The sequence below is a fragment of the Loxodonta africana genome, chromosome 10 (assembly GCF_030014295.1).
Source record: "Loxodonta africana isolate mLoxAfr1 chromosome 10, mLoxAfr1.hap2, whole genome shotgun sequence".
NCBI classification, from domain to species: Eukaryota; Metazoa; Chordata; class Mammalia; order Proboscidea; family Elephantidae; genus Loxodonta; species Loxodonta africana.
This window is the reverse complement of record NC_087351.1, coordinates 26,798,949-26,871,037: the sequence shown is the minus strand read 5'-3', so window position 1 is coordinate 26,871,037 and position 72,089 is coordinate 26,798,949. Positions and strand designations below refer to the sequence as shown.

The window sequence follows — 72,089 nt, the reverse complement described above, 5'->3', positions numbered from 1 at the left end:
GATGGATATCCAGTTATGCCAGCACCATTTGTTAGAGAATGTCCTTTCCCTATTTAGCAGACTTTGGGCCTTTGCCAAATATCAGCTGCTCTTAGGTGGATGAATTTACATCAGGGTTCTCAATTCTGTTCCATTGGTCCATGTATCTGTTGCCATACCAATGCCAGGTTGTTTTGACTACTGTGGTGTTGTAATAGGTTTTAAAATCAGGAAGAGTGAGGTTACTCACTTTGTTCTTCTTTAATTATGCTTTACTTATCTGGGGCCTCTTCCTTTTCCATATGAAGTTGGTGATTTGTTTCTTCATCTCATTAAAAAATTCCATTGGTATTGGATTGGAATTGTATCTGTAGGTCACTTTGGGTAGAATCGATATTTTCACAATGTTGAGTCTTCCTATTCATGAGCATGGTATGTTTTTCCACTTACGTAGGTCTTTTTTGTTTTCTTGCAGTAGTATTTTGTAGTTTTCTTTGTATAGGTCTTTTATGTCTCTGGTTAGATATATTTGTAAGTGCCTATCTTCTCAGGGGCTATTGCAAATGGTATTGATTTGATGATTTCCATTTCGAATCTTTGTTGGTGTAGAGGAATTCAACTGATTTTCGTATGCTTATCTTGTATCCTGACACTGTTGAAATCTTCTATTAGATCCAGTAGTTTTCTTGTGGATTCTTTGGGGTTCTCTGTGTATAACATCATATCATCTGCGAATAAGGATACTTTTACTTCCTCTTTACCAATGTAAATGCTTTTTATTTCTTTTTCTTGCCTTACTGCTCTGGCTAGAATCTCCAGCACAATGTTGTGTAAGAGTGATGATAAAGAGCTTTCTTGTCTGGTTCCCATTCTCAAGGGGAATGCTTCAATGCCTCTGTTAAGAACATGTTGGCTGTTGGCTTTGTATAAATGCCCTTTATTAGGATGAGGAATTTTCCTTCTATTCCTATTTTGCTAAGAATTTTTATCATGAATGGGTGTTGGACTTTGTCAAATGCCTTTTCTGCATCAATTGACAAGATCATGTAGTCCTGATCCTTTATTTATGTGATGGATTGCATTGAATTTCTAATGTCGAACCATCCTTGCATGCAATTGGTCATAATTATTTTTTTGATATGCTGTTGAATTCTATGGGCTAGAATTTTTGGGGGGATTTTTGAGTCTCTCTCTCTCTATATATATTCATGAGAGATATTAGTCTGTAATTTCCTTTTTTTTTTTCTTTTTTTGGTGCCTTTACCTGGTTTTGGTATCAGGCTTTTGCTGGCTTCATAGAATGAGTTCAGGAGTAATCCTTCCTTTTCTACACTCTGAAATGTCATTAGTAATACTGGTGTTAATGTTTCTCTGAAAGTTTGGTAGAATTCTCTAGGGAAGCCGTCCAGGCCAGGGCTATTTTTTTTTTTGTTGTTGGGAGTCTTTTTTCATTACCTCCTCAATCTCTCCTTTTCTTATGGGTTTATTTAGTTTTTCTTCCTCAGTTTGTGTCTGTTCAAGTAGGTAGGTAGTGTGTTTTTAGAAACTCCCTCTAGGCTTTCATATTTGTTGCAATACGGTTTTTCATAGTATTCTGTTATGATCCTTTTTATTTTAGTTGGGTCTGTTGTGGTATCGCCCATCTCATTTCTTATTTGGGTTATTTGCATCCTCTCCTTTTTTTCTTTTGTCACTTTGGCCAGTCGTTTGTTGTTTCTGTTGATCTTTTCAAAAAAATGAACTTTTGGACTTGTTCACTCTTTCAATTGCTTTTCTAGTCTCTATGTCATGTATTTTTGCTTTAATCTTTTTTCTGGTGCCCAAAGACTTCTTTTGCTGCTCTCTTTCTATTTGTTTGAGTTGTAGGGTTAATGTTTGATTTTGGCCCTTCTTTTTGTATGTATGCATTAGTTGCTACAAATTGACTTCTAAGCACTGCTTTTGCTGTGTCTCAAATGTTCTGGTAACATTTATTTTCACTCTCATTTGATTCTATGAATTTCTTTATTCCATCTTTGATTTCTATAATCCAGTATTTGTGAGCAAGGTGTTCAGTTTCCATGTATTTTCTTTATTTTTTTTCCTTGCTGTCTCTTGTATTGATTTCTACTTTTATGGCATTATGGTCAGAAAAGATGATTTGTAATATTTCAATGTTTCTTCTCTGTTTAAACTATTTCTTGAGTTCTTATAATAGTGGTCTCATAAGATATTTGTCTTTTTGCAACTGACTAATTCCACTCAGCATAATGCCTTCCAGATTCCTCCATGTTATGAAATGTTACAGAGATTCATCACTGTTCTTCGTCAATGAGTAGTATACCATTGTGTGAATATACCATAATTTATTTATCCATTGATCCATTGATGAACACCTTGGCTGCTTCCGTCTTTTTGCTATTGTAAACAGTGCTTCAGTAAACATGGGTATGCATATATCTGTTTGTGTAAAGACTCTTATTTCTCTAGGATATACCCCAAGGAATGAGATTGTTGGGTCATATGGTAGTTCTATTTCTAGCTTTTTAAGGAAGAGCCAAATAATTTCCAAAGTGGTTGTACCATTTTACATTCCCAACAGCAGGTATAAGTGTTCCAGTCTCTTCACAATCTCTCCAACATTGATTATTTTGTGTTTTTTGGATTAATACTAGCCTCGTTTGAGTGAGATGGAATCTCACTGTAGTTTTAATTTACATTTCTCTTTTTTTTAATGGCTATTTGATCTTTTATTTCATGATATTGACCTAACTTCCTCTCCATATGGAAGTTCTATGACCACACTATTTATTCCCTTTTTTGTTTTGATGTTTTCATGTTGATGTCTCTGATTCCCTATTTTCAGTCTTTTGGTTTTGACTTACCTTTGCGACTTCCCTATCTGGGTTGATAACTAGTTGATCAACTGATAACTGGTGTTCTAGTCTTGGATTGTTGTCCGATATTGTTGGTTCTAAAACCAGAAGACTCCCTTTAATATTTCTTGTAATTTCTTTTTTTTTTTTTTACTAATCCCCTTAAAAAACCCCTTAGCTTCTATTTATCTGGAAATGATCTAATTTTGTCGTTGTATTTGAGAGATGGTTTTGCTGGATATATAATTCTTGGCTGACAATTTTTTTTCCTCCAAGGCTTTATATACGTCATCCCATTGCCTTCTTGCCTGCCAGGCTTCTGCTGCCTAGTCAGGGTTTAGTCTTATTGTTTCTCCTTTGTAGGTGACTTTTCATTTATCTCTGGATACTCTCAAGATTCTTCTTTAGTCTTTGGTTTTGACAAGTTAGATTATGATATGTGTTGGTGACTTTCTTTTGGGATCCATTCTGTGTGGGGTTCATTGATGTACTTGGATAGGTATCTTCTCTTTCATATCAGGAAAGTTTTCTCCCAGCAAACCTTAAACAATTCTCTCTGTGTTTTCTGTTATTCCCCTGTTCTGGTACTTTGATCACATGTAGTTTTTTCCTCTTGATAGTGTCCCACATAATTCTTAGGCTTTCTTCATTTTTTTCAATTCTTTTTCTGATTTTTCCTCAAATAAACTGGTATCAAGGGATTCTTTTTCAGTCTCACTAATTCTGACTTCCATTGCCTCAATTCTGCTCCTATGACCTTCTATTGAGTTGTCTAATTCTGAAATTTTATTGTTAATCTTTTGGATTTCGAGTTGCTATCTCTCTATGGTTTCTAGCAGCCTGTTAAATTTATCGTTTTCATCTTGTATTGTTTTCTGAATTTCTATACTGCTTTTGTCTGTGTGTTCCTTGGCTTGGTCTGAGTTTTGCCTGATCTCTTGGAGAGCTCTTTATATTAGCCTTTTGAATTTTACCTCAGGTAATTCCATAACAGTACCTTCCTCCAGAATGTATTCTGGCTCTTTATTTTGGTCTCTTGCTGGAACCATCTTGACCTGCTTCTTTATGTGATTTGATTTTGACTGTTGTCCCCAATCCATCAATAATTATTATTTTTATTTATTGTATGCTTGTTTACTATGTCTTACTTTTTGTTATGTTTTGATTTGATCTGCCCAAGTAGGCAGGGCACATGAGCTACTTTGGTTAATGGCATCTTTGAAGCTCTCACATCCTGTCTCCAGGTGGTTGGAGCAGCTACTTGGTGCATGAGGCCAGAAGTCTGTTCACTTTTCTTGTGTGGATCTAGCACATGTATCCAGGTTGTCAGTCACTGAGTGTGTGATGAAGACTCTCACCTACAGTCCTAGATGGGCAGGGCTGTGTAGGGGTGTTCAGAACAGCCACCGGAATCTGGCTGCAGTAAGGGACTATGTGCAGATGAAGGCAGGGGGCTGACACCTGCCCCGTGTTCCTGTGTGGAGGACGTATCCCTGTCTCCTGGAATGTGTAGTGGGCTGGGTATTGCTACCAGTCCTTGGGAACCTGGTGCTGTTTCCTGGAGGCACTGGGAAGCACCACTTATTCTCGTACCCCTCTTGTGGGTGGCTAGATGGAGTGGGTGATACCACCAGCCCTCAGCCATCTGATGTGGGTGGCTGAGGTCCCTGCTTAAGGTGCAGAGCGATGTCAAATGTCATGATTCTGCAGCTACCCCTTGGCTACTGCAACTGAAAATGAACTTCAGGTATATGACCTGCTGTTTTATGTTAATGAGGGCATGCAATGTTGAATCAACCCACACAGGTCTAGGCAGGGGTGAAGGGTGCTGCAAGGCTGTGGTCTGTTTATACCCATGGCTGGATGAAAGGGCAGGGTCTCTTGACCTACCCTGAGTTTCTGGCTTAGGGGGTGTGGCATTTTCTAAAAGCCATGAGACTGGTATGGGAGAAGATAGCCCTGAGTTCCAGCTTAGGGAGTGTGGCGGTGGTTGAATACTGCCATACTGGTGTCAGAGTGGAGCAGGGTGGGAGTGGGTGAGGGGAAGGAAGTGCTTTGCTGTGAAACTCTGTGAAGGAGGGATTATTTTGCCCCCATGTGATAAGTCAGATGATTACACTTAACTTTCTCAGGTCCAGTGCTGCTACCACCTGGCTCCGGAGGCTTGTGTAGACTGGACATCGTGCTGCCTCCCCTAACACTGAACACATTATATGGCTGCTAATTAAATTCATTCTGCTATGAAATGATACTAAAATCAATCAGTTTGTTTTGGAAAGCATTTTGTAGATCAAGGGCTATATAACCCAGTGCTGTCGAGTCGATTCTGACTCATAGCGACCCTGTAATACTTTCTAAACTACTCTTTTACCTCCTAATGTACATTCTGAATCAGGCTGCTAAAGAATTCATTTCATTGTAAATAAAGGGACATCACAAACTTATAGTGCTTCTAGAGAAAAATTATTTTATTTTGCTTAAATCCTTCCAGTGGTACAAACCCATTACCTATTACAAAATGACTATCATTTTATCCAGAATGAAATGTTTATCCTTCACTTCTGTTCAACCCCATTTTATTAGCTTGGTCAAATAATCTGATAGATCAGTCAAATTTTAAAAGGAAATGAAGGAAAATAATACTCCATTATGAATTAAAACTTTTAGTCATACAGTTGGGGTCAGCACCTTTTTTCAAATTATACTTGGTCTCAATTCCCCTTTGTTTTTGATTATTAGATAAAAAACTCTTTTATAATTAACACCTAAATTTTCATTCATTTTAAACTCTCTAGATTAGGACTTACGTGTTGTTGCTATTATTAGGTGCTGTGAAGTCAGTTCCAACTCGCAGAGACCTTGTGTATAATGGAACAAAGCATTGATTCTGAGCCATCCTCACGATAGTAGTTATGTTTGAGCCCATTGTTGCGGCAACTGTTTCAATCAATCTTATTGAAGGGCTTCGTCTTTTACACTGATCCTCTATTTTACCAAGCATGATGTTCTTCTCCAGGAATTGATCCCTCCTGATAACACACCTAAAGTAAGTGAGAAAAAGTCCCCCATCCTTATTTCTAATGAGCATTCTGGCTGTACTTCCTTGGAAACAAATTTGTTCATTCTGGCAGTCCATGGTATAGTCAATATTCTTCATCAACACCATAATTCAAATGTGTCAGTTCTTCTTTGGTCCTCCTTTTTCATTATCCAGCTTTACATATGAGGTGATTGAAAATACTGTGACTTTGATCAGGCACATGTTAGTCACCAAAGTGACATCTTTGCTTTTTAAGATTTTAAGTCTTTTGAGGCAGATTTGCCTAATGCAATATGTCTTTTTATGTCTTGACTGCTACTTCCATGGGTGTTGATTGTTGATCCAAGTAGAATGAAATCCTTAAAAATGTCAATCTTTTTTCTGTTTATCATGATGTTGCTTATTAGTCCAGTTGTGAAGATGCTTGTTTTCTTTATGTTGAAGTGTAATCCATACTGAAGGTTGGACATTTTAAGATCTATCCACCTAAGTTTTTGTTGTACTGTGGTGGCTTGTGTGTTGGTATAATGCTGAAAGCTATCCACTGGTACTGTAAATACCAGCAGGATCACCCATGGTGGACAGGTTTCAGTGGAGCTGCCAGTTTATGTCAGACAGGAAGAAGAATCTGATGCTCTACTCCTGAAGAAAATTATCCAGTGAAAACCTTTTGAATAATAGCAGAACGCTCCGATATAGTGCTGTGACATGAGCCCCTTAGGCTGGAAGGCACTCAAAATACAACTGGGAAAGAGCTGTCTCCTCAAAGTAGGGCCAACCTTAACAACGCTGATGGAGTTAGGGTTTTGGGAACCTTCATTTGCTGATGTAGCATAACTCAAAATGAGAAATAACAGCTGCAAACATCCATTAGTAATTGGAATGTACAAAATACGAATCCAGGAAAATTGGAAATCATCAAAAACTAAAATGGAATGCTTAAAGATCAATATCCTAGGCATTAGTGACCTGAAATGGACTAGTATTGGCGTTTTTGAGTTGGACTATCATATGGTCTAATATGCCAGGAAGAATAAATTGAAGAACAGTGCTACATTCATTGTTAAAAAAGAACATTTCAAGATCTATCCCATAGTACAATGCTGTCAGTGGTACAGTAATATCCATACACTTATAAAAAAAATTTTTTTTTTTTTTTTTTTTAATAAGGAAAACAGAAACCCTGGTGGCATAGTGCTACGGCTGCTAACCAAAAAGTCGGCAGTTCAAATTCACCAGATCTTCCTTGGAAACTGTATGGGACAGTTCTATCCTGTTCTAAAGTGTAGCCGTGAGCCAGAATCGACTCAGCAAGAAGGGGTTTGATTTTTTGGGGTATAAGGAAAACCAGTTATTGTGAGTATTCAAATTTATGCACCAACCCTAATGTCAAAGATGAAAAAAAAAAGGAAGATTTTTACAACCTACTGCAGTCTGAGACTGATCAAATATGTAAGGTCCTATGTAGAACTTGATAGCAGTTGAATTAAATCCACTTTGTTAATACAATATATTAAAAGGGTGTTCTCATAGCAGTGTTGAATATGTGTGATTAAGAGTGTGTGGGGTTTGTTCTTCTGTGTATATATTGCTTTTCTAAGTAGCCCTGCAGGCATTCAGTATACCTGATATTAGTCACCCAATGAGCAGACAATTGGGCTGAATCCCCAGGAACATGATTTCTGGTCCCTTTCTGCCATTAACTGCAGATGAGTCACAATCTCATTTATGCTTCTATTAAGGTGGAAGAGTATTTCATTTTCACTGTATGATTTTGCTTAAAAGAAGAAAAGAGCTAGTATTTATAAAGTTTTAAAGCTTAATAGACCTATGAATTCCTGTTTATAGAATGATATAAAAGGAAAACAGTACTTTGTGGTGGTTAAATCCATGTGATTTGAAATATAAAAAAAGTACATTTTAATACTGGCTCTGACACATAACATAGTGATCTTTGACAATATAATTCTGGTACTTATTTAATATTAGTATCTCTAAAACTGGTAACCTAATATCATAACTGGGGCTCTGGTAAGTGCAGTGGACATAACTGAGGTAAAACAGGCACAGTGTTAACTAGCCTATTTCACTAATATCATTCCAATAGAATTCTAATAGAATGTGAAAGTTGGAAACAAAGAAGGATTAAAAACCCAGAAAAGTAGTTGTTAAATATGTCCTTGGTGATAAAAATGATGCTAGAAATCACATGATAGAATTTTGTAGACCAACGGCTTCTTCATTGCAAATACTTTATTTCAATGTAATCAGTGACTATAAATGTGAACCTCACCAGATGGAATAATGGGAATCAAATCGACTACATCTGTGGAAAGAGATGGTGGAGAAGTTCAATATCATCAGGCAGAACAAGGCCAGGGCCAGCTGTGGAACAGACCATCAATTGCTCATATGCAAGTAGAAGAAAATTAGAACAAGTCCATGAGAGATGAAGTATGACCTTGAGTATATCTCAGCTGAATTTAGAGACCATCTCAAGAATAGATTTGACGCTTTCAACACTAGTGGCCAAAGACCAGAAGAGTTGTGGAATGACATCAAGGACATCAAATATGAAGAAAAAAGAAGAAAGCAAGAGGTTATTTAAAAGACAGGAAGGAAAGAAAAGACCAAAATAGATGTCAGAAGAGACTCTGAAACTTGCTCATGAATGTGTAGTAGCTAAAGCAAAAAGAATAAATGATAAAGTTAAAAAGCTGAACAGAAGATTTCAAAGGGTAGCTTGAGAAGACAAAGTAAGGTATTGAAATGTGCAAAGACCTGGAGATATGCAACCAAATGGAAAGAACATGCTCAGCATTTCTAAAGCTGAAAGAATTAAAAAAAAAAAAATTCAAATTTCGAGTTGCTATATTGGAGGAGTCTATGGGCAAAATGCTGAAAAACACAGGAAGGATCAAAAGAAGATGGAAGGAATACACACAGCCACTGCACCAAAAAGAACTGGTCGACATTCATCCATTTCAGGAGGTAGCATATGATCAAGAACCAATGGTACTGAAGGAAGAGGTCCAAGCAGCACTGAAGTCACTGGCGAAAAACAAAAAAATCTCCAGGAATTGATGGAATACCAACTGAGATGTTTCAGCAGACAGATGCAGCATGGAAAGTGCTCACTGGTCTATCCCAAGAAATTTGGGAGACAGCTACCTGGCCAACTGACTGGAAGAGATCCATATTTGTACCCAATCCAAAGAAAAGTGTTTCAACACAATGCAGAAATTATCAAATATCATTAATATCAAGCGCAAGTAAAATTTTGCTGAAGATCATTCAAAAACAGTTGCAGCAGTACATCTACAGGCCACTGCCAGAAATTCAAGCTGGGTTCAGAAGAAGATGTGGAACAAAGGGTATCATTGCTGATGTCAGACGGATCTTGGCTAAATGCAGAGAATACCAGAAAGATGTTTACCTGTGTTTCATTGACTATGCAAAGGTATTCGACTGTGTGGATCATAATAAATTATGGATAACAATGCGAAGAATGGGAATTCCAGAACACTTAATTGTGCTCATAAGGAACTTGTATTTAGACTAAGTCGCAGGTGTTGGAACAGACCAAGGGGAAACTAAAAAAAAAAACAACAAAACGCAGTGCCATCAAGTCAGTTCCAACTACTGCATGGTTTAAAGTCAGGAAAGTGTAGGAAAGGTGTGCCTCAGGGTTTTATCTTTTCACCGTAGTTGTTCAATCTGTATGCTGAGCAATAATCTGAGACGCTGGATTATATGAACAAGAATGGGGCATCAGGATTGGAGGAAGATTCATTAAAAAGCTGCGATATGCATGTGATGCAAATTTGCTTGCTGAAAGTGAGGAGAACTTGAAGCACTTACTGATGAAGATCGAAAATCACAGCCTTTAGTATGGATTACACCTTAATGTAAAAAAAACCAAAAATCCTCACAACTGGACCAATCAGCAACATCATGATAAATGGAGAAAACATTAAAGTGGTCAAGGATTTCATTTTACTTGAATTCACAATCAACACCCATAGAAGTAGTTAAGAAATCAAGTGTTGCTTTGCATGGGGCAAATCTGCTGCAAAAGACATCTTTAAAGTGCTAAAAAGCAAAGACGTCACTTTAAGTATTAAGGTGTGCCTGATCCAAACCAAGGTGTTTTCAATCACCTCATATGCGTGTAAAATCTAGACAATGAATAAGGAAGACTGAAGAAGAAGAGATGCCTTTGAATTACGGTTTTGGCAAAGAATATTGAATACACCATGGACTGCCATAAGAATAAACAAACCTGTCCTGGAGGAAGTACAGCCAAACTATCCATAAGAAGTGAGGATGGCGAGACTTTGTCTCCCATAATTTTGACATGTTGTCAAGAGTGACCAGTCCCTGGAGGACATCATGCTTGATATAGTAGAGGACCAGTGAAAAAGAGGAAGACCTTCAACAAGATGGATTGACACAGTGGCTACAACAATAGGCTCAAGCTTAACGATGATTGTGAGGATGGCACAGGACCAGGATTGCTTACTTTGGTTGTACGTAGGGTCAATATGAGTAGGACCTGACTGGGTGGTGCCGAACAACAACAATAGAATTTTACATAATGGCTGTTCAATGAGTTTGTTAAAAGTTATTCCTTATTCACTGTTATTAATCTAAATGATATTCAGTTTATAACTCCCCAGTGCCATCAAAAACAGGTATTCAAATGTTAAATTTGCTTGGAAAATATTTTGCTGTCATGTAATACATAGTTTCCATTGTTTTATAACAACAACAACCAGATGACAAATATTTTTACCCCACTTCAATTCATGGGAATGGAAGAGCAAGATTCCCATGATGAATGGCTTGGCAACTAAGGCAACTAAGGCCAGGAGACCTCAAGTGGTCACTGAATGCTGTCGTAGGGCTTTTTTAGTGGAGAGCAGTTGTGAAAAGCACTAAAATTCCCTTATCAAAGAGCGAAATGTATTTGTAAAGATCAAGTAATAATTGAAAATATTGGTTTCTGCGGTCCTTCTTTTGGCCAGGTAAGTGGGGAAAATATAACAAAAATCAGTAGCCTTCTTCAGTAATAAGCTATTTTCCTTACTTAGGTAATGTAGAGTACCTACACTAGAACATTACAAAATCTTCAATTCACTATCTCTCCCTTCCCTTCCTTCCTCTTTTTCTTGTCTCTATGTCTATTTTCCAAATCTGTAAGCATTTTTTGAACACCTGCTGGAGCTAGTCTTTCTAAGGAGAATATTAGAACTTTAATTTCAGGTTTTATGTGTTGCTCCATATGCCTAGATTGTACCTTGATTCACAGGGAAATTTCTGAGACTAGATTGAATTGCATTTAAGCAGGGATTAATGAAATGGACCTTGAAAATTGGTTTTAATGTGGATTGCCTCAGACCTGCTAGATGCTCTAGAGTGACAATTTTTTTTAACAGTTCTATTGGCATTAGTTTTCAATAGAGTCAAAATATAGAACATTCTGTACCAAGAAATCACTGTCATCAATTATTCATTCATTTATTTATGTATGTATGCCTTCATTGATCTAACAACCCCTCCATCTCCCTCAAACTCACACTCAGTATGGACCAGGATTTATGAATAAGATTTCCAGAAACTCATAGATCTAGCAGAGGGGACATGGAGACGAGTCATTTTTAATTCTAAAGTAATGAACTAAGTATTCTGAGAGGTTGCAAGTGTTATATGTGAATATAAAGGAGGGGTGTTTAGTCATACTGGAATAGAGAGGGAGACATGTTTGATGAATTGATGCACGAGGTGGAATTTTTAGAATGGGAGGTTATCAGCCAAAGGAAAAGTTTGGGGATTCTTTCATGGAGAGCAAAAGCTAGGTAGACATGAGCAGTCAAGAAAGAACAAGGAGTGACTGTAGTTCATGAGATTTTGAGTGAACTTTATGTGGGAAAAGGAAAGATGACAGGCTAGGGAGATGGGTAGTAGACAGATCCCAAGAGCTTTATGTCCATGCTAAGGTGTTCTGAAGGCAGAAGTCTCTGTATGGTGTTCTGCTTCCCTCTTAACTTTATGGTATTCTTGCTTCTGTTCCTCTCCTATTTTTTTCCTGTTCTTATGTTTGTCCCTTCCCTCTTCTCCATCTCTTTCTTTTTCTGTCATCTCCTTCCTTACTTGTATCAATCAACTAAAAACAGTTATTTTTAAGAAACTAGCAAAGGAGAGGCAGAGCCAACATGATGCTATAGACAGAAGCACCATGCTGTCCCTCTGCAGCAAAGACACGAAAACTAAGTAAAACAGATCAAAGCACCAATCCTAGAACCCTAAGTACCAAATGAAGGAATAAAGAACTCAGTCAAACACTGATCGGAATAGAGAACAAAGAATGAGGACAGCTTGCGAGGGGAGGTCCCATACCAGCTAACATGGCCAGATTCACCACCTCGGGCTATAGCCATCAAAGATCTCAGCAGGGAGTACAGGAAGGCAATGTCACGGAGCTCCCAACAGGAGACAGTATAGAGGGATACATGCTTTCCCACCCCACAGCCTTCTGCTTTGTACGAGGCCTCCACCACTTGCCAACGGGACACCTTCACTCATCCAGAGAGATACCAGCTCACTGCCGCCAGGATCTGCTATCTTGAACCTCAGCTGCCAAGGATTGCAGACAAGGAGTACACGAAGGCAAATCCATGGAGCTCCCAGCAGGAGACAGAGCACCTAGTAACCTGGGATACACACTCTCTCACCCCCCATCTTTCTTTCTTCTATGCAGCTTCTGCTGCTAGCCACTAGGCCATATTTGCCTGGCGGAAAGACACTAGCTTGCTGCCTTCAGGGTCTGCTCCACCCCCATCAGGTGGCCCCCTCAGTGCCAATTTTTTTTGTTTGTTTGTTTTGGTGTATATTTTTGTTTGTTGGTTTGTTTTTGGGCTTTTTTTGTTGTTGTTGCTTCTCTCTCTCTTCCTTCCTTTCTTTTCTCCCTCCCAGCTAGAGCACTGTGCCATCCCTTCCACTTCTTGACAGGCTGTAACTGTTTTTTTGGTTTGTTTATTTTCTTTTGTTTGATTATATGTTTGTTTTTGATATTGTTTTTTGGGCATTTTTTGTTGCTTCTCTTTCTCTCCTTTCCTTCCTTTCCCTTCTCCCATCCACCCAGTCCCATGAGCTGCCCCCAGCTTCTTGGTGGGATCTGTTGTACTGCTCAACTACAAGGCCTCTGGCACACAGCCTCTCCGAGTGTGTGCCGCCCCACAGGCCAGCTCCCTCAGTGCCATATTTTTTATTTTTCTTTAATGTTCCCCTTCTCCTTTTCCTTCTCCCTCCCACTTAGGACCTGCACTACCTCTGCTCCTTTCTGGCAAGCCATGCAGTGCCACCTGGTGAGATAGACATCAGCTTGCCACCACACCAGTTCTGCCCTGCACCCAACAACCAGCACCCTCACTGTATTTTGTGTTATTATTGTTTTTATTTTTTATTTATTTTATTCTTGGTTTCTTCTCTCTCTTTCCCTTCCATTCTCCCAACCACCCAGCCCCATGGGCACAGCTTCTCCTGGCCTGTCCAACCTCCAGTGGCTGAATACTACTGCACTACAGTTTTATTTACCTTTTTTTATTTTTTACTTCATTTTTTGCCTTTGTTTCTCTGTGTTCCTTTACCAATCCACTTAGCTCTGCACATCACATCCTCTCCTTTTCCTCCTGCCTATCTTCACTGTGCACCAATTACCATGCCCCCAAGCAGAACTAATGCAGCCCTCTGGACCCTGCCCTGCCTTGCCTGCTAGTCCTGCAACATTGCCCCCAGTTTGTGCTGCAAACTACCCATTCCCACAACTCTGCCCCTGCTGGACACACCCTACTGCACCATAGCTGAGTGATCAGCCCCCACACCTGGACAAGGAGGTGAGAAGTATCACACCCACAGGTGAGCAACCAACAAAACACACCCAGCCCACCTGCTGAGACATAAACAAATAAAGCAAAAAAACAGGATGCATTGGTCTCAACCCACCGGGAGCAAGGGCAAAGGAAGAACACCAAGGTCACAAGACAACTAAGAACCCAAGAGACAGAAAGGGCCACATGAACCAGAGACCTACATTATCCTGAGACCAGAAGAACGAGTTGGTGCCCGGCCACAATCGATGTCTGCCCTGTCAGGGAGCATAACAGACAACTCCTGAGGGAGCAGGAGACCAGTGGGATAAAAAAAAAAAAAAAAAACAGACCCCAAATTCTCATTAAAAGACCACACCTAATGGTATGACTGCGACTAGAGGAATCCCAGAGACAATGCTCCCCAGACCTTCTGATGGCACAGGACAGGAACCATCCCCGAAGACAAATCATCAGGCATGAAAAGGACTGGTCAGTGGGGGGGAGAGAGATGCTGATGAAGAGTGAGCTGATTAAATCAGGTGGACACGGGAGAGTGTGTTGGCAACTCTTGACTGGAGGGAGGATGGGAAGATAGAGAGAGAGGGAAGATGGCAAAATTGGCACGAAATGAGAGACTGTAAGGGCTGACTCAATAGGGGGAGAGCAAGTGGGAGAAGGGAGTAAGATGTATGTAAACCTACATGTGACAGACTGATTGGAATGGTAAATGTTCACTTGAAGCTTAATAAAAATTAAAAAAAAAAAAAAAAAACAGGATGCAACAACCAAATCTGCAATCAATAAATGAAGAAAAAAATTCCTGAATGTCTGGACACGGCACATATCAAAACATTTAAAAAAAAAAAAAGAGGGCAGGATCGTTCCAGAAAACAACCAAAATAAAACACCAGATGACCTTCTGCTAGAAGAAAAGGCACTGGAACTACCTGATAGGGAATTCAGAACTCATATTCAGGGTTCTCCAACAGATGAAGGAAAATGCAGACAAAGATAGGGAAAAAAATAGACAAAATCATGGAAAAGACAGTCAAAACAATGGAAGAAACCACCAAAACAGTGCAGAAACAAAATGTTAAACTACATAAACAACTAGAAATCATACAAAAACAGCAATTAGAAAGTCAAAAGATAAACAAAAAAATTTCAGAAATAGTGCAATAGAAGATTTGAGGAGCAAACTTTAGAAAAATGGAAGAATCAGTGAAATTGAAGACAAATCCTTGATACCACTTAGTTTGAGCAAAAATCAGGGAAAAGAACAAAGAAAAAGGAAGAAACCCTGAGAATGATGTGAGATACAATCAAAAGCAAAAATTTGCATGTGAACAGAGTGCTAGAACCGGGGACAATAGCAGAAAACACAGAGAGGATCATTAAAGATTTGCCAACAGAAAGTTCACTTATATCATGAAAGATGAAAAGCCGACTATTCAAGCTCAGTGAACCCCACATAGAAAAGGAAAAGATAAACACCAACACATATCATAGTCACCCTCGCCAAAACCAAAGGCAAAGAAAGAATCCTAAGAGCAACTTGAAAGAAAATGAAAAGCAGCATACGAAGGGGAAACAATAAGACTAAGCTCTGATTACTCATCAGAAACTATGCAGGTAAGAAAGCAATGAAATGAAATACAAAAAAGTTTGAATGAAAAAAAAAAAAAAACTGCCAACCAAGAATGATGTATCCTGTACAACTCTCACTCAAATACGATGGTGAAACTAGGATATTTCCAGATAAACAGAAATTAAAGGAATTTGTAAAAAGCAAACCAAATTTGCAAGCATTATTAAAGGCAGTCCTTCGGTTAGAGAGTCAACAACATCAGACAGCAACCTGAATCTAGCACATAAGACAGCATCCGCCAGATTCCTACCTAGATAATGAACTCTCAAGGATAAAACAAAACTAAAAAATTTACAGCAGGGAATGAGAGATGTCAATCTGTAAATGACAACAACATCAGAACAATAAAAGAGGGAATAACAGTGTAGGTATAGAACTTTCAAATAGACAGGAATTTAAGGCATTATCAGGTAATAAAAGATGGGTTTAAACTTAGGAAGGTAGGGCTAAATTTCAAGGTAACCAAAAAGAAAGTTAACAAACTTACTCATCAAAATAAAGAAGAAACACATAAAGTCTCAGTAAACACAAAAACTACAAAAATAAAAGGAATGAAAAAAAAATCCACAAATAAAAGTTCAGCACAGAAGACTAAGAGGAACAAAGAAAAGACTAAAAGGAACATGGTCTTTTTGATGCTAATGTAAATAAAATTGTTTTTTTAATCTCCTTTTTAGATTGTTCATTGTATAGGAATAAAACTAATTATTACATATTCATCTTGTATCCTGCACCTAGCTGAACGCATTTATTAGTTTTAATAGTTTTTTAGTGGGTTCCTTAGATTTTTTTGTGTACTAGATCATATCATCTATGAATAAAGATTGTTTTACCTCTGCATTTTCAATTTCGAAGACTTTTATATATTTTTCTTTCCATAAATAACCTGGCTAGAACTTCTAGAACAATGTTAAACAGAAGTGGTGAGAGCAGACATCCTTGTCTTGTTCCTGATCCTAGAAAACATCAGTCTTTCACCATTAAGTTTGATGTTACCTGTTGTTTATTTTTTGTTTATTTTATTAGGTTGAGGATGTTCCATCCCATTTCTAATTGAGTTTTATTTTCATTATTTTTTTTTGAAATCATGAAACGGTTCCAGCTTTTCTCTTTTTAAATACGTATTTAAATGAATTTTGTCAAATGCTCTTTTGTGTCTGTTCAGGTAATCATGAGATTTCGTTATACTTTTGATTTTCAGATATTCAGCCAACCTGGCTTTCCTCGTATAAATCCCACTTATCCATGGTGTATAATTCTTTTTATTTGTTGCTGTATTTAGTTTGCTACTATTTTGTTGAGGATATTAATTTCACATTCATAAGAGATGTTGGTCAGAAGTTTTATTTTCTTTTGATGGCTTTGTCTGGTTTTGGTATCAGAGGAATACCAGCCTTATAAAATGAGTTGGGAAGATTTTTGAAAGCCACCTAGGCCTGGGCTGTTCTTTATGGTTAGTTTTTTTGATTACCGATTCAGTCTCTCCTTGTTACAGGTCGATTTAGATTGTCTATTTGTTCTTGAGTCATTTTCAGTAGTTTGTGTCTTTCTGAGAATTTGTCCATTTTATTCTAATTACCTAATTTGTTGGTCTATAACCGTTCATAGTATTCTTTATAATCCTTTTTATTTCTATAAAGCCATCAGTAATGTTCCCTCTTTAATTTCTGATTGTAGTTATTTGAGTCTTTTTTTTTTAATCTGGGTAAATGTAGCTAAAGTTTTGTCAGTTTTGGTGACCTTTTCAAAAAAACGTCTTTTGATTTATTTGCCTTTGTTCTTTTTAATTCTCTATTTCATTATTTTTTATTATTTCCTTCCTTCTGCTTGCTTTATGTTAAGTTTTCTCTCTTTTTCTAGTGTATTAATGGAGAAGGTTAGGTTATTGATTTGAAATATTTCTTCTTTCTTAAGACTGGCATTCACAGTTATAAACTTCTAAGCACTGCTTTAGCTGCATCCCATAATATTTGGTATGTCCTGTCTTTATTTTTCATTTACCTCAAGATATTTCCTGATTTTACTTTTGGTTTCTTATTTGATTCATTGGTTATTTAGAAATGTGTTGTTTTATTTTCACATATTTATGAGTTTGCCCAAATTTTTTCTGCTATTTATTTCTAATTTTATCCTGTTGTTTTCAGAAGATATACTTTGCATTGTATCTATCCTTTTCAATTTATTGAGGTTTGTTTTTTGACCTAGCGTATGGTCTATCTTGTAAAATGTTCCATGTCCAATTGAGAAGAACATATATGGTGAATGTTTTGTAGCACATTCTATAGTTGGTTAGGTCTAGTTGGTTTATAGTGTTTTTCATCTGCTTTATTTCTTTGTTAATATTCTTTCTAGTTTTTTTTTTTCTTTTCAGCTATTATCGAAGGTGAGGTATGAGAGTCTCCAACTATTATTGTTGAATTGTCTATTTCTCATTTAATGTCTCAAATTTTCTTTATGTATTTAGTTCTCTATTATTTGGTGCACGTATGTTTATAATTGTTGTAATTTCCTGATGGATTGATCCTTTTTATTATACAATATTCATTTTTAACTGTAATAATGTTTTTTGTTTTAAAGAATAGACACTCAGTGTTTCTGTGTGTGCTTGTTTTTTGTGGCTGCTGTTTGCATGATACAACTTTTTCTATTCTTTTACTTTCAATTTATTTGTATCTTTGAAGCTAATGTGTGTCTTCTCTAGATAGCATAGTGTTGGATCATGCTTTTTGTTCTTGTTATTCAGTCTGACAATCTCTGTCTTTTGACTATATTAATTCATTCGCACACATTTAATAGTATTATTGATATAGTTGGATTTACTTTTGCCATTTTACTTTTGGCTCACTGTATCTCTCACGAATTTTTTGTTCCTCTGTTCCTCATTTACTGCTTTCTTTTGCATTTAGTGAATATTTTTTAAATGTAGCTTTTAAATTTCAGTAATGGTTTTCAATTTTGCTTCTTTTTAGAGGTTGCTTTAAGGTTTACCATATACCTCTTAAAGTGTAAGAATCAGCTTCAGATATCTACTAGTTTAATTCCACTGATGTAAAGAAATGTTTCTTCTATATAGGTCTATTCCTTTTTTTCTTCTTTTTGTGGTATTGTACATATTGCTTCTATTAATGTTGGCAACCCAACAATGCATTGTCTAGTTGTTAATTTCCCCAAGTCATTTCCTTTACTCAATGCAACTTCTCCCACCCAATTTTTTGTATTGTAATTTGCCAATATATTGTACATATATTACATTTCTATATGTTATAGATCAACAACGTATTGTTGCATATTATTTTATAAAATTACTTTATAAATAAGAGACAAAAGGAAAAATATTCATTTATATATTTATAATTACATAATTACTTTTACTGATGCTCTTTGTTTTTCATGTGGGTTGAAATTACTGCCTGGGTTTACATGCTTTCAGCCTGAAGAACTTCCTTTAGTATTTCTTGTAAGGTAGGTCTGCTGACAACAAATTTTCTACCTTTTTGTTTATCAGAGAAAGTCTTTATTTCACTCTTATTTTTTTAAAGATAGCTTTGCTTGATCTAGGATCCTTCGCAGATTTCTTCTTGAGGCTTTGAATATGTGTACCACTGTCTTCTGGTCTCCATTGTCTCTGCTGAGAAGTTAGCTGTTAATCTTATTTAGATGTCTGCGTAAATAAGTTTTTTCTTTCTGGCTCTGACTTTCAGCATTTTTGCTATGATACATCTGTGTTTATTCTACTGGAAGATCATTGGTCTTCCTGGACATGTAGGTTATTATATTTTCGGGAAGTTTTCTGCCATTATTTCTTCAAATATTTTTATCCACTCTTCCCTCACTCTTCTCTCCTCTTGGTACACTCATTATCCCTATGTTGGTTTGCTTGATGGTGTCCTACATTTCTCTGAGACACTCTTCATTTCATTTTTTTCCCTCTGTTTTTCAGTTTATTTATCTATTGACCTAAATTTCAGTTTACTGTTTCTTTCTTCTGCCAGTTTAAATCTACTGTTGATAATGCTCTAGCAAGTTTTTTTATTTTAGTTATTGCACATTTCAACTTCAGAATTTTCATTTGGTTTTCTTTTTAATAATTGCTATACCTTTATTGATATTCTGTATTTGATACATCATCATATCTTCCTTTACTTCTTTAATCATGCTTCCCTTTACTTCTTTGAACATGCTTATAATGATTACTTTGGAGTATTTTTCTTATAAATGTATATCTGGCCATTTGCACAGACTGTTCATGTTACATTCCCCCTCCCCTGGTGTATGAGTGATTTTTCCTGTATCTGTACATTGTCTCATAATTTTTCTGTTGGAAACTGGAAATGTTTGACAATATACTGTAGTTAATCTGTGTACTGATTTTCCCTCTTATTATCTTCCCCCCAACTTATTCTTATTTTATGCTTACTTGTTTAATGTTTTATGTTTGTTTATTGACTAGCTGAAATATTTTAGTTTTATTTTCTCCTTCACATTGCTTAGCCTCTGCTGTTGCTCCCCTGGGAGGCCCAGTGTTGTGTGTGCCTACAGTCACCCTGGGATGACAAATCTTTTTGTAGTGCTCTCTCCCTTTCTTTCAGTTACCATATTCAGCTCTTAAACTCCACCAATTGCTGACTGATTGCTCTAATGTTTTCAACAATGTCCTGAGGCATGTATTATTCTAAAGACTAATCAAATTCCAGGTCATTTGAAGGAAAAGTTTCTGAGTTCAGTATTAATCATCCAAGGAGGCTTCCTCCGGGATGCTTTATTCCCTGGATCTTTCCTGAAACTAGCTAGACTACAGTTTAACCTATATGTTGTATCTTCTCCTAATTGCCTTTCACCACAAAGTCCATTGCTCTTAAGAACATCCTTAGGCTAGAAATTCTTCATGTTTTTCTCTAGATGAAGTCAATTCCTTAGGGAAGAGTTTAGGAGTTTCTGTTTTATGGTCTGCTTCTCTCCCCAGGCAAAATATCTGAGCCAAGGCTCAGGAGCTAGAGATGAGGACAATGGAAAGCTTCTTTCTGACTGACACACCTTCTCTAGGAGCTGAGCACTCAGTGGAGAAAGGCACAGATGTCTGAAGTCCACTCAATTTGCCTCTCCTGGAATGGATCCACGCCTCATGATCTGGAGAAAGTTTGATTAGGGTTCCAGTATTCTTTTGTGTGCCAACCCATGGTAGAGGCTCCCTCTAATGAGTGGGGCCTGGATGCAGGAAGGCAGTATCAACTTCTCAGCCACAGTTGCCCAGTACTTACCCTCAGCCACAGATATCTGAGGGTTGGATGAGAAACACTGATGTTCTTCTTCTTCTAGGAAGCTGAAGGAAGAGAGAACACTGTTTTCTTGGCAGAAGGTGGTGTTTCTGCCACACTGAGCTGGAAGGGGCAAGGGAGGAGATTGTCTTATTTCAAATATCATATATTGTTGCCTTTTAAAAAAAATACTATAGATTTTCTTGAATAGATGGTTCTTCATTTACTGTTGGCCCTTAGGACAATTCCCAATGGTTTTAAATGACTGTTTTTATATAATTAAATAATTTTCAGCAGTTTCAGTTGAGAGAAGGTCACGTTCTGAATGTTCTTATTTTGATATATTCAGTAATAAAAATATGGGTCATTTGCCTCATGACCTTGTGATATATATATCATGATATGTTTGTCACAAAGATTATGAAATTTCAAATCCACATAAGCCTGTAAACCACTATTAGTGCCTCTACATATAAAACAATAATGTAAAAGGGAGGCAGTTGTATTATACTGGTTAATCACATGGTCTTTGAAATTAGACAGATTTGGATTTGAGCCTTGTCCCTGCAATCAACAGGGTGATACTAGGTCAGTTATTTATTTTAACTTAGACTTTGTTAAAAATTGGATGCATGTGGTCAATTTCTTAAAATTTTTCATGAATATTCTTCAGAACAGAATTTTAAGCTGTTTATTGAATGCATTTGTTAGTAATTATTCTCTACTCACTGATAATTGCTCTAAAGGTACATGGCATAGAAGTAGACATTGTACTGCCTGGAAATATTGATTCTTATAAAGAGCTTTCTTAGTAACGCTTTATTGTATGGATGTTCCTTTGTTTTCCTTTATGTCAATATTACTGTGAACAAAGCTTCCTCCTCCTTTCAGGCCATGGGAATTCCGAGAATTCCCAAGATGAATATAATGAGGACTGCTAGGTCAATGATGCATCCAATTGTCCCTGAGAGCTAATGTTTGGGCTGGGGCACTAATTATGTCCAAATAAGAGCAACAAACCATGAAAATGCAAAGATTTTGAAAATGATGCAGGTATAGCCAAAGATATTACTTTCTGATATCTTTTCTTCCACTTTTTTTTGGTGAGGTAAGTAAAAATTGTGAGTTTGCTGAAATGCCAGAAGGGTTTTTTATCTCTCTTTTCCAGGGTAATATTTTATTGAATACATCTGGGTACTAAATTTAAGCATAGAATGTTAGAAATATTATTTCAGTCGTCATGGATTGTTCTATATTTCTTGATTATACCTGAATCATAGAGAAATTTCTGTATCTAGTAAAGAAGATACACACTTGTGCCTCAAAAGTCAACTATGGATTTCTGTTATCATTTGGATGAGTCTCCCTTATACTTATTTGATTCAAGTTTTTGGCTTTAGGCAAAGTGATAGCCATGCCAGCTGCTCAAAATAATTTTTTTGATTTCCGATTTGGTTAGTCATTCTGTGAACAGGGTAAAAATATAGAGTAAAAAATTACATACTAAGAAACCATTATCATCAGCTCATGCATCCACTCACTGACCTATTCATTTATTGGACCCTTACTATAACCAGAATCTTAAATCTTGCTATATTTGTCTACAGGTAATTCATAGATCTAGTGAGAGTGACAGGATAGTCAAATGTCAATTGTAAAGTAGTATCATAAGCATTATAATAGGTGTTTGTATAACATAACATGATTAACATAATAAATAAGATTAGTCAAGGCTGGGAATACATAGTGAAGTCCTTGACGAAGGAGTCTTTGGATGGTGTAAATGGTTAATGTTCTCAGCTGTAAACAGAAAGATTGGAGGTTTGAGCCTACCTAGAGGCACCTTGGAAGAAAGGCTTGTGATCTACTTCCAAAAAATCAGTCACTGAAAACCCAGTGGAGCAGTTCTACACTGATATATGTGGGGTCACCATGAGTTTGGATTGATTCAACACCAACTGGTTTCTCGTTGAGGAAGTGATAAATGTATCGCGACTTACAGAATGAGAAGGAGTCAACAGAACAAAAATCATGCACACCTCTGTTCTGTTACAAAAATGAACAACAATAAAAACCCAAGTTGTCTAAGTAATTCATGACAATTGGAGGGTACTTTGTGGGGGTAGGAGAGAGGCAAGATGTAAAGCTGGGGTAAAAGACAGAGGACAAATCACCCCTACTAAGTTGTTTGTACTAACTTTTTTTGTGTGCGAAGGAGTGGAGGTTAGTGGAAGAGTTCAAGGAAAGCTGTACCTAATTAATTGACTCTCACAGAGACTGCCTTCTCTCCTTTCATCTTTCATCACTTCTATTCCTCCTGTCTCCTGTGTTTTAGTCAATTCCTGTCACTTCCTTCTCTTTTCCTTTGCTTTTTTTATATTATCTCCAACATTAATAAACCAAGACATTTGTCAATTAACACACACACACACACACAACACACATATTTCCAGAAAAAAATGATATTAGAAATATAAAGGCTGTATTGCAGGAGGGACCCCTTGACAAGAATTTCTTTCTATACTGATTATTTTGATCTTTCCTGGCCTGGCTTGATGGAAAGAGTTGTTCACCTACTAGTAAAACTTTTTTCAGTGCTGTGTAATATTTCTTAACATGGGCTTCTTGAAGAACCCCTTTTGTATTTTGAAGCTCCATATTTTTTATTAATAAATATTAATAATTTTAAAGGATATATAAAATGCAGAAGTAAGGATTTTAGGAAGTAAAAGTTACTTAAAATAACATACTGTTAGGTTAATATTTCTTAAACGTTTGCACTTGGTTTTTAAGTTTTTTTTTTGTATACACAGAGAATCATACTATTGATTTTATTCTGCAAATTTTGTCTTTATCTTCAGGTCTCTGTTATGTTGATCCATATACCTTTCTTTTTAATAGCTATTAAAAAGCCCATTGCTGTCAAATCAATTCTGACTCATAGCGACTCTAAAGGACAGAGTAGAACTGCCACATGTGGTTTCCAAGGAGAGCCTGGTGGATTCGAACTGCCGACCTTTTGGTTAGCTGCTGTAACTTTTAACCATTATACCACCAGGGTTTCCTTAATAAAAAAAAATATATTATTTCATTATACAGATTTTTATAATTTGATTTAAAGATTCGATAATGATTCTGTAGTCATATTTTGGTTCTTTTTTTTGGTTATCTTTTCTTTTTGCTTTTGAATTAACAGTGTAATGAACATTTACATGTAATGTGTGCATATATGCATACATAGAAGTAACATATATTACATGTAATACATCTAAATCTGCACTTTTGTAAGTAAGCTGTTGGTTTGCCATTTGATTATAATACTTTCTCCATAAACCTAACCCTCAGAGCTTTCTGTTATCGCCTGAGTTACCACATTTTAAATTCTAATAAATATTACTTTCTACTCCCACTAATCATGCATAAAATCTGCTATTACAAGGACGTCTTAAACATACTGGGATTAATCTATACCTCTTTATCCTTTTTCGTCTTTGGCAACCTGTTAGGAAAAAAACAGTAAAAACAAAAGCTGTTCTAAATTGCATTTTCTTAGTAATTGGTGAGGTTGAATGACTTTAAAAGAGTTTGTCACCTGTAAATTTTCAGTTGTGAGCTGCTTGTTGGTATATTTTTCCTTTATAAATTTTTAAGTCAAATTTACCTTTTAAAGTAGTACATTTACGTATCTTTTAATCAAAATCATATGTATTCCCTACTTATAAAAAAAATACTTATAGATGATATTATTTCACTTTTCACCTTGAAATGTATTCATTAAAGCCTACTAATATTAAATTAAAAAATTCTGAATATTTGGAAAGTAAAGAAAAGAGAAGGAAGGAGTAATGGCACTTTTTTTCCCCCTAGTATTCAGGGAAAACAATTGGTGATTTCTTTTAATTTCCTTTTCAATTATCTCAACAACTAGCTGAAAGGTTGGTGGTCTGAACCCACCCAGAGGTGCTCTGGCAGACAGAATTGGCAATCGCCTTCTCCAGCCTTGGAAATCCTATGGAGCAATTCTGCTCTGCATTTGTGGGGTAGCCACGAACGAGTAGGAATTGACTTGATATCAACTAACACAACAGTTATATCTTAGGCTTTAAAAAATTTTTTTCTTCATTACTGTAATTGTAACCATTCTGAATGTACATTTTGCATTTCAGAATATGAAAATTTTTAAATTCACACATCGTGTTGTCAAAATACTCTTATTGCAAGAGCTGGCAGGTTCTTGCAATGACACACCATTGCCATTTACCTCAGTTACTGTCTCACTCTTTCTTGCTCAGTTCTTCTGTTAAATTGTTATTTGGCAATTTTTTGACTTATTGAAATGGTGATTTCTTATAGTGCAACCTAATAAATACATGTAAGCTCAGACATCAACAATTTGTTGCTGATCCTTTGTTTCTATTTTCTAGGCTTATTTTTAAAAGTGTGTTTTTTATACTTTTTTTGTGTACTGCTCTTTTTTTTAATTAAAGATACTTATAAATATTTTTCTTTTGTATTAGTTTTTTACATGTAAGATTGAGTGGCTTTCCTACTTGGACATATTTTTCCCACTGTTTAGATTTAGCTTATTTTTTTTTTAATATTTTTTGTAAATTGTGCAACATTTGCTCTAATAGCAAAATATTTTGTTCCAACTGTCACTGTATTAAGAAAAAACTCTCCTAATGAGAATCTTAGTCATATGGTAATTTAAAAATATTTACTATATGTTTGAAATGGTTTTCTGAAAAAGATTTATCAATTTTTATGCAGCATTGTGGGATATGAGAGTTTATGTTTCCTCACATCCTCACCCAGGATTCATTATTTTAAACTGACAGTTTACTACAAATATAGTAGAAACCCACTGATATTTTACATTTCTTTGATTGCTAATGTGTTTAAATGTTATCCATATATTTATTGACCATATGGAGTTCTTATTTTGATCATAGTCTTTATGTGTTTAGGTCACTGTAATTTGGATTATCATAGTTTTATTTAAAAAATGCTCTCCCACTTTGTTTCACTTTAAAAATGTATATAGAAGATTTAAATATTTTATACTGAAAGTATAAGTTTTTACTGTATGATTTGTGCATATGGGGATATGCTTAGAAAGATTTTTATCATAAAGGGATTATCTATATATGTCTATATTTTGTTGTTTTAAATTTTAATTTAAATAGCCCTTTGAACTCATTTTGGTTAAAGTTGTAAGGTAAGGAACTCTATCTTTGCAAAATTTGGTAAATTGTGTTCATTCCATCCACATTAATTTAATACGATGTTTTAATAGACTGACTTCTTCCCTCTGGATTCTTCTAGCACATTCTTTACTTTGCAGCTGTTGTTGGGTACTGTGGAGATGATTCTGACTCATAGAAGCCCTATGTGACAGAGTAGAATTGCACCATGGGGTTTCCTAGGTGTAATCCTCTTAAATTCTTTTTTTTTTTTTTTTGTACTGTTTGTTAGGTTAAAGTTTACAGAGGAAATTAATTTCCCATTTGATAGTTTGTATATATAGTGTTCCATGACTTTGGTTTCATTTCCCACAATGTGTCAGCGATCCCCTATTTCCATCCTAGGTTTCCCATTTCCCTTTCTCCTGAATTTCTCCCCTTTTCTTCCTTCTCATCTTTGCTTTTGTGCAAATGTTGCCCTTTTTATCTCATATTATTGATTGTTCTAAAGAACACGTTCCTCTCAGGTGTCCCTGTTTATTTTATGGGGCTATTTTTTTTTTTTTTTTTTTAATCTATGGTTTGGCTGAAAGGTGGCCTCTGAGAATGGCTTTGGTTCCAGTTCAGAAGGGTGTCTTAGGGCCATAGTCTCAAGGGTTCCTTTGATTTTTTTGTTCTACAATTTTTCTTCTGCTCTGTCTGGGACCTTCTGTTGTAATTCCACTCAGAGCAGTTGGTAGTTGTACCCGGGAACCATCTAGTTCTTCTGGTACTGGCGTTGTGCAGGCTGTGGTTCATATGATCCATTAGTTCTTTGAACTAATTACTCCCTTGAGTCTTTGGTTTTCTCCAATGTGCTTTGATCCGGACAGTAAGAGATCAATAGTTGTGTTTATGGTAGCTGCTCCTAAGCTTTTAAGACCCCAGGCACTGCTCACCAAAGTAGGATGCAGAACTTTGTCTTTAGAACTAGGTTGTGCCAACTGAGGTAGATGCCCCCTGAGTCTATGGTCCTTCACCTTCACACCTAGGTACTTTGCCCCATGAGGTGTTTGATTATGCCTAATAAGTTGCCCTGATGGTGACCTTTGTGTGCTCTATTGTTTATATTAATATGTAAGCAGCACCTATAGTTGTATATGTGGAAATATCGACCACCAAACCTATATCTGCAGGTGGTTGTGTTTCCTTACACCCTCCCACAGCTCTTGGCATATGTATCTACCTATGTATCCAGTTGTAAATTATTGTTTGTTATTACTGTTGTTGCGGGATTGTCTATGTTGTAGTAATTACCGTTGTTGTCCTTTGTTCTTAGGGTTCCTCTCAGTGTCCTCCCATGCCTTGGTCATGTTTTGCTGACTTCCCCTGTACTGTGTATTGCCTTTCCATTTGCCAATATTAACCCCTGTTTTTATCTAGTTAGTAATTTTCCCTTCCTCTCCTTCATCCCAGGTAACCATAAAAGGATATTTGTTTGTTTGTTTTTCAGTGTGTAAACCTGTTTTTTTTTTTTAATAATAGCGGTATCATACAATATTTTTCTTTTGTGATTGACTTATTTCACTCATCATAATGTCCTCCAAACTCATCCACATTGTGAGATGTTTCACAGATTTGTCGTTATTCTACATCATTATGCAGTATTCCATTGTGCGTGTATACCACTGTTTGTTTATCCATTCATCTGTTGATGGGCACTTAGGTTGTTTCCATCCTTTTGCTACTGTGAATAATGCTGCAATGAACATGGGTGTGCATACATCTATTTGTGTCACAGCACTTATTTCTTTAAGGTATATACCTAAGAGTGGGATTGCTGGTATTTCAATGTTTAACTTTTGACGAAGTGACATGTCGTTTTCCATAGTAGTTGTATATTTTACATTCCTACTAGCAGTGTATAAGAGTTCCAATCACTTGACAATCTCTTCCACATTTTTTTATTTTTTTAATTAGTGCCAGTAATGGTGGGGTGAGATGGCATCTCATTGTAGTTTTGATTTGCATTTCTCTAATGGCTAATGATCACCAACATTTCTTCATGTGTTTGTTAGCTGTCTGAATGTCTTCTTTAAGTGTCTGTTCATATTGTTTGCTCATTTTTTAATCAGATTGTTTGTCTTTTAGTTGTTAAGGTATTGAAGTTTTCTATAAGTTTTAGAGATTAGACCCTTTTCAGATATGTCATAGCCTTTTTTTTTTAGTCTATAGGTTCTATTTTTCCTCTTTTGGAGAAGGATTTCGATAAGCCTAAGCATTTAATTTTTAGGGGCTTCCACTCATCTAGTTCATCTTCTGCTCTTTGTGCATTTTTAATTATGTTTGGTGTTCTATTTATGCCATATATTAGGTCTCCTGGCATTGTCCCCATTTTTTCTTCCATGATCTTTATGAATTTATATTTTATATTTAGTTTTATATTTAGGTCTTTGATCCATTTTGAGTTTGTTCTTGCATAGTGTGAGGAATGGGTCCCGTTTCATGTTTTTTTACAAATGGACATCCAGTTTTGCCAGGACCGTTTGTTAAAGAGACTGTCTTTTCCTCATTTAATGGACTTTGGGCCTTTGTCAAAGATCAGCTGTTCATAGGTGCATGGATTTATGTCTGAGTTCCATTAGTGTGTCTGTTGTTGTACCAGTACAAGGTTGTTTTGACTACCGTGGCTGTAGAGTAGGTTCTGTCTTTCAGTCTCGCTCCATTGAGAATAATGTTGGCTGTTGGTTTTGTGTAAATGCCCTTTTTATGTTGAGGAATTTCCCTTCTATTGCTCTTTTGCTGAGAGTTTTGTACCAGAAATGGGTGTTGGACTCTGTCAAATGGCTTCTCAGTGTCAATTTAAGTAATGATGTGGTTCTTTTCTTTTGTTTTACGTGGTGGGTTGTGTTATTTAGTTTTCTAATGTGGAACAATCCTTGCATACCCTATATGATTCCCAGTTGGTTGTGATGTATTTTTTTTTTTAATATGCTGTTGAATTCTATTGGCTAGAATTTTGTTAAGAATTTTTACATATGTATTCATGAGGGACATTGATCTATAATTTTCTTTTTTTGTGGTGTTTTTGCCTGGCTTTGGTGTGAGGGTTATGTAGTATTCCTTTATTTTCTATGCTCTGAAATAGTTTGAGTAGTACTGGTGTGAGCTCTTCCGTGAATGTTTGATAGTATTCTCCAGTGAAGCCATCTGGGCCAGGCTTTTGCTTTTGTTGTTGTTGGAAATTTTTTTTAATTATCTCTTCTTTTTTTTTTTACGAGTCTGTTCAGTTTTTCTGCCTCAGTTTGTGTTAGTTTAGGTAGGTGATGTGTTTCTAGAAATTTGTCCACTTCCTCTACATTTTCAAACTTGTCGGAGCACAATTTTTCATATTATTCCATTATGATCCTTTTTATTTCAGTTGGGTCAGTTGTAATGTCAACCCATCTTGTTTTTTATTCAATTTACTTGCTTCCTCTCCTGCTTTTCTTTTGTCAATTTGGCCAATGATTTGTTGATTTTGTTGATCCTTTCAAAGGACCAACTTCTGGTCTTGTTGATTCTTCCTATTGTTTTTTTGTATCCTCTATTGCATGTATTTCTGCACTAATCTTTATTATTTCCTTTCTTCTGGTGACTGTAGGTGTCTTTTGTGGCTTTCTTTCTGTTTGTTCAAGTTGTAGTGTTAATGTTTTGATTTTGGCCCTTTCTTCTTTTTTAATGTGTGTGTTTATTGCTATAAATTGATCTTTGAGCACCATTTTTGCTATGTCCCCCAAGGTTTTGTAAGATGATTTCATTCTCATTTGATTCTAGGAATTTTTGATTCCCTCTTGGATTTCTTCTATTACCTAGTGATTTTTAAGTAAGGTGATATTCATTTCCATGTCCTCAATTTTCTTTCTTTGCTATTGCTGCTATTGATTTCTACTTTTATGGCTTTGTGATCAGAGAAAATGCTTTGTATTATTTCAGTACTTTGGATTTTGTTAATGCTTTGTTTGTAGCCTAAAATGTGGTCTATTCTGGAGAATATTCCATGGGTGTTAGAAAAGAAAGTGTACTTTGCTGCTGTTGGGCGGAGTGCTCTGTTCATGTCCAGTTGGTTGATTGTGGCATTTAGATCTTCTGTGTCTTTGTTGAGTTTCTTTTAGATGTTCCATCCTTCACCAAAAGTGGTGTGTTGAAGTTTCCTACTATGTTTGTGGAACTGTTTATTTCTCTTTTTATTGTTTTTATAGTTTGCTTTTTGTACTTTGGAGCTCTGTCACTGGGTACGTATATATTTATTATGGTTATATTGTCCTGGTGGATTGACCCTTCAATCATTATTTAATGTCCTTTCTTTTTTTTTGTGATGAATTTTTCCTTAAAGTCTATTTTATCAGATATTAATATTGACACTCCTCATCTGTTTTAGTTAGTTACTGTTTGCTTTACAATGTTTTTCCATATAAAACTAATGTTTTAGTTCATTTATGTCTTTGTGTCTAAGGTGTGTCTCCTGTAGACAGCATATTGGTGGGTCATGTTTTTTTTAATTCATTCTGCCATTCTCTCTTTCATCACTAGTGCATTTAAGTCATTTACATTCAGTGTGATTATTGATAGGTATGAGTTTACTGTTGTCATTTTGTTGGCTTTTTTTTTTTTTCTGTTTTTTGTGGTGTCAGTGGTTTCTTTGCTTAATTTTCTGTGCCGAGTTCTTTTTGATAGTGGATTTTCTTTTACTTTCTTTCATTATTTTTATTTTTGTGTTTACTGAGCCTGTGTTTTTCTTTTTTATTTGGTAAGTAGGTTTGTTAACTCTTTTTGTGGTTACCTTGCAATTTATCACTTTCTTCCTAAGTTTAAAAAAAAAAAAATTTAAGCCACTCTTTATTTCTTGATATCACCTTCAATTCTTCTCCATATGAAAATTCTATACCATTTATTCCATTTTGTTTTGATGTTGTCATCATTTACAGATTGATAGCTCTTGTTGCCTTTTTTCAGCCTTTTAGCTTTGTTTTGTTTTGGAGAATTTTTTATCTGAGTTGTTATCTGGCTAATGTTGTCCTGTGTCTTAATCTCAGGTTGTTGTCTGGTGGTGGTGATTCTCTATCTGAAGGATCCTGTTTAATATTCCATCTAAGTTTGGTCTGGGTTCTAAAAATTCCCTTAATTTCTGTTTAACTGGAATGTCCTAACTTCACCATTGTTTTTGTTTTGGGTTTTTATTTGGGAGATAATTTTGCTGCATATATACGTTTTGGTTGGCAATTTTTTTTTCTTTCAAGGTTTAATATGTGTCCCCCCATTTCCTTCTTGCCTACATGGTTTCTGCCTAATAATCAGAGCTTAGTCTTGTTGATTTCCCTTTTGTAGGTGACTTTTTATGGGGAAACCCTGGTGGCATAGTGGTTAAATGCTACGGCTGCTAACCAAAGGGGCAGCAGTTTGACTCCACCAGGAGCTCCTTGGAAACTCCATGGGGCAGCTCTACCCTGTCTTATAGGGTCACTAAGAGTCAGAATCTACTCGATGGCACTGGGTATGGTTTTTTTGGTATTAGGTGACTTTGTTTTTCCCTAGCTGCTTTCAGGGTTATTTCTTTGTCTTTGGTTTTGGCAAGTTTGATTATGATGCTTCTTGATGACTTTCTTTTGGGGTATCTCCTCTATGGTCTTCATTCAGCTTCTTGGATAAATACCTTCTCTTCTTTCATGATATTAGGCAAGTTTTCTGCCAGCAAATCTTTGACAATTCTCTCTGTGTTTTCCATTGCCTCCCCCTCTTCTGGAACTCTGATCACACCCAATTTTTTTGCTCTTGATGGTGTCCTACATAGCTCTTGCGCTTTTTTCATCTTTCTTTATGCTTTTTTTCTGACTTTTCCTCAAACAAATTTGGGTCAAGTAATTTGTCTACAGATGCACTGATTTTGTGTTCTTTTGTTTCAATTCTGCTGCTATCCTTCTATGGAATTGTCTATTTCTGAAATTTTATTGTTAATCTTTTGGATTTCTGTATGTTCTTTCTGTATGTTTTCTAATTGAGTCTTTCATCATTTTGTTCTTGTATTGTTATTCTGAATTCTACTGTTTTTTGTGTTTTCCTTGATATCTGTCTTTATCTCTTGGAAAGCCCTGTATATTAGTCTTTTGAATTCTTTATCAGGTAGTTCCATTGCCTTTCTTCCTCTGGAAAGTTTTCTGGTTCTATATTTTGGTCACTTGCTGGAGTCATCTTGTCCTTCTTTGTATGATGTTATATTGTCTGTTGTCTCCAAGGCATCAAGATGTTATTATGTTTATTAATTTATGTTTGTTTGCTACATCCTGAATTTTTGTTTTGTTTTGATAAATCCAGATATGCTTAGCCTATGTACTACTATGGTCACTAATCTAGCCACATTGAGGCTCTCATCTCCTGTCTCCAGGTGGGTGTGGCAGTGACTGGGTGTGTGAGGGCAAGTCTCTGTTTGTTAGTCTTGCAGGGCTGCTGAGGAGGTAGCTGTAGTTTCTGGTGAGCTGATTATCTGTTCAGCTGGTCACACAGCTGTGGGTGCAAGGAGCTTCTCCTTGGTTGCAGGGTTGGGCATTTTGTGTACACTCTGCAAATTGCTGTGTGGTCAAGTCAAGAGAGCCCATGTCACTGGTCACCATTGGAGCTGGGCCATGATTCCTGGTATTGTGTGATTTTCTTATATGTTGTAAATTCTGCCTTTATGATGTTAATGAGGAGGATTGACAGCAGTTGTGTTAGTGAGGCAGGACTCAACCTACAAGACTTGATTGTCCCTTGAGATATAAAAGAGAGAAGTGAACAGATCTCACCAATGGTCCCAGGTGTACTGTGCTGCACTAGAGAGTTCAGATGGGCACAGCCCTCCAATTGTAGGGGAAGGGGGGAGGGATACAAGGGTGAGGCAGGGATGATTTTCTTGTAAATGGGTATCTGGTTAGAGGTCGAGTCCCTGTCTGCTAAGAACGTGTTATGGGGAAGATTGTGCAGCCAGTCTTCCTGCCCCTGATGCAGGTAACTACAGGGAATAGGAGGCACCAGTGGTCCTCAGTTCCACTGCACATGTGGCTGGATGGAGTGGGAGGCACCACTGGCTCTCAGGCCCCCAGTGCAGGCAGCTAGAGAGAGTGAGAAATATTGCCAGGTCTCTGGTCCCCAGTATGAGTGACTGGATGGAGGGGAGGGCAATGCGAGTCCTCAGGTTGCTGGCAAGTGGGGCTGGAGGGAGTAGAGGGCACTGCTGTCCCTCAGATTCCCAGCATAGGTGACTGGAGAGAGTGAGAGGTACCATTAGCCCTCAGATCCCTGGTGTGGGTGGCCAGAGGGAGTAGGAGGAATCATTGGTATTTAAGCCATTGGCATGAGTGGCTGAAGGGAGTAAGAGGTGCTATAGGTCTGTGGGCGCCTAGTGCAAGTGGCTGAGCCTCCAGTTTATAGGCTCATCGCTTAGTGGTCTGGACAGTGGCGCGCATTTCTGGACTGTTAATACCTGTGGGGCAGGGACATGGGGAAGGATGGTATGGAAAGGCCTACAGGCCCATAGGCCACTGGCATGAGGGCTTAGCTTATTGCGGTGAGTGAGGTGTGTGCGCTTTACTTTCGCAGGGCAGGAAGCACTTCTGCCTTGCTCTGAACGTAAGTGTAGTCTCTCCTGCTTGGCTGTACTAGGTTATGGTGGTTTCATCTGGGAACACTACTTGCTTTGTCTCAGCTAGCAGGATGCTGGTGATCTGTATTTCTCTGTGTCTGCTGTTCTTATACTGTCCTTCCCTCCACTTGGCATTTGGTTTGATTCTTCAGCCTTGTGTTTGATGCTTAGGGCTCCAAAGTCGTCATCTATGTCCAATTCACTTGTTTTCTTGGCTCTTTGTTGTAAATAGGTTGTTATGACGTGTCTGACTACTCTGTCTTCTTTCCTAGGCTATAATCTTTTCATGAGCAGATTATCATGACCTTTTCTCACAGGAGCTGCTGGTGGGTTCGAATTCCTGACCTTTTGGTTAGCAGCTAAGTGCATAACCATTTTACCATGAGGGCAGCTACTGTAAGTTTCTTAAAGCACAAATATGATTATTTCACTGTTCTGCCTCAATGGCTTTTCTCACTTCTAAGCTATAGACCAAGTTCCTTACCATACACTATAAGGTTCTTCTTGTCTTGAACCTTTTTTTTTCTAATTTTATTTATTTATTCCAAATTGATCTGTTTCTTCATGCTTCTGGGTTTCCCTATTCCTAGATAACTCTTGCTACACTTTCTCAGTTAATTAATTTTATTCATCATATAGATCTTAACATAAATGTCATTTTTCAGACCACAGCAGATAGCACTGTTATGAGCTTTCATTGCTCTCATAGCACTTTGTTCTTTTCTTCACATTGATTATCACCATTATAATTCTCCAATGTGTGATTAGTTACTTAATGTTGAGCTTCACTAGTAAATAGCAAACTGCATCAAGGCAGAGTCTGTGTTTTATATCAGAATGTAACTTAATGCCTGTTTTATAGGGGGTGCTCATGGTAGCTACTCAATATTTGTTAAATAAGTACACTAATGCATTTCTTTTTCAAAGGATTTTTGTGGCTGTTGGTGAAGGTGTTTGTTTAATATCAGAGTTTAAAATGCAATGGCATCTGATTCTTTCAACAGCTCTGGTTTATCTCTCTTTTTTTTTGTTGTTTTTGTTCCTTTTAGGTAACAAACACAAGTCAATGAGTATAACAAATTATTCTGTGGTGTCTGAATTTGTGTTCCTGGGACTTTCTAACTCTAGGCCTATGCAGCATTTTATTCTTTCCTGCTCTACCATTTCGTATATATCAATTGTGCTTGGAAACCTCCTGGTTGTGTTAACAGTGACTTTTGACTCTCATTTGCATTCCCCTATGTACTTCCTGTTAGCCAACCTCTCTATTATGGATTTGTGTTTTTCTACTGTAACAGTTCCTAAGATGCTCTCTGACCTGTACTCTGGGAAAAACACCATATCATTTCAAGGGTGTGTCATCCAGATTTTTATACTTCATGTCTTGGGTGCATCTGAGATGATGCTGCTCATAGCCATGGCCTTGGATCGATATGTAGCCATATGTAAGCCCCTCAACTACCTGAACATCATGAGTCCATGGATGTGCATTTGGCTTGTGTTCGGTGCTTGGGTTTTTGGTATCATTCATTCAGGGTTCCAGCTAGCATTTGTTGCCCATTTGCATTTTTGTGGCCCTAATGAGATAGACAGCTTTTACTGTGATCTACCTTGGTTTATCAAACTTGCCTGCGCAGACACCTACAAACTGGAGTTCATTGTTACTGCCAACAGTGGGATTGTTTCCATGGGAACTTTCTTCTTATTAATTTCTCCTACATGTTCATCCTGGTCACTGTATGGAAACACTCTTCAAGGGCTCTATCCAAGGCCTTCTTTCTCTACATTGTTAGCTCACATCACTGTGGTGGTTTTGTTCTTTGGACCGTGCATTGTTGTCTATATGTGGCCATGTCCCACAGTGCCGGTGGATAAATTTCTTGCAGTTTTGGACTTTTTGATCACACCTCTCTTGAATCCTGCCATCTACACATTGAGAAACAAGGACATGAAGAAGGCAATGAGGAAACTGAGTAGTCAATTCCTGAGTTTGAGAAAAATCTAAGTAAAAGAGAGCACATGTTGCATTGGGTATTTTCAAACCACTTCAAGAAACACAAATGCTTAAATAAATATACAAAATTAGGAATTTACTTGATAAGATACCCCAAGTATTTGTTGTATAGACCATCATATTCAGTCATGTGTGTTACTTGTTCCAAATTCAGGACGGAAATGTATTGGGTTGTTTTATTCAAAGTCAAAGATTTATTTATTGCATATTTAATTAATCATTTATGGAGTTATTTCTATGTATTTCAGGACTTTCAAATACTGAAAGCACATATTCTTTTTGTGTACCCTATATTTTTAATTGTCCATAGATAATGCTGAAAAGTTTTTTAAAAATCCAGACCATAGTGCTCTAGTCACAGAACCACTAATGGTTTCTGTTATTTTCCTCTATTTATTGAAGTTGTCAAGGATTTCATTTTACTTGGATCCACAATCAGCAGCCATGGAAGCAGAAGTCAAGAAATAAAGATGTATTGCATTGGGCAAATCAGCTGCAAAACACCTCCTTGAAGTGTTAAAAGGTGACAATATCACTTTGAGGACTAAAGTGCACCTGACCCAATTCTCACATTCATGTGAAAGCTGGACAGTGAGTAAGGAAGACCAAAGTTTGAGTTATGGTGTTGGTGAAGAATATTGAATACACCATGAACTGCCAGAAGAGTCAACACATCTGTCTTGGAAGAAGTTCAGTCAGAGTGCTCCCTCTAAGAAAGTATGGCTAGACTTTGTCTCGCATACCTTGGATATGTTATCAGGAAGGACCAGTCCCTGGAGAAGGACATCAAGCTTGGTAAAATATAGGGTCAGTGAAAAAGATGAAGACCCTTTACAAGTTGGATTGACACAGAGGCTGTAACAATGGGCTCAAACATAGCAACTATTGTGAGTATGGTGCAGAACCAAGCAGTGTTTCCTTCTGTTGCACACAGGGTTGCTATGAATCGGAACCAACTTGACAGCATCTAACAACAACAACATGGATTGGAAAGTGTATTCATACAAAAGGATAAAAAAACTCTCATCACATTAATTCCTTTGAAACAAAGTAACCTGTGCTCTATGTTGATTTATATTTTATGTTCATTGCTTTATTACTTAGTTCAAAAATGCTCTGAATTACTCATTTTAAAAGACAAATCATTGTAAGCCTCACTATTTTTTAATCTAAATTCACTATTTTACGATATTCAGAATAGACAGTTGACTAATAGGTTATGATATATTTCACATTAACTCTCTATTTAGGAAGTTGTTTAGGAATTGGGTGACAGTCCTGATAAATGTTTATGGGAAGTTCAAGGAAAAGCAGACTATAACCTTGGAAAAGCTGAAAGTATGGCCTCAGGCATTAGACAGTCTGGATTCAAATTTATCAACTTTCAAGGAAAATACTCAAACTTTTGTACGCATTGTGAAATACACAGAATGTAGAACTTATCAAACAATATCATTAACATCACACACAAGTACAATTTTGCTGAAAATCATTCAAAAGTGGTTGCAGCAGTGCATTGAGAAGAAACTGCCAGAAATTCCAGCTAGATTTAGAAGATGACATGGAATAAGGGATATCATTGCTGTCGTCAGATGGATCATGGCTGAAAGCAAAGAATACCAGAACGATGTTTACCGTTGTTTTATTGACTATGCAAAGGCATTTGACTGTGTGGATCATAACAAATTATGGATAACATTGTGAATAATGGGAATTCCAAAACTTAACTGTGCTCATGAGGAACCTGTACCTAGGTTAAGAAGCAGTCATTTCAACAGAACAAGGGAATACTGCATGGTTTAAAGTCAGGGAAGCTATGTATCAGGGTTGTATCCTTTTACCATACTTATTCAAGCTGTATGCTGAGCAAGTAATCCAAGAAGCTGGACTATATAATGAAGAGCTCACATCAGGATTGAAGGAAGATTAATTAACAACCTGTGATATACAGATGACACAACCTTGCTTGCTGAAAATGAAGAGGACTTGAGGCACTTACTGATGAAGATCAAAGACCACAGCCTTCAGTATGGATTACAGCTCAACATAAAGAAAATAAAAATCCTCACACCTGGACCAATGAGTAACATCATGATAAATGGAGAAAAGATTGAAGTTGTCAAAAATTTTGTTTTATTTGGATCCACAATCAACTCCCATAGAAGCAGCAGTCAAGAAATCAAACCATGTATTGCATTGGTCAAATCTGCTGCAAAAGACCTCTTTAAAGTGTTGAAAAGCAAAGATACTTTGAGGACTAAGGTGTGCCTGACCCAAGCCATGGTGTTTTCGATTGCCTCATATGCATGTCAAAGCTGGACAATGAACAGGAAGACCAAAGAAGAATTGATGCCTCTAAATTATGGTGTTGGTGAAGAATATTGAATATACAATGGACTGCCAAAAGAATGGAACAAATCTGTCTTGGAAGAAATATAGCCAGAATGCTCCTTAGAAGCAACGATAGAGAGACTTTGTTTCACACATTTTGGACATGTTCTCAGGAAGGTACAGTCTCTGGAAAAGGGCATGTTTGGTAAAGTAGAGGGTCAGCGGAAAAGAGAAAGTCCCTCAATGAGATGGATTGACACAGTGGCTGCAACAAAGGATCAAGCGTTACAATTGTGAAGATGGGGCAGGACCAGGCAGGGTCTTATTCTGTTGTACATAAGGTTGCTATGAGTTGGAATCGACTTGACGGCACCTAACAAAAACAACATGAAATACATAATTCTTCTTATATTTAAACCCGGTATAGGAATAATTACATTTTGTATGAAAGAGAAAAAGTGCATGAGAGAGATTTAAAACCTGAGAAAGGGAGAAGTGATTGATAGTAGGCATGTAAACAGAATGGATAGAGAGGAATGATAAGGGATAATTGATATATGGTAGGTTAGAAAACAAGAGGGAGAGCCTCAGATATCATATGTATATCAATGATTTGGCCTGTATCTTCTGCCTTCAGTCTTGTCTGTGTCAATTCCAATTGACTCAAGCTCTCTATCCAGTTCATCTACAGCAGGTTAATATCTATATCTATATCTGCATCTGAATATATCTATACATAAAATACCTATGTATCTATAGCTATATCCATGTTTTTATATTGCACATTTCATAATTTTTTAAATTTTAACCCAATTTTTATGACTCAGGCAATGAATTTTTTTTTGTTTTTACTTATTTGTAATCTAGGTTCCCTAACCCTTCCCCCAGTCTCCTTTCACAACTTTTTTTTCCAGAAAGTTATAGTTTTTATTCATATTTGAATTGAAATGAAAACTGGTGTTAGAATATATCCTGGGAATTGAGCTATTTTTTTTTTCCTGAACATTAAAATATATTTAAGATAGATTTTGTAGGAAGGATAATTGTTTTTGTTCTGTTTTGTTTTTTAATTGTACTTTAGATGCAAGTTTACAGAACAAACCAGCTTTGCATTAAACAGTTGGTCCACATATTGTTTTGTGACATTGGTTACCAACCCGATGACATGTCAACACTCTCCCTTCTCAACCTTGGATTCCCTATTACAAGCTTTTCTGTGCCCTCCTGCCTTGTAGTCTTTGCTCCTGGGCTGATGTACCCCTTTAGTTTTATAGTACTGTCCAACCTTTGGCTGAAGGGCGAGCCCCAGAAGTGACTTCATTACTGAGCTAAACAGTGTCTGGGGGCCATAATCTTGGGGTTTCTCTAGCCTCTGTCAGGCCAGTAAATCTGGTCTATTTTTGTAAGAATTTTGTTCTACATTTTTCTCCAGCTCTGTCCACAACCCTCCACTGTGATCTCTGTCAGAGAAGTCTGCAGTGCCAACCGAACACCATTCAGTTGTTCTAGACTCAGTCTGGTGGATGCCATGGTAGTTGTGGCCCATCAGTCTTTTGGGCTAATCTTTCCCTTGTGTCTTTAGTTTTCTTCCTACTCTCTTGCTCCTGAAGGGGTGAGACCAGTGAAGTATCTTAGATGGCCGGTCACAAGCTTTTAAGATCCCAGAGGCTACTCACCAAAGTAGAATATAGAACCTTTTCTTTATAAACTATGTTATGCCAATTGAGCTAGACATTCCCTGAGACCATGGTCTCCACAGCCCTCAGTTCGGCAATTTGGCCCCTCTGGGAGTCTGGATGAATCAATGGAACCTATATGACCCTGCCCTGTGTAAGCTGTGCTGGCCTCCCCAGCACTGTTTACTGTCTCATCCTTCACCAAAGTCACCATCCATCTATTGTCTGTTTGGTATTTTTCCATCCCCATCCCTCCTCTCCCTCATAACCATCAAAGCTTGTTTCTTTTTGTTTGTAAATCTTTTCAAGAGTTTTTATGGTAATGGTCTCATACAATATTTGTTCTTTTGTGATTGACTTATTTCACTCAGCATAATACCCTCCAGAATCACCCATGTTGTGAGATGCTTAGCAGATTCATCATTGATCTTTATTGTTGGGTGGTACTCCATTGTATTTATGTAGCATAGTTTATCCATTCATCTTTTGATTGGCATCTAGGTTGTTTCCATCTTTTTGCTACTGTGAACAAGGCTGCAATGAACATGGGTATACATATGTCTATTCATGTGATGACTCTCATTTCTCTAGGATATATTATTTTATATTCCTAGGGGTGGGATTGCTGGATCATATGAATTTCTATTTCTGGCTTGCTAAGGAAGCACCATATCATTTTCCAAAACATATGTACCATTTTGCATTTCCATCAGCAGTGCATAAGAGTTCCAATCATCCCACAGCCTCTCTAGCATTTGTTATTTTCTGTTTTTTGATTCATGCCAGTAATGTCAGGGTGAGATGGCACCTCCTTGTGGTTTTGATCTGCATTTCTCTAAGGGCTAGTGATGGCGAGCATTTCCTTACGCGTCTATTAGCTGCTTGAATGTGTTCTTCGGTGAAGTGTCTGTTCATTTCCTTTGCCCATTTTTTAATTGAATTATTTGCCTTTTTGTTGTACAGTTGTTGGTTTTTTGAATAGATTTTATCGAATGTGCCTTTGTCGTAGCCATTTTTTTTTTTTTTTCCTAGTCTGTAGGTTCTGTTTTTACTCTTTTGGTGAAGTCTTTTGATGAACGTAAGTGTTCAGTTTTTAGAAGATCCCAGTTATCTAGCTTACCTTCTGGAGTTTGTGTTGTTAGTTATGGTTTATATCCTGTTAATGCTGTGCATTAGGACCTCTAGCATTGATCCTATTTTTTCTTCTATGATCTTTATAGTTTTGGGTTTTATATTTAGGTCTTTGATCTATTTTGAATTAGTTTTTGCATATGGGTCTTGTTAAGATGAATATTTTTTGACCCTGGGCTCAAATAGATGTTGATTTGAGCCCAGATTATTAGCTGACCTATTTTCTTATATAACTCATAAAACCTTTCTATTGTTCAAGACTTGGGTTCCAAGGCTTTATTGTATGATTATTTCATATATATGGTAATAACTCACCAATTATGAAATTGGTGTAATTTATGTTTGGCTTTGATAAATAAAAAATTTGAACTTAATTTCCTGTTAATTTGGGAGTACACTTGGGCCTGAATATCTGTGATCCAAAATTATTTTTGGATTATAAATTTAGTGATATTTTATGTTTATTCTTTTCATGATCTTATTTTTTTGCTTAGCAATTGTATTCATAACTGGATTCTTATCATCTGCATTAAATTAAAAAGGGCAAAAATAAAGGCAGTTTTCTACATTCTGCATCCGACTTTGAAGAGTGGCTTCTGGGGTCTTAAATGCTAGCAAGCAGCCATCTAAGATGCATCAATTTGTCTTAACCCACCTGGATCAAAGGAGAATGAAGAACACCAAGGACACAAGGTGATTACGAGCCCAAGAGACAGAAAGGGCCACATGAACCAGAGACTACATCATCCTGAGACCAGAAGAACTAGATGGTGCCTGACTACCACCGATGACTGCCCCGACAGGGAACACCACAGAGAACCCCTGGGGGAGCAGGAGAACAGTGGGATGCAGACCCCAAATTCTCATAAGACCAGACTTAATGGTCTGACTGAGACTAGAAGGATCCTGGTGGTCATGGCCACCAGACCTTCTATTGGACCAGGAAGGAACCATTCCCAAAGCCAACTCTTCAGACATGGATTGAACTGGACAATGTGTTGGAGAGGGATGCTGGTGAGGAGTGAGCTTCTTGGATCAGGTGGACACTTGAGACTATGTTGGCATCTCTTGTCTGGAGGGGAGATGAGATGGTGGAGGGGGTTAGAAGAGGGAGTGGAGGGAAACAGTGGACTGTCTCATCAGGGGGAGAGTAATTGGGAGTGTGTAGCAAGGTGTATATGGGGTTTTGTGTGAGAGACTGACTTGATTTGTAATCTTTTACTTAGAGCACAATAAAAATTATTAAAAATAAATAAATAAAGCCAGTTTTCTACTGGAGTAATTTGCTGTGCTTTTGAAGCTGGGGAAATGAATGAAGGTTACAGTGGTAAACTCAAAAATGCTGAAGGACAAAACTAAATCCCCTGAAATCTCACAGGCAGAGGAAAAAGGGATCCATCAGGGTCACAGTCAAAACCTGGAAAGAACATAACTAAAAAGCAGGAACAAACCACAGTGGATTGAGTCTTATGAAATCTACAATCCAGGCTGAAGTCACCTCAGTCCCCGATTGAATTTAGGTGGTCCATCTTAACTCTATTATATCTAATAGAGAAAAGATTAAATGGTTTCTGGAGGAATACATCCGATTAGAGCTCTATGATCTTTTATATCCAATATGAAACATTCACAAAATAATAATGACATATGGTAAGAAGCCGAAATTTGTGGCTCAGAATTAAAAGGAAAATAGTCAGTAGAAGCATACCGTAGATGATTCAATTGTGAAGTTAGTAGACAAATGTTTAAAATAACCATTATTTTAAAGATATTAAGAAGAAAAGTTTAAAAAAATGGATGAAATTTTGAAGAATTTCAATAGAAAAATTTAATATGTAAGAAACAACTAAGTGACCTTTTAGAACTAAAATATGAAACTATAAATTTAGGTTAGGCTTAAAACGTAACTTGGCACAACAGAAGAATCGGTGGACTCAAAAGATAGGCTAAAAGAAATTATCATAAGTGAAACAGAGATACAAAAGAAATTTAAAAGGAAGTAAAACAGAATGTAACAGGCAGGTGGGAAAAATGAAATGCTCTAACACATGTGTAAATGAACCCTAGACTGAAAGGAGGAAAAGAACAAGAAGTAATATTTGAAGAACAGTGACTGAGGATTTTCTAAAAATTGATCAGAAGCATCAATCCAAGATTCAAGAAGTGCAGTAAATACTAAAATGGATAAATACAAAACAAATCACACTGCAGGCACATAGTCACTTTCATGAAAACGAAAGACAAAGGTAATGTGCATTAAGCAGCCACAAAAAAGAAACATTATTTTCAAGAAAACAACTAAACGGCTGGTGACTGACACTCAACAGAAAATGTGAACACCAGAAGGCAATATAATATTTGAAGTGTTGAAACAAATTTGTCACCAAAAATTGTACATCCAGAGACAACATCATTCAAATATAAAATCATTTTCAGATAAACAATAACAGGAAATTGTTACTAGAAGAAGCCCAGGGTAAATTTAATGAGGCTAAAAAATACATTTACTCCAGTAAGCTGTAAGGGAGGAATTAAAATCGCCAAAAAGAATAAATATAAAGAATATTTCTCATTTAAGACAATAACTACAATGGCAATAACAACAACAATATCTTTTTGGTGCTATAATATTAGTAGAAATGATTTTTTAAGTTTTTTTTTTTTCTCTTTTTTGTTACTGTGAGTGCATGGTGGTAAGGAATACCATGAAAACTAATACAGCTTGATCCCACATTGCCTTCAATTGTGCTAAAACACACCTGCAGTTTTTATTCACATTGCATTTGCAAAAAAAAAAAAAAAAATCAAAATATTTATCCAAGTGCATAACTGTGTAAGTCAGAAGGTCTTCATATGCTTCCATCACAGCAACTTATAACAGCAGATTGAATGCAGAGGCAGATAAAAAACTGCTTCTATTAAACCATATGTTAAAAAACATTACAAAAATGGAAAACAATGTGATTGTAACTTCATTCTTCATTTTTTTTTGGAATTTTTTTTAAAAAGATATTTATTAAGTTCATATGCAATGCATTTATGTTTGCTCCTTAAATAAGTTAATGAATAAGTATTGTCATTTTTTCATTTTTAATCCATGAAATTATAAATATTAATAGTTATAAACTACATAAACAGAAGCTGTTTGGTGTCCTCTATCATATCTAAGAGTATAAGGGGTTCCTGAAACCAAAAAGTCTGAGAACCACTGGCTTAGATTACCTGTGGATTACTAATTCCATATCTTGCGATTTACAACTTTATTTGACTGTGATGGGTGTGAATATATGAAGAGCTGATGCCCTGAGTCTTTGCTCAGACTATTCTTACCTCAGTTTACTTGGGACCCTCGTACTTATTTGTTCACAGTGAGTAGATTTATTGTTTCATTAATGTCATAAAGACAATTTTTTTTTTTCAATGGGTTAAGTATTAGAATCCTAATTCTAGAAAGTAGTAGCTGTCCCGCGTTTATGGAAGTAACAGAACTTCAGATATGGCAAATAAATAGTAGCTCAGCTTCATTCTACACTTTTCTTTGTGTGGGTCCAGAGAACAGATTACCATACGTCTGTGTAGGCTGCTTAACATTCTAAGGTCCACACAGGGCGCAGCGCACACTTTAGTCCCAACTATGGCAGACCTACCACCAACTACATGCCAGCATGGAAACATGCTTCTTCACATGCTACAGTGCGTGTTTAATGTTATATATTTCCACAGTTCTGAAATTCAAACAGCCCCAAAATAAAAGATTATTTATTTGTCTGTAACTTAATATGGTTGCACAACCTAACCTGACCTGAACTGGTGGGAAGCTACTCATGGTTATTTATCATCTTCAAGTGTGAATATTTATATATTTTTCTGCAAGAATAGTAACAATTTTAATTAAAGGCTTATGCCCCTGACACTACTGGAAGCATTACAAAATATACAGGACCCTGTTATCTTTTTTAAAACATGAAATCTGAAGCACATCTGGCTCAATCGGTTTCAGATAACGGAATGTTGTATACATTTCTGAGGCATAAGAAAAAAAAAGTTGCCGTTGATTTGATTCTGACTCTTGGCTACCCCATATGTGTCAGAGTAGAACTGTCCTCATAAGGTTTTCAATAGCTGTGACCTTTTGGAAATAGATCACCAGCAATTTATTGAGGTGCCTCTGGGAGGATCCAAACCATCAACCTTTTGGTTAGTAGCCAAGTCCTTAACCATTCACATCACCTATAAACTACTTTTGAGGCATACATACCCATTGCCGTTAAGTCAATTCCGACTCATAGTGACCCTAGGACAGAGTAGAGCTGCCCCATAGGTTCTCTAAAGAGCAGCTGGTGGATTTGAACTCATTCTCATTTGCCTAAGCCTAAAATGCCCTGATTGTTGAAACACATTGTTTCCTGAAACAAGCACTGGAAGAAGACTTTCTTTGAGATGCTGGAATAAACGAGATACACAAACTAACTTGATTCCTTGCCAACGTTTTAGGAAAAAATATGAACTTTGTCTTTAAACTTCTTATTTTTACTATTTAAACTAAATCTTTTAAAAATCTAAAAATCTTCTCAATCTGGGAAATAGATTTTTATTTTTTTTCCTTCTTGCTCTCCTCTTTTGCTGTCATCCCATGTGTCTTTGTTTTCCCCAATTTCTGGATTACAAGGACTTTAACACAGTGGTTCAATTACCTCCAGCAGTATTTTTATTTCCTGATGACTAATGTTCATAGCCCATAGCCCTCAAGCAAAGTTGGGAAGCAGCTATTTTTTTTTTCTTAATTTTCAGTATAGCTCAGAGCTATGCTAAACACTTTTAATCACTATTTCACACTCATGATAAAAATTAGATTAATTTTAAAGATGAAAAAGCAAAAAGAAAAAAATGACTCAAAGGTGAAATGCCCAACACAGCATAGCTAATAAACAGAGAGCCTACTAGTGTCAACTTCTGGAAAGAATGTTGGTTTAGAGAAGAGATTGGTTTGATTGACAAGGAATACGCTTTCAACGAATCCTGAAGAAATAATAAAACTCTTTCTGTGAATAAATGTCCTATAAATGGTAACTGACTTAAGAAGAAAATATGAATCACCAATAACTATATGAAATATGTTTTATATATCTATAAATAACCATTATTTTTGCTCTTTCTTTGGTATTTCAAATTTTCCACTAACTGAATTTGGGCTATTCTCACAATGGTATACAATTGAAGATGTGGTTGTTTGTCAAATTAAGCAGAATTATCAAATTTCAGGGCTGAAAATAAGAACTGAATTAACGAATACCAGATGCAAATGCAGGCGGGCTTTTTTCTCCATTTTTCTCTAGTTAAGTCAACGAGAACTTATTATTTTCTTTTGTGCCCTAATCACTTCAGGGATAAAGAAACAGAGCCTGGGTAAGGTGGGTTACAGCAAAGAAGTAAAAATCTGTGCCTGCCTCTTCACCTCATGTCTTGCTTAAAACACTGAATTACAAAAGACAAACCATTATTACTATAATAATTCATATTAATAGCCTTATTAAAATACTGTGAAAATTAATTTCAAGCTTATCCTAGGTTGGAAGTGTAAATCTCCAGATTCCAAGTGTATATATTTGTAAACTCACTGACTCAAAGCAGAACTGGCCAAAGATGACTAAAATTTAGGAAAAAAAAAAAAACCGTAATATCCCCTTATAATCTTTTTCTGTTTATGTAAGATTGATAGTGATACCCTCTTTTTCATTTCTGATTCTAGTAATTTGAATCTTCTCTCTTTCTGTCTTTTTTTTCCTAACTAAATGTTTGTCAATTTTGTTCATCTTTCCAAAGAACTAGCTTTTGATTTTACTGATTTTCTCCATTGTTTTTCTATTCTCTTTCACTAAATTCTGATCCAAACTTTATTTCCTTCCTTCTGATTTCTTTTCTTTCAGGGGAGGTTCATTTACTCTTCTTTTTCTAGTTTCTTAAGGTAGGAGATAAGGCTACTGATCTGAGACCATTCCTATTTTTCTTTTCTAAACAGCTAATTTCAGAATCATGTGAAAAATAATCTCTGTCTCTGAATACCTGCACGTGCCAGGAAATTTTACTCGCATTGTCTAATTTGTTCTTCAAAATAACCCTATTAAATCGATTTTGTTACTGTGAAGTGGAATCTTAGTGTAACCTGTTAAAGTCTCTGAGCTGAATGCTGAGTGACTAGAGTGTGCATCCATCATTCTCTGACTCCAGTCAGTCCTCCTTCTGTGGAATCATTCTACCTATCTTCTGTTCAGTTTCAAGAACATATTCCATTTCGATGGCAACATACAAAATGCTACAGCTTTTGTGGAGATTGTCCTCCATATTTTCTATCATGTTTCTTCCTCACCTAATTATTAACAACCAGATTTTTTCCCCTATTATTCTTAATTACGGTCATGTCTCCATGCCTGAAACTGTCTCTTAATCACAGAAGCAATGGTCCTTCATAATTAGGGATCTGTGAGAACATGTTCCTCATCCTTGGCAGCTAAGGAACTGTAAGACCCTATAGAAGGCATCCCTTTTAGGGCAGTAGGCAGTCCAGAAGTTACAAAAATATGTAGGTAGGAGAGAAACCCTTGATATTTCTAGAAGTTATGCAGCATTTCCAAACAATCTTGATAAGTATGTTTGGAAAATAGCTTAAAAACATTGTGAAATTGATTTAAATGTGGTAGGGAAAAGAGAATAATGAAGAAATTAACACATTCATAGACTACAGATTATATCTTACCAGAGAAACAGCATATCTGACCAGAATTGTTTTCCATGGATATAGTCCATATTGTAACCAGAGCCTGAAATAAATTCATATTGTAGCACAACAAATAATTTATTTTCTGCTGTGACCAATGTTCAAAGGAAAGTGTTCTTGTCAGTGAGTCATATATTCACTGCAGAGAGTAGCCTTAGGGTGGGAAAATTTCAAGCTACCCAGATCATGTTCATTGGGACCCCTTAGTTTCTGAGATTCGCTGAATTGAGAACATCGCTGGATAGTATGCCTTTTGTCAAAGTCAGAGACAGTGAGACCTGGTCAGTTCAGTGATTAAGGTTCTACTGATAGAAGTTTACCACGGTTTTAAAACATTTCTTTGTTTAACCGTTTTCAAGGCAAATATTACTTTGTTCGAGAAGAGAGCTGTCACTTGACATCCCTGCTAAAGTCAGAGAGATGCCTCTTGTAAGTAGGCAGTGGACACCCAGCAGTGGGAGATGAGCTAGTCAAGAATGCATGCCTGCCATGCCAATCACTGAACAGGCAATCTTTAACTGCTGTTTTTTTTAGGGGTGGGGGGGTATTAATTGAGAGTAGAGAAGATTTTAAAGGTCTCACAAATCTCTGTGCTTACTCCAGCAATGTTCTGGTGTCAACATATTAAATAAAAAACATTTATTAACATTTTTCTAAATAACACAGCAATATGAAAATCTACTTTTTATTTACAAAGTATCACATAAATTCATTTTTATTTAAAATTGTAACACTTCAAAGATTTTAGAAGGAAATATGCAAATCTGTGTCTATTTGCCTTCTCTTATTCTTACTTTTTTTAACCAGAAGTAACATTTGTTATTATGTTACCCCCATGTGTCTATCAGTTTGTCCTACTGTGGGGGCTTGTGTATTTCTGTGATGCTGGAAGCTATGCCACCAGTATTCAGATACTAGCAGGGTCACCCATGTAGGGCAGGTTTAAGCTGAGTTTCCAGACTGCGTCAGACTAGGAAGAAGGACCTGGCAGTCTACTTCTGAAAAGAATTAGGCATTGAAAACCTTATGAATAACAGTGGAATATTGTCTCAAATAGGGCTGGAAGATGAGCCCCTCAGGTTGAAAGGCACTCAAAAGATGACAGGGGAAAAGCTGCCTCCTTAGAGTAGAGTTGACCTTAATGATGTGGTTGGAGTAAAGCTTTTGGGACCTTCATTTGCTGATGTGGCATAACTCAAAATGAAAAGAAACAGCTGCAAACATCCATTAGTAATCAGAACCTGGAATGTACAAAGTATGAATCTAGGAAAATGGGAAATCATCAAAAATGAAATGGAACAAATAACATTGCTATCCAAAGCCTTAGTGAGCTGAAATGGACTGGTACTGGGCATTTTGAATTGGATAATCATATAGTATACTATGCTGGGAATGACAACTTGAAGAGGAATGGTGTTGCATTCATCATCAAAAAGAACATTTTAAGATCTATCCTGAAGTACAGTACTGTCAGTGATAGGATAATATCCATATGCCTACAAGGAAGACCAGTTAATACAATTATTACTCAAATTTATGCAACAACCACAAAGCCCAAAGATGAATAAATTGAAAATTTTTATCAGGTTCTGCAGACTGAAATTGATGGAACATGCAATCAGAGTGCACTGATGATTAATGGTGATTGGAATGTGAAAGTTGGAACAAAGAAGAAGGATCGGCAATTGGAAAAATATGGCCTTGGTGATAGAAACTTTGCCAGAGGTTGAATGATAGAATTTTGCAAGACCAATGGCTTCTTTGTTCCAAATGTCTTTTTTCACCAACACAGATGGTGACTATATACATGGACCTCACCAGATGGAACACACAGGAATCAAATCTACTACATCTGTGGAAAGAGATGATGGAAAAGCTCAATATCATCAGTCAGAACAAGGCCAGTGGCCAACTGTGGAATAGACCATCAATTGCTCATATGCAAGTTCAAGTGGAAACTGAAGAAAATCAGAGCAAGTCCACGAGAGCCAAAATACGACCTTGAGTATATCCCACCTGAATCTAGAGATCGTCTCAAAAATAGATTTGACACGTTGAAGACCAGACGTGTTGTGTAATGACATCAAGGACAACATCCATGAAGAAAGCAAGAGGTCATTGAAAAGACAGGGAAGAAAGAAAAGACCAAGATGGATGTCAGAGGAGACTCTGAAACTTGCTCTTGAATGTCAAGCAGCTAAAGCAGAAGGAAGAAATGATGAAGTAAAAGAACTGAACAGAAGATTTCAAAGGTCTATTTGAGAAGACAAAGTATTATAATGACACTTGCAAAGAGCTGGAGATAGAAAACCAAAAGGGAAGAACACATTTGGTGTTTCTCAAGCTGAAAGAACTGAAGAAAAAAATCAAGCTTCGAGTTGCAATAATGAAGGATTCTATGGGGAAAATACTAAACAATGCAGGAAGCAGCAAAAGAAGATGGAAGGAACACACAGAGTCATTATACCAAAAAGAATTAGTCGACATTCAACAATTTCAAGAGGTAGCATATGATCAGGAACCGATGGTACTAAAGGAAAAGTCCAAGGTGCTCTGAAGACAATGGTGAAAAGCAAGGGTCCAGGAATTGACAGAATATCAATTGAGATGTTTCAACAAATGCATGCACCACTGTAAGTACTCACTTGTCTATGCCAAGAAATATGGAAGACAGCTTCCCGGCCAACTGAATAGAAGAGATCCATATTTATGCCCGTTCCCAAGAAAAGTGATCCAACTGAATGTGAAAATTATTAAACAATATCATTAATATCACATGCAAGCTAAATTTTGCTGAAGATCTTCAAAAGTGGCTGCAGCACTATATTGACAGGGAACTGCCAGAAATTCAGGCTGGTTTTGGAAGAGGACGTGGAGCCACGAATATCATTGCTGATGTCACATGGATCCTGGCTGAAAGCAGAGAATACCAGAAGGATGTTTACCTGTTTTTTATTGACTATGCAAAAACATTCGACTGTGTGGATTATAACAAATCATAGAAAACATTGCGAAGAATGGGAATTCCAGAACAGTTAATTGTGCTCATGAGGAACCCGTACATAGATCAACAGATCAAGAGGCAGTTGTTTGGACAGAACAAGGGGATACTGAGTGGTTAAAATCAGGAAAGGTGTGCATCAGGGTTGTACCTTTTCACCATATCTATCCAATCTGTATGCTGAGCATATAATCCGAGAAGCTGTACCATATGAAAAAGAACTAGGCATCAGGGTTGGAGGAAGACTTGTTAACAACCTGCATTATGCTGATGATACAACCTTGCTTGCTGAAAGTGAAGGGGACTTGAAGCACTTACTAGTGAAGATCAAAGACCACAGCTTCAGTATGGGCTACACCTAAATATAAAAAAAAAAAAGAAAACAAAAATCCTCACAATCATGAAAAACAGAGAAAAGGCTGAAGTTGTCAAGGATTTCATTTTACTTGGATCCACAATCAACACCCATGGAAGCAGCAGTCAAGAAATCAAAAGAAGCATTGCATTGGGCAAATCTGCTGCAAAGGACCTCTTCAAAGTGTTGAAAAACAAAGATGTCACCTTGAAGACTAAGGCACACCTGACCCAAGCCATGGTATTTTCAATCGCATCATGTGCACGTGAAAGCTGGACAATGAATAAGGAAGACCAATTTTGAATTGTGGAATTGGCAAAGAATATTGAATACACCATGTACTGCCAAAAGAATGAACAAATCTGTCTTGGAAGAAGTACAACCAGAATGCTCCTTAGAAGTAAGGATGGCAAGACTGGGTCTTAAATATTTTGGACATGTCAGAAGAGATCAGTCCCTGGAGAAGAGCATCATGCTTGATAAAAACAGAGGGTCAGTGGAAAAGAGAAAGACTCTGAACAAGGTGGATTGACACAGTGGCTGCCAACAGTGAGCTCAAGCATAACAGTGATTGCAAGGATGGCTTAGGACCAGGCAGTGTTTTCTTTTGTTCTGCATAGGGTCACTATGAGTTGGAACCAACTTGATGGAACCTAACAACAACAACAACATTTGTTAACATTTGAGTGTGCAGTGTTTCAGTTTCCATTCCTCATAATTATATATTTATTAATTTTATTCATTCATTCACTTCCACCACGTGTTTGTCAGTTTGTCATACTTCGGTGGCTTGCATGTTGCTATGATACTGGGATGCCCCCAGTATTTCAAATACTAGCGATGTCACCCTTGATGGGCAGGTTTCAGTGGAACTTCCAAACTAATACAGACTAGGAAGAAGGATCTGGTAGTCTACTTTTGAAAAAATTAGCCAGTGAAAACTTTATAAATAGCAGTGAAACATTGTCTGATATAGGGCTGGAAGATGAACCCCTCAGGATGGAAAGGACTGCTTTCTCTAAGTAGAATCAACCTTATCTTGATGTGGGTGGAGTCAAGTTTTGGGACCTTCATTTGCTAATGTGGCATGTCTCCAAATGAGAAGAAAGATCTGCAAAAATCCATTAATAATTGGAACATGGACTATATAAAATATGAATCTAGGAAAATTGGAAGTCATCAGAAATGAAATGGCTCACATAAAGATCAATGTCCTTGGCATTAGTAAGCCAAAATGGACTGGTATTGGCCATTTTGAAACAATCATATGTTCTACTACGTTGAGAATGACAAATTGAAGGCAAATGCCATCCATTTCATTGTCAAAACTAATATTTCAGTGTCTATCCTGAAGTACAATGCTTTCAGCATTAGGATATTATCCATATGTCTACAAGGAAGACCAGTTAATATGACTATTATTCAGATTTACACACCAACCACTAAGGCTAAAGATGAAGAAATTGAAGATGCTTACCAACTTCTGCAAACTGAAACTGATCAAACATACAATCAAGATGCATAAATAATTACTGACAATTGAAATGTGAAAATTGGAAACAAAGAAGGATTGGTAGTTGGAAAATATGAACTTGGTGAAAGAAACAATGTCAGAGATCGCATGATAGAATTTTGCAAGACCAATGACTTTTTCTTTGTAAGTACCTTTTTCAACAACATAAACAGCAACTATATATGGGGACCTTGCCAGATGGAGTACACAGGAATCAAATTGACTACATCTATGGAAAGAAATGATGGAAAAGCTCAGTAACGTCAGTCAGAACATGTCCAGAGGCTGACAGTGGAACAGACCATCAGATGCTCATATGCAAGTTCAAGTTGAAGTTGAAGAAAATTAGAAAAACACTACAAGAGCCAACATATAACCTTGAGTATATCCAAATTTAGAGATCATTTCAAGAATAGATTTCATGAACTGAACTCTAATAACCAAAGAACAGACAAGTTGTGGAATGACATCAAAGACATCATGCATGAAGAAAACAAGAGGTTGTTAAAAAGACAAGAAAGAGAGAGAACACTAGAATGGATGTCAGAAGAGACTGTAAAACTTGCTCTTGAACATAGAGTAACTAAAGCAAAAGGAAGAAATGATGAACCAAAAAAGCTGAATAGAAGATTTCAAAGGGAGGCTTGAGATGACAAAGTAAAGCATCATAATGAAACATGGAAAGACCCTGAATTAGAAAATCAAAAAGGAAGTACACGTGCAACATTTCTCAAGCTGAACAGATTGAAGAAAAAACTCAAGCCTCAAGTTTCTTTATTGAAGGATTCTACAGGGAAATTATTAAATGACCCAAGAAACATCAAAAGAACATGGAAGGAATACACAGAGTCACTGTACCAAAAACAATTGGTCGACATTCAACCATTTCATGAGGTAGTATATGATGAAGAACTGATGGTACTGAAGGGAGAGGTCCAAGCTGTACTGAAGGCATTGTTGAAAAACAAGGCCAATGAATTGAAGAAATACCAATTGAGATATTTCAACAAATGGATGCAGCACTGGAGTTGCTCACTGGTCTATGCCCAAAAATTTGGAAGGCAGCTACCTGAACAACCAACTAGAAGAGATCCATATTTGTACCTGTTTCAAAGAAAGGTGAAAATTCTCAAACAATATCATTAATATCACATAAAAGTAAAAATTTGCCAAAGATCATTCATGCAGTCGTACATCAACAGGGAACTGCCAGAAATTCAAGCCATTTTCAGAAGAGGACATGAAACAAAGGATATCATTTCTGATGTCAGATGGATCATGACTGAAACCAGAGAATACCAGAAAGATGTTTACATGTGTTTTATTGACTATGCAAAGCCATTTGACTATGTGGACCCTAACAAATTATGAATAACATTGTGAAGAATGGGAATTTCAGAATACTTAATTGTGCTCATGCGGAACCTGTACTTAGACCAAGCGGCAGATGTTCACATAGAACAAGGGGATACTGGGTGTTTTATAGTCAAGGAATGTATGTGTTAGCATTGTATCTTTCACCACACTTATTCAATCTGTATGATAAGCAAATAATCCCAGAAGCTGAACTATATGAAGAAGAACTTGGAATCAGGATTGTTAATCAAATTCATTAACAACCTGTGATATGAAGATGACACACCTTGCTTGCTGTAAATGAAGAGGACTTGAAGCACTTAACTGAGGAAGATCAAAGAATGCAGGTTTCAGTATGGATTACACCTCACTGATTAGGTACACATTAGTCATCAAAGTGACATCTTTGTTTTTTAAGATTTTAAAAAGGTCTTTTGGATAAGGAATGCCTAATGGAATGCATTATTTGATTTCTTGACTTCTACTCCCACAAGTGTTGATTGTTAATGCAAGTAGAACGAAATCCTTGATAGCTTCAATATTTTCCCCATTTATAACAATGTTGCTTATTAGTCCAGTTGTGAGGATTTTTGTTTATTTTATGTTGAAGTGTAATCCCTACAGAAAACTGTACATTTCAAGATCTATCAGTCTGTAAGTTTGTCATACTGTGGTGGCTTATGTGTTACTGCGATGCTGGAAGCTATGCCACTGGTATTTCAGATACCAGCAGGGCCATCCACAGTGGATGGGTTTCAGCAAAGCTTCTAGACTAAAACAGACTAGGGAAAAGGACTTGTTGATCTACTTCTGATGAAATTTAACCAGTGAAAACCTTATGATTAATAGCAGAACACTGTCTGATATAGTGCTGGAAGATGAGCACCTCCGGTTGGAAGGCACTCAAAATATGACTGGGGAAGAGCTGCATCCTCAATGGGGAGTTGACCTTAATGAAATTGATAGGGTAAAGCTTTTGGGACCTTCATTTGCTAATGTAGCATGACTCAAAATGAGACGTCACAGCTTCAAACATCCGTTAGTAATTGGAACATGGAATGTAAAAATATGAATCAAGGAAAAATTGGAAATCAGCAAAAATGAAATGAAATGTTTAAAGATCAATATCCTAGGCATTAGTGAGCTGAAATGGACTGGTATTGGCCATTTTGAATTGAACAATCATATGGTCTCCTATCCCAGGAAGAATAAATTGAAGAGGAATGGTGACGCATTCATTGTCAAAAAGAACATTTCAAGATCTATCCTGTAGTACAATGCTGTCTGTGATAGAATATCCATACTCCTACAAGGAAGACCAGTTAATATGACTATTCAGATTTATGTTCCAACCACTAATGTCAAAGATGAACAGATTGAAGATTTTTGTAAACTGCTTCAGTCTGGAATTGATTAACCTGCAAGGTCTTATGTAGAACTTGGTAACAATTTAATTAAATCAAGTTTGTTAATACAATATGTTGAAAGGGAGTTCTTATAATAGTGTTGAATGCTTGTGACTAAGAATGTGTGGGGTTTGTTCTTCTATGTGTGTATGTTGCTTTTCTGAGCAGCACTGCAGGCATTCAGTGTGTCTGATATTAGTCACCCAATGAGAAGGCCATTAGGCTGAATCCCAGGGAACATGAGTTCTAGTCCTGTTCTGCCACCAACTGTAAATGAGTTACAACCTCATTTATGCATCTATTAATGTGGAAGAGAACTTAATTTCCACTTCATGGTTCTGTTCAGCAGTAGAAATGAGAAGATTTATAAAAATGTTTTATAAAAATTTAAAGCTAGATAGTCCTATGAACTCATATTTGTATGTAACAGTATGATATAAAAGGGAGGCAGTACAGAATAGTGGCTAAACCCATGAGATTTGAAATATGAAAAAAAGTACTTTTTAAATTATCTCTTACACTTAGCATTTTTTTTTTTAGCATAGTGACCTTTACTTAATGTTAGTATCTCTAAAAATGAGTGTCCTAATTACACAGATGAGCTAAAAGAAGTACGTTGTTAGTTAGGCTATTTTATGAATATGCTTTCAATATAATTTAAATAATGGCTATTTACTGAGTTTTTTAATAGTTATTCCTAAAATCGCAGACATATTGTAAACAAGCCTGCCAAAACTGAAGATAAAGAGATACGTTTAAGAGCAGCTGGGGATAAACAAAAAGTCGTCTACAAAGGAGAGTCAATAAGGCTAAGCTCTGACTAGTCAGCAGAAATCATTCAGGCAATGGGATGACATATATAAAGCCTTGAAGAAAAAAAAAAATTGCCAGCCAAGAATTATATATCCAACAAAACTGTCTCTCAAATATGGTGGCAAAATTAGGGCATTTCCAGATAAACAGAAGTTTAGGGAATTTGTAAACACCAAACCAAAATTACAGGAAATACTAAAGAGGGTCCTGTGGTTAGAAAATCAATAACATTAAATAACAACCCAAGACTAGAACACAGGATAGAACAACCAGATATCAACCCAGATATGGAAGTTGCAAAAATAAATCAAAGCTAAAACACTGAAAATAGGGAAACAGAGACATCAATATGTAAATGATGACACATTAAAACAAAAAAGAGGGACTAAATAATGTAGTCATAGATCTTTCATATGGAAAGGAAGTCTAGGTATTATCAAGAAATAAAAGATTGGTTTCAACTTAGAAAAATAGACTTAAATATTAAGGTAACCACAAAGGAAACTAACAATCATATGCATCAAACTAGAAAGGAAGAAAAACATAAAGACTCAGCAGATACAAAATCAACAACAATGAAAAAGATGAAAAGAAAATACATAAAGAAAAACTAATCAGCACAGAAAATTAAGTGGAACAAAGAAACTGTTAACAACACACACACAAATACATTGAAATGACAGCACTAAACCCATACCTATCAATATTTAATGCTGAATGCAAATGGACTAAATGCACCAATAAAGAGACAGAGAGTGGTAAGATGGATTAAAAAAACACATGATCTGTCTATGTTCTGCCTACAAGAGACACGCCTTAGGCTTAAAGACACAAACTAACTGAAAGAATGGAAAAAGTATACCAAGTAAACAACAATCAAAAAAGAGCAGGAGTGGCAACATTAATCTCTGACAAAATAAACTTGAAAGCAAAATCAACCATAAAGGATAAGGAAAGACACTATATAATGATTAAAGGATCAATACACCAGGAAAACATAACCGTAACAAATATTTACAATGACAGGGCTCCAAAATATGTAAAAACAAAACAAAACAAAACTCTAACAACATTGAAAAGAGAATTAGACATCTCCACAATAATAGTAGGAGACTTCAATACAACACTTTCATGAAGGACAGAATATCTAGAAAGAAACCCAATTAAGACATGGAAGAACTAAATGCCACAATCAACCAACTTGATCTTTAGACACATTTAGAACACTCCATCCAACAGCAGGCAAGTATTTTTTTCTTTTCCAATGCACATGGAACATTCTCCAGAATAGACCACATATTAGGCCACAAAGCATGCCTTAACAGAATCCAAAACATTGAACTATTACAAAGAACATTTCTGACCATAAAGACATAAAAGTGGAAATCAATAACAGAAAAAGAAAGGAAGAAAAATCAAACACATGGAAGCAGAACAGTGCCTTGCTCGAAAACTACTGGGTCATAGAAGAAATTAAGAACAGAATAAAGAAATTCACAGAATCAAATTAGAATGAAAACACATCCTACCAGAACCTTTGAGACACAGCAAAAGCAGTGCTCGAAATCAGCTTATAGCAATAAATACACACATCCAAAAAGAAGAAAGGGCCAAAATCAAAACATTAGTCCTACAACTTAAACAAATAGAAAGAGAACACCAATAGGAGCCGTGGGGCACCAAAAGAGAGGACTTAATAAAAATTAGAGCAGACTTAAATGAAATAGAGATTAGAAAAAAAATTGAAAGGGTTAACAAGACCAAAAGTTGGTTCTTTGAAAATATCAACAAAATAGATAAACCATTGGCAAAACTGACAAAAGAAAAATAGTAGAGGAAGCAAATAACCAGTATAAGAAATGAGATGAGCAATATCACAATAGAATAAACTGATATTGAAAGAATCATACCAGAATACCATGCAAAATGGTACTCCAACAAATTGGAAAACCTAGAGGAAATGGACAAATTTCTAGAAACACACTACCTACCTAAACTAATACAAACAGAGGTAGAACAACTAAATAAACCTATAACAAAGGAAGAGGAAGAGATTGAAAGGTAATTAAAAAAACTTCCAACAACAACAACAGCAAAAAAGCCCTGACCCCGATGGCTTCACTGGAGAATTCTACCAAACTTTCAGAGAAGAGTTAATACCACTACTACTAAAGGTATTTCAGAGCATAGAAAAAGATGGAATACAGCCAAACTCATTCTATGAAGCCAAAATACCCCTGATACCAAAACCAGGTAAAGACACCACAAGAAAAGAAAATTACAGGCCAATATCTCTCATGAACATAGACACAGAAATCCTCAACCAAATTATAGCCAGTAAAATTCAACAACACATTAAAAAAATAATTCACCATGACCAAGTGGGATTCATACCAGGTATGCAGGGATGGTTCAACATTAAAAAAAAAATCAATATAATCCACCACATAAATAAAACAAAAGACAGAAACCACGTGATCTTATCAATTGATGCAGAAAAGGCATTTGACAAAGTCCAACACCCAGTCATGATAAAAACTCTCAGCAAAATTGGAATAGAAGGCAAATTCCTCAATATAATTAAGTGCATTTATACAAAACCAATAGCCAACATCATCCTAAATGGATAGAGTCTGAAAGCATTCCCCTTGAGAAGGGGAAACAGACAAGGATGCCTTTTATCACCACTCTCATTCAACTTTGAGCTGCAGGTCCCAGCCAGAACAATAAGGTAAGAAAAAGAAATAAAAGACATCCAAATTGTTGAGGAAGAAGTAAAAGTATCCCTATTTGCAGATGATCTTATACACAGAAAATCCCAAGGAATCCCTAAGAAAACTACTGGAATAGAAGATTTCAGCAAAGTACCAGGGTACAAGACAAACATACAAAAATCAGTTTCCTTCCTCTATACTAATAGAGAGAACTTTGAATACGAAATCACCAAATCAATACCATTTACAGTAGCCCCCAAGAAGATAAAATACTTAGGAATAAATCCAACCAGAGATGTAAAAGACCTATACAAAGAAAACTATAAGACATACTGCAAGAAACCAAAAAAGAGAACTACATAAGTGGAAAAAACTTAGCTTGCTCGTGGGTAGGAAGACTAAACATTGTAAAAACATCTATTCTATCCAAAGTGATCTATAGATACAATGCAATCCAGATCCAAATACCAGTGACATTTTTTAATGAGATAGAGAAACAAATTACCAACTTCATATGGAAGGAAAGAGGCCCCAGATAAGTAAAACATTACTGAAAAAGAAAAACAAAGAACACTACCTGTTTTTAGAACGTATTATACCACCGTGGTAGTCAAAAGAGCCTGGTACTGGTACAACACATACACAAACCAATGGAACAGAATTGAGAATACAGAAGTAAATTCATCCACCTATGAGCAGCTGATATTTGAAAAAGGCCCAAAGTCCATTACTTGGGGAAAAGATAGTCTCTTTAACAAATGGTGCTGGCATAACTGGATATCCATCTGCAAAAAAATGAAACAAGACCCATACCTCACACCATGCACAAAAACTAACTCAAAATGGATCAGGGATTTAAATATAAAATCTAAAATGATGAAGATCATGGAAGAAAAAATAGGGACAATGCTAGAAGCCCTAATACATGGCATAAACAGAAAACAAAACATAACTAACAATGTACAAACACCAGAAAAGAAACTAGATAACTGGGAGCTCCTAAAAATCAAACACTTACACTCATCCAAAGACTTCACCAAAAAAGTAAAAAGACAACCTACAGAATGGGAAAAAATTTTTGATTAGAAATATCTGATCAGGGTCTAATCTCTAAAATCTACAAGATACTGCAAAACTTTAACAACAAAAAGACAAATAACCCAGTGAAAAAATGGACAAAAGGTATGAACAGGCACTTAACCAAAGAAGACATTCAGGTGGCTAATAGATACATGAGGATACGCTCACAATCATTAGCGATTATAGAAATGCAAATCAAAACTACAATGAGATAACATCTCACCCCAACAAGGCTAGCATTTATCCAAAAAATAGTAAATGTTGAAGCGGTTGTGGAGAGACTGGAACACTTACACGCTGCTGGTGGGAATGTCAAATAGTACAACCACTTTGGAAATCACTTTGTTGCTTCCTTAAAAAGCTAGAAATAGAACTACCATAATAACCAGCAATCCTACTCCTTGAAATATATCCTAGGGAAATAAAAGCTATCACACGAATAAATACATTCACACCATGTTCATTGCAGCACTGTTCACAATAGCGAAAAGATGGAAATGACCTAGGTGCCCATCAGTGGAGGAATGGATAAACATATTATGGTATAGTCACGCAATGCAATACTACACAACAACAAAGAACAACAATGAATCTGAGAAACATCTCATAACATGGATGAATCTGGAAGACATTAACCTGAGTGATATTAGTCAGCTGCAAAAGGACAATTATTATATGAGACCACTATTATAAGAACTCAAGAGAAGTTTTAAACACAGCAGAAAACATTCTTTTGATGGTTATGAGGTTCGGGAGGGAGGGAGAAAGGTATTCACTAACTACGTAGTAGAGAAGAATTATCTTAGGTGAAGGGAAGGACGACACACAATATGGGGGAAGTCAGCACAACTGGACAAAACCAAAAGCTAAGAAGTTTCCTGAACACAGCCGAACACTTTTGAGGGACAGAGTAGCAGGGGTGGGGGTGTGGGACCATGTTTTCGGTGGACATATAGGTCAATTGGCATAACAAAGCTTATTAAGAAAAGGTTCTGTATCCCACTCTGTTGAGTGGCATCCAGGGTCTTAAAAGGTAGTGAGTGGCCATCTAAGATGCATCAATTCATCCCAACACACCTGGAGCAAAGGAGAATGAAGAACACAAAAGACACAAGGAAAATATTAGCTCAAGAGACAAAAGGGCCACATAACCCAGAGACTCTCTCAGCCTAAGACTAGAAGAACTATATGGTGCCTGGCAACCATCAATAACTGCCCTGACAGGGAACACAACAGAGTCCCTGATGAAGCAGGAGGGAAGTGGGATGCAGAATCCAAATTCTAGTAAAAAGACCAACTTAATGGTCTGACTGAGACTGGAGGAACCCCAGAAGACACGGTCCTGGGGTTCTCTGTTAACCCAGAACTGAAGCCATTCCCAAAGCTAACTCTTCAGGCAAAGATTAGACTGGACTATAAGATGAAGAATCGACTCAACAGCAGTGGGTTTACAAGATAAAAAATGATAACTCGTGAAGACTGTGCTTCTTAGTTCAAGTAGATACATGAGGTTAAATGGGCAGCTCCTGTCCTGAGGCGAGATGAAAAGGCAGAAAGAGTTAGGGGCTGGTTGAATGGACATGGGAAAGCCCGGTGGAAAGGGGGAGAGTGCTGTCACATTATACAGATAACAACTAGGTTCATGTAACAACGTGTGTATAAATTTTTGTATGAGAAACTAACTTGAGCTGTAAACTTGCACCTAAAAAAAAAGCACGATTTAAAAAAAAAAGTTATTCCTTGTTCACTTATTAGTCAAAATGATATTCGGTTTATAAACAGACATTCAAGTGTTAGGACACGGTGATTTTCCTGGAAGATACTTTGTTGTCATATTTTATAAGACATAGTTTGTTTTATAACAACGACAACCAAATATTTAGTATTTTATTCCCCACTTAAAGTCATGGGAATCAAAAAGCAGGATTCCCATGATGAATGGCCTGGGGACTCAAGCCAGGAGGCATCAAGTGGTCACCCAGAGCTGCTGTTTGGCTTTTTTAGAGTAGAGCGGTTGTGAGAAGCACTAACTTTCCCTTATCAAAGAGAGAAACATATTAGTAATGTTCCAGTAATAGCTGAAAATACTGGTTTCTGGGCCCCTTCTTTTGTCCAGGTAAATGGAGAAGATATAATTAGTCAGTAACCTGCTTCAATTCTCAGCTGTTTCCTTATACAGGTAATGCCTAGTAACTATGCTAGAACAAAATCTATTGCCCTCTCTCATTCTCTGTTTCTCGCTCCCTCCCTTCCTCTCTTTCTTACCTCAATTTCTATTTTCTAATTCAATAAGCATTTACAGAATACCTGCAGGTGCCAGGTTGTATGTGTTGTTCCATGTGCATAGACTTTGCCTTGATTCACACAGAAATTTCTGAGTCTAGATTATGTTGCATTCCAGTAGGAACTAGTGAAATGGACCTTGGAAATTGATTTTAATATGGTCTGCCTCAGACCTGCCAAATGTTCTACAGTCACAATTTTTTTCTAACAATTCTATTGGCATTAGTTTTCAATAGGGTCAAGATACAGAAAAAAATGTTCTTTACCATGAAATCATTATCATCAATTGTCTTTCCATTAATTTATGCATGCAAGCCTACATCCATCTAACCACCCCTTTATCCCTCCCAAAGTTGTGACATTTTCTATGGGCCAGATTTATGAATAAGAGACAGTCCCTGATCTCCATCCATAAACTCATAGGCCTTGCAGAGGAGTCAGACTAGTCATTTTTAATTCTAATGTAACAAACTAAGTATCCTGAGAGGTTGCAAGTGTGATCTGTGAGTATAGAGGGGGAATGGTTAATCCAGACTGAAAGAGAGAGGGAGACATATTTGATGAATTGATGAACGAAGTGGAATTTTTAGAATGGGATGTGATCAGCCAAAGGGAAAACTTTGAGAATTTTTTTCATGGAGGACAAAAGCAAAGTAAACATGAGTAGTCATGAGAGAACAAGGATTGACTGTAGTTCATGAGGTTTTGAGTGAACTTTATGCAGGGAGAGACAAGATGACAGGCTAGGAAGATGGGCAGTAGACAGATCCCAAGGGCTTTGTGTGCCACGCTGAGGTGTTCTGAAGGCAGAAGTCTCTGTATGCTGTTCTGATTCGCTCTTACCTTTATGGTACTCTTCTTGCTTGTTTTTGTTCCTCTTCTCTCCTATTTTCTTCCTGTCCTTAAGTCTGACCCATCCCTTTTCTCCCTTCTCTTTCTTTTTCTGTCATCTCTTTCCTTACTTGTATCAACCAATTGAGTAACAGAGTTATTTTTAAGAAAGTAGGAAAAAACTAGTCACAAATATCAGGTTTCACCTCAGGGAGGAATTCCTCAGTGAGAACATTTGCAAAAAGTGACTCTTGCACCTTTTATAAGAAAACAGTTGTTCACATATTTCTGAAACTTTATTTCGATTCTTCAATGCTCATGTTAGTGGTATTGACATCACTGTATCAGGAATCTGCAGAACTGTGTGTTTGAACCTCTTATTTTGTATTTTTTTAAAATCAGTTGTTAAGTTAAAAGTAATAAAAGGTTCTTTTAGATCATTTAAACAATACAGAATTAGCAGAGTCCAGAGCAGGCACCTCTTTGATGAGTTACACTGTTCTCATAGTACTCTGTTTTGTTCCTTCAAATCAGCAGTTGTAATTATATCTGTATTAATGAATACTTAATTTTTACCTTCACCATTACACTGTAAATTCCATTACATCGGGGTCTGTGTTTTAACTTGGATTTTGACACAGTAAGAGGCATGTGGTGATTGTTCTTTAGGAATATTAGTTGAGTGAATAAACGAATTCATGAATTTTTCAAAATACGTTGTTGCTATTAGGGAAAATTTCTTTTTATACTAGAATTTAAAAACAACTCAAAACTATTTCTGTCAATGTTTATTTCTGGTACATCTCTTTTGTCATTTCTTTGTTTTTGGTCTTGTAGGCAACAATAGACAAAGTCAATGTATGAAGCAAATTACTCTGAAGTGTCCGAATTTGTGTTCCTGGGACTTTCTACCTCTAGATCAATGCAACATTTCCTCCTTGCCTTCTCCACAGTGTTTTATGTAACAATTGTTCTGGGCAACCTCCTGGTTGTGTTTACAGTGACTTTTGACTCTCATTTGCATTCTCCTATGTACTTCCTGTTAGCCAATCTGTCATTTATTGATTGGTGTCTTTCTACCTTAACAGTTCCTAAAATGATCTCTGACCTGTACTCTGGGCAAAACACTATATCATTACAGGGGTTTGTGATCCAGATTTTTGTACTTCATGTCCTGGGTGGATCTGAGATGGTGCTGCTCATAGCCATGGCCTTGGATCGATATGTGGCCATATGTAAGCCCCTCTACTACCTGACCATCATGAGTCCATGGATGTGCATTTGGCTTCTGGTTAGTGCTTGGGTTATTGGTCTCATTCACTCAGTGGCCCAGCTAGCTTTTGTTGTCCATTTGCACTTTTGTGGCCCTAATTTGATAGACAGCTTTTACTGTGATCTACCTCGGTTTATCAAACTTGCCTGCACAGACACCTACAGACTGGAGTTTGTGATTACTGCCAACAGTGGGTTTATTTCCATGGGAACCGTGTTCTTACTGACTTCCTCCTACATCTTCATCCTGATCACTGTATGGAAACACTCTTCAGGTGGCTTGTCCAAGACTTTTTCTACTTTGTCAGCTCACATCACTGTGGTGGTTTTGTTTTTTGGACCGTACATCTTTGTCTATGTGTGGCCGTTTCCCACAGTGCCAGTGGACAAGTTTCTTGCTATTTTGGACTTCATGATTACACCCATACTGAATCCTGCCATCTACACATTGAGGAACAAGGACATTAAGATGGGAATGAGGAGACTGAATAGTCAACTCCTGAGTTTGAGGAAGATCTCCTAATTAATTCATTAGTGCACAAGTGGTAATTTCTGTAAGCAGTACTATTAAGACAAAGTTTAAAATGTTTTGATAAGTTGGGACAATTTGTTGTCCTAAATTCAGCAGCTCCAAAAACCATCCATAGTTAATTCTACAAGTTAATGCCCAATGATTTTACCATGTATTTAATTATTATCTAATAATTTCATACAGGTATAAGATTTTAAAATACTGCAAACACACTTTTTGTGTGGCTGACATTTTGACTAGTAGATAAAATATCCTAAAGATTTTTATGAATTACAAGCTATAGAGCTGTATTTGCAGAGCTACTGGTGGATGTTGATATCTTACTCTACCATTGAATTGAGAGATATTCTCTTATGAAAGGAATGACTGGTTTTTATCATAGGTGTTATTTGCAAGCAAAGTAGTCTTCTAAGGTGGTTTAGGTTTGCTGTTCCTTTTTTCCCTCCCCTTACTCTATTTCTTATGTTAAAAAAATACACTCAGTTATAACAGTATTTCAGAAGAAAGGCCTGAGAGTCTACTTTAGAAAAAGCAATCACTGAAAACCCAATGAACACAATTTTACTCTGACATACATAGGGCCTTCATGACTGATAATTGAATCGACAGCAATTGATTTTATTTTTAATGTGAATATTATATTCTGAAGAAATGTTATTTCTTAATCAATTGTTTTCTAATATTCACATACACAGAAAACTATAAAAGTGGACAGAAAAATAATTAAGCAATTTTAAGTGTTTTGAAGGCCATTTTATGATGTAGTGTCTAAAAGAGCAAAGTAATGTCTTCCTCGTCCCAATCTTGAGTTTAACCATGTCCTTTAAACGTGTACTGGCAATAAAGTGATATGAATTTAGGATTGACTTTCAGCCAGAGAGGGTACGACTAGGCCGAAAAACTTGAACGAAAGGAAACCTAATAGGTCATCTTGCTCAACAATGGAACAATGGATGCAATTCAGGAATTACCACAAAAAAAAAAAAAAAAATTTTTTTTTTTTTTTTTTTTTATGTTCAGCCATTAATCCTGTGTTCGTTGACTTCCAGACATGGGAAACACACTACCACACAAAGTAACACGATATCTTTTGGTAAAATTTACTTCTTGGAATTGCATCCTTGCATTTAGAAGGAATCTGTTTCATTATGATTTTCACACCGTATTCCTCATTGTATAATTTGGATCTGTGCAGGATGAGGCATTGTCCATAGTGTCCCCACCTTTCATGTTTGAGAATAAAAATGGTACTATTATATATTCTAGTTTTAAGAATATTACAGCCTATAGCATGTATGATAAATTGTACTACATTTTTTAATTAATTGATTTCCCCAACTTTATTCCAGGATATTAATTCAAACTCAATCCTAGTGTGCAGACACAAAATGTTCTTGATTCTATATGTTGTTGCTTAAAACTATGTATCATGGTTAGGAGGTAGACAAGAACCCCAAGGCAGCCATGGCTTCTGCTTCAGATTCTTATTCTGCCATTCAGTATAATCTTCACTTTGGCCTGGAGGATTACCCTTAATGGTTTTTATTTTTAAATAATCTTATCTGAACAAAATTGTATAAGAATATTTCTAGTAACTTTGTTAATAATAGTCTAGTATAGCTCAATACACTAGAAACAACCCAAATGTCTATCCCCAAGGTAACTGGTAAACTATCACATAATCATACGAAATACTACTAAGCAATAAATAGGAATGAACCACTGATACGTGAAACTTCATGATGCATCTTAAAATCATTGTGTGACAGTAAAGGGCAGGACAAGGCATAGTTGTATTCAAATTATGTTCTAGAATAGGCAAAACAAGTCTATAATAAGAGATATAAATAGTTGCTACCTTTGGAGGTATTGTCTTGTAATGGGCATGAAGGAACTTTTAGGGTTGATGAAAATGTTAGCACATCGATCTGGGCAGTGGTTGTTGCCATTGCCTGTTGTTAGTTGCCGTCAAGTTGGTTCTGACACACAGCAACCCTAAGTACAACACAACAAAACACTGCCTGGTCCTGTGCCATCCACAAAATCCTTACTATGTTTCAGCCCATCATTGCAGCCACTGTGTCAATCCATTTTGTTGAGGGTCTTTATCTTTTTACTGACTCTCTACTTTACCAAGCATAATGTCCTTCTCCAGGGACTGGTCCTTGCTGATAACATGTTAAAAAATTCTTGCCATCCTTGCTTCTAAGGGGCATTCTGGCTCTACTTCTTCCAAATCGGTATAGTCTATGGTATAGTCAATATTCTTTGCCATAATTCAAAGGCATTAATTCTTCTTAGATCTTCTTTATTCATTGTCCAGCTTTCATATGCATATGAGGTGATTGAAAATACCATGAGTTGGGTCAGGCGCCCCTTAGTCCTCACAGTGATATTTTTTATTTTTAACACTTTAAGGGGGCCTTTGCAGCAGATTTGCCCAAGGCAATACGTTATTTGATGTCTTGATTGCTACTTCCATGGGTATTGATTGTAGATCCAAGTAAATTGAAATCCTTTACAACATCACTATTTTCTCTGTTTATCATGATGCCGCTTATTGGTGGAGTTGTGAGGGTTTCTGTTTTCTTTATGTTGATGTGTAATACATACTGAAGACTGTAGTCTTTAATTCCTCATGAATAAGTTCTTCAAGTCCTGTTTGGTCCCAGCAAGCAAAGTATGTCATCTGAATATCACAAGTTGTTAAAGAAACTGAAAGAACTGAAGAAAATATTCAAGCATTGTGTTGCAATATTGAAGGATTCTATGGTCAAAATATTGAATGTCACAGGAAGCATCAAAAGAAGATGGAAGGAATACACTCAGTCACTGTACCAAAAATAACTGGTTGATGTCCAACCATTTCAGGAGATAGCATATGATCAAGAACTGAGGTATGAAGCGTCAAAATATTATCTAATACAATGCTGGAAGATGAGCACCTCAGGTTGGAAGACTCTCAAAATACAACTGAGGAAGAGCTGCTGATGTGGCATGACTCAAAATGAGGAGAAACTGCTGCAAACATTCATTAATAATCAGAATGTGGAATGTATGAAGTATGAACCTAGGAAAATTGGAAGTCATCAGAGATGAAATGAACACATAAAGAACAATATCCTAGGCATTAGTGAGCTAAAATGGACTAATATTGGCCATTTGGAATTGGACAATCATATGGTCTACTATGCTGGGAATGACAAATTGAAGAAGTATGGTGTCACATTCATTGTCAAAAATATTCCATGATGTATCTTGAAGTACAGTGCTGTCAGTGACAGGATAATATTTGTACACCTACAAGGAAGACCAGTTAATGCACAATACTGGGGAATCCACAACAGCTAAAAACAAACAAACAAAAAAATCACTAGGGGCTGACTGTGGGACAGATAATCAATTGCTCTTATACAAGTTCAAGTTGAAGCTGAAGAAAATTAAAACAAGTCCATAAGAGCCAAAATATGACCTTGAGTATATTCCACCTGAATTTAGAGACCATCTCAGGAATAAATTTGACAAATTGAACACTAATGACCAAAGACTAGATGAGTTGTGGAATGACATCAAGGACATCATACATGAAGAAAGCAAGAGGTCATTAAAAAGTCAGGAAAGAAATAAAACACCAAAAAGGATGTCAAAAGAGACTTTGAAACTTGCTCTTGAATGTAGATATAATGAAGTAAAAGAGCCAAACAGAAGGTTTCAGAATGTCTTGAGAAGACAAAATAAAGTTCTATGACATGTGAAAAGATCTGGAGTTAGAAAACCAAAGGGAAAGAACACGCTCAGCATTTCTCAAGCTGAAAAAAACGAACGAAAAAAATTCCAGCCTCGAGTTGCCATACTGAAGGATTCTATAGGGAAAATATTGAATGATATGGAAAGAATCAGAAGACAATAGAAGGAATACACATAATTACTGTACCAAAAAGACTTTGTTAACTTTCAATCATTTCAGGAGGTAGCATTTGACGAAGAACCGATGGTACTGAAGGAAGAACTCCAAGCTACACTGAAGGTATTAGAGAAAAACAAGGTTCCAGAAATTTAAGGAATACCAATTGAGATCATTCAAAAACAGTTGAGATGTTTCAGCCAGTGGATGCGGCACTGGAGGTGCTCACTTGTGAATGCCAAGAAATTTGGAGTACAGCTGCCTGGCCAGCCAACTGGAAGAGAGCCATATTTGTACTCATTCCAAAGAAAGGCGATCCAACAGAATGCGGACATTATTGAATAATGTCACTAACACCACACAAACAAAATTTTGCTGAAGATCATTCAAAAACAGTTGCAGCAGTACACTGACAAGGAACTTTCAGAAATTCAAGTCAGATTCAGAAGAAGATGTGGAATGAGGGATATCATTGCTGGTGTCAGATGAATCTTGGCTCAAAGCAGAGAACACCAGAAAGATGTTTACCTGTGTTTTATTGACTATGCAAGGCATTCTACAGTGTGGATCATAACAAATTATGGATAACATTGCAAAGAATGGGAATTCCAGAACACTGAATTTTGCTCATGAGGAACCTGTACCTAGTTCAAGAGGCAGTTTTTCAGACAGAACAGAGGGATACCTTGTGGTTTAAAGTCAGGAAAGGTGTGTGTCATGGTTTTATCCTTTCACCATACTTATTCAATCTATATGCTGAGCAAATAATCCGAGAAGCTGGACTCTACAAAGAATGCGGCATCAGGATTGGAGGAAGACTCATTAACAACCTGCAATATGCAGATGACACAACCTTGCTTGCTGAAAGTGAGGGGGACTTGAAGATCTGATGAAGATCTGATGAAGACCAGAGACTACAGCCTTCAATGTGAATTGTACCTCAACACAAAGGAAACAAAAATCCTCACAACTGGGCCAATAAGTAACATCATAATAAGCAGAGAAAATACAGAAATTATAAAAGATTTCATTTTACTTGGATCCACAATCAATGCCCATGAAACCAGCAGTCAAGAAATCAAACAACAAATGGAATTTGGCAAATCCGCTACAAAAGATTTCTTTTAAGTGTTAAAAAGCAAAGATGTCACTTTGTGGACTAGGATGCACCCGACCTAAGCCATGGTATTTTCAATCACCTCATATGCATGCAGAAGCTGGACAATGAATAAGGAAGACCAGAAAAGAATTGACACCTTGGATTTAGGGTATTGGCAAAGAATACTGAATATACCATGGACTGCTAGAAGAACAAAGAAGTCTGTCTTGGAAAAAGTACAGCCAGAATGCTCCTTAGAAGCGAGTATGGCAAGACTTCATCTCAAGTACTTTGGATATGTTTTCAGCAGGTACCAGTCACTGGAGAAGGACATCATTCTTGGTAGAGGGTCATCGAAAAAGAGGAAGATGCTCAATGATACACATTAACACAGTGGCTGCAACAATGGGCTCAAGCATAACAATTGTGAAGATGGAGCAGTACCAGGCAATGTTTCGGTCTGTTGTGCATAGGGTTGCTATGAGTTAGAACCAACTCAACAGCACCTAACAAAAAAAATACCATAAAAAAAAAAAGATAGCGTGATGGTGATAAACACAGTGGAGCAATGGACATATCCCTAAAGGAACATACAGACAACAGTCCTAAAAAAATTAAAAAAAGATAACCAAAATGATCCATTGCTATTCTTTTAACCCTGTATGTGTTTATGCTTGGAACTCCGTGGTTTCATTCTCTGCTTGAGAGTTACATCAAACAGAAGTACAAAATATTTAATTTTCTTATTAATTTTATGACCTCTAATGTTGATTTTTAAATTTAGAATAATAGTGTAATTCTGGAAAATTTAGTTTTTGTTTTTTTTTTTTTTTCCATGACCTACTATTTCAGTTCTTTTTTAGGGAGAATTCACTGTTGCACCTACCAATGCCATGTAAGATTTAACGTTCGTTCAAATCAAATTGATCTGTGTTTTAATTCTAGCGTAGACATTGACAGGCTCTGTGACCAGGTGAAAATGCATTTCTCATTTTTCTGAGTCTTGTTTTCTCATTTGCAAAGTATGGATAGTATTAAAAGGATTCAAAATAATTTACGTAAAACAATAGGCGTCAATTAGAGCTAAAGAGGAAGTGCATCATTCTTAGTCTGTATGCACACTGCATGCATGTCCATACTGCAAAAACACTGCGTCATTCTCGCAGCATAAACCTTGTTATTACCTCTCTGCTTTAAAGAAAAGAAAAAAGTGACCATTTCTCTCCTACCGGCTGTCTGCCACTCTATTTCTTTGCTTTTTTGCAGCGAAAGTCCACAGCAGCCGTGTCTAAAATTTGTCTTTTTAAAGTATCTCTTAAAAATTCTTCAATTATTATTATTAAACACACTTGCTCTTGAGTCAGCACACGCAGAAAGGGGGCATTTACATGGAGTTTTTAATTTTTTTTTTCCAAAAAGCAGGTGACCTTCTCTGCTGAGGTTGTTTTCAGATCCAACTAGGTGTGAGGAGAAGTCAGAGAAGAGATTCCCAAACTACTTTTCCATAAGTAACACTTAAATGAATATTATTATTTTTTCCCCCACCTCTGGGTGTGTTTCAACCATCAGTCTTCAGGTTAGAAGCTCAGCAGTGCTGCCCATTTGGTCTCATATGCTTGATTTAACTAAGAAGCGCGTTCCTCACACATGTTATTGTTTGTTTTATAGGCCTGTCTAAACTTTGGCTGAACGGCGGACTTCAGGCATGGCTTCGGTTCTGAGATAGCAGAGTGTCTGGGTACCATAGCCTCGGGGGCTCCTCCAGTCTCTGTTAGACCAGTAAACCTAGTCTTTTTTGTGAATTTCAATCTTGTTCTACATTTTTCTCCCACTCTGTCCCGGAAACTCTATTGTGATCCCTGTCAGAGTTGCCTGTGATGGTAGCCAGAAACCATTTAGTTCTCTGGTCACAGGTGGTGGAGGCCATGGTTCATGTGGTCCATTAGTCCTCTGGACTAATATTTTCCTTGTGTCTTTGGTTTTTTTCAGCCTCCTTTTCTAAGAATAGGATGTGACCAATAGGTGTATCTCAGATGGCAGCTTGCAAGCTTTTAAACCCCAAATGCTACTTACTAAAAAAGGATGTAAAACATTTTATTTATGAACTTTTTTATGTTATGCCAATTGACCTAGGTACCCCCCAAGAGCATGGTCCCCAGCCCTCAGCCCCAGTAACTTGAATACTCATGGTGTTTGGAAGTGTCTCGAAAGCATCTACGGGTTTGCTTTGCTCAAGTTGTGCTGACTTCCCCAATATTGTGGTTACCTTTCCATTCATCGAAGTTATCACTTGCCTACTATCCAGTTAGTGATTTCTCCTTCCCACCCTTTCTCTGTCTCATAACCACTGAGGATTGTTTTTTCCTGTGTGTAAACCTTTTCTTGGATTTTTATAATACTGATCTCATACAATCAGATTTATATCACTTTTAGCATAATGTCTTCCAGATTCATCCATGTCGTGAGATGTTACAAGAAATCATCATTGTTCTGTATCCTTTCATAGTGTTTCATTGTGTGTATGTACCATAATTTGTTT

The 72,089-nt window shown here is 36.6% G+C and overlaps 1 protein-coding gene and 1 pseudogene across 1 annotated transcript; both read left to right on the top strand.

Annotated features, from left to right (window-relative positions):
• Positions 1-34,343: 34,343 nt before the first annotated feature.
• Positions 34,344-35,469, top strand: LOC100659692 (olfactory receptor 4F15-like; annotated as a pseudogene).
• A 27,627-nt stretch (positions 35,470-63,096) lies between these two features.
• Positions 63,097-64,564, top strand: LOC100654630 (olfactory receptor 4F15-like). The gene has a single exon (XM_003418706.3). The coding sequence runs from the start codon at positions 63,600-63,602 to the stop codon at positions 64,536-64,538; it is 939 nt and encodes a 312-aa protein (XP_003418754.2). The 5' UTR covers positions 63,097-63,599; the 3' UTR covers positions 64,539-64,564.
• The last annotated feature ends 7,525 nt before the right edge of the window (positions 64,565-72,089 follow it).

Coding starts and splice junctions, on each gene's coding strand:
- LOC100654630 (XM_003418706.3), top strand. CDS start 63,600: ATGTATGAAGCAAATTACTCTGAAGTGTCCGAATTTGTGTTCCTGGGA.